Genomic DNA, 72,089 nt, shown 5'->3' with positions numbered 1-72,089 from the left:
ACAGCTTGCACAGATTATTGTCAAAGTCTTTCAACTAACCCTCCTCTCTCTAGTCTTACTGTTGCCTGATACATCTTTGTACCACGATCAAGGTAATTTTTCTAAAACTCAAATATTCTGATGTCCATTTGCTTGATTAAAAGTTAAAACTCTCCATAGTATAGAAGAGGGGTTGGCAAACTATGACCAGGCAGTCAAGCCCAGCCGTCTTCCTGATTTTGTGACTAAAGATTTATTATCAATAGAACAGAGCCATTCCCATCAGTTACATATTGTCCACAGATGCTTTCACACTACAGCTGAGTTGAGCAGTTTAAATTTTCCTTCAATCTTTCCCAGCATCAAAGGCTTTTCCAATGAGTCAGCTCTTCACATCAGGTGGCCAACGTATTAGAGCTTCAGCTTCAGCATCAGTCCTTCTAGTGAATTTTCAGGGTTGATTTCCTTCAAGATTGACTAGTTTTATCTTCTTGCAGTCCAAAGGACTTTTGAGAGTCTTTTCTAGCACCACAATTGGAAAGCATCAATTCTTCAGCACTCAGCCTTGTTTTTGGTCCAACTCTCACATCCATACATGGCTACTGGGAAAAAACCATAGCTTTGGCTGTAAGGACCTTTGTCAGCGAAATGATGCTTAGTATATGTTTAGTACTATGTCTTGTTTTGTAATAAAGTACCAAATTGTTTTGTAAGAAAATACCAAACTGCCTGCCACAACGGCTGTACCATTTCGCATTTCCATTGGCAATGAATGAGAGTTCTTGTTACTCCATACCTGCACCAGCATCTGATATTGTCAGGGCTCCAGATTCTGGTCATTCTAACGGGTCTGTAGTGAGTGATATGTCATTGTTGTTTCAATTTGCATTTCACTGATGACATATAATATTGAGCATCTTTCCATATGTTTATTTCCCATCCACATATCTTCTTTGTTGAAGTATCTGTTCAGATGTCTTGCCAATTTTTAAATTGGGTTGTTTGCTTTCTTCTTGCTAGATTTTACATAAATAACCTTTTACAATTATTATATAAATTATCACCATCAAGATTACTAATAATGACACAAAACATTTGTGTTTACCAAGTACCAGGTAATGTGAAAAGAATTTTACAAACATTATCTGATGTAATAATAACACTTTACTTTATCTAAGTTTGTTCATGGATAAGCAGCTGAAAGAGACTTAATAACTTACGTAGGATCACATAGCAAATAAAGAAGTGGATCAGAATTGCTATAGCTACCCAGTCTTTGAATCTCTGACCAGAATCTCAGCCGCTGCACAACACTCCTTCCCTTCCTTCTACTCACTGTGACAGGTTTACTTCTTTAGGTCAAGCTAAGAACATCAGAAGGATAAGGAGTAGTATATTGGGTGTCAGGATCCATGGATACATGATTCAATGTAACAATGACATATCTGTATCTGATTAGAAATTTGAGACAAGAGACGTATCTACATTTAAAAAGAAGACAAAAAGCCAGGGAAATAGTTCTTAATGTTTCCACTTAAAATAGACTCCTTTGAGTGTTGTTTTTTTCCATTTTAGAGATATTAAATCTCCTCCTACAGTCAAATAGGCAACAATTTAAAGTGTAAGGTTTTTCCTCTCCTAAGTCACAATGGGCCAATTAACAATTTCTAATTTAGTCTTCTATTCCCTTTCATCTGAATCAATTACTAATCCAAATAAGGCGATCATCATAATCCACTTAGCATACTGAGTGAGGACTTCTCTTGGAGACATCTCTGGACATTAAGGCGATTAGTAGAAATTATAACTGCTATACACGTATTATGTAAAAGATGAAAATAAGGATGTTTATTAAACTTAGCAGAGTTCTTGTGCTTATACTAATGTGGAGTGATTAGAATTCCATTTATTGGGATGAAAACTTTTAAACGTCAGGCTGACACTACAGCCCTGCTGGCAGCTTCAGTCTGGTGGCTGCTTTCACTTCTACACCTTCTCCGCCTGCAAAGTGTGGTTTTTCTTGATTATTAAAATTTCATTTCCAGAATGGAAACCAAATTCCTTTCAGCTTCCTCAGGCATGCAGGAGTAGACAAGTCTTCAGTAGAGTCAAGTCTCTAAGAGAAGTTTCCAGCTTTTACCTCTAACCCTGCCATCTCACACTGCTCCCCAGGCCATCGTTTGAAAACCAGGGCTTCCTGATCTAATCACAGAGTCATCTTCCCACTCCATGCACTTTCTCCTCTTTGCCTCAGGTCTTCCTCTCTCTCTGTAGTTACCTTTGCCTTTATTCTGCCTTAAATCCTCCTGCCTTTTAGTCTTCCGTCTCCACCAACACTCCCCCTTTCCTTGTTCTGGAGAATAAATGCACGTGTGCTATGTATTAAGGCACTTCAGTCGTGTCTAACTCTTTGCAACCCCGTAGATTGTAGCCCGCCAGGCTCCTCTGTCCATGTAATTCTCCAGGCAAGAAAATTAGAGAGGATTGCCAATTCCTTCTCCAGGGCATCTTCTTGACCCAGGGGTCAAACCTGCATCTCTTAAATCTCCTACATTGGCAAGCAGGTTCTTTTACTGCTAGAATTTAATTATTCAACACATTCATTGCTATTCTTTCTGAGAAAAGAGATGGAGAAGAATGTGAAGAGGAAATGTAGAAAATCTATGCAGGGAAATGACAAAGGTTCTGGCAATCTACGCCATCCACGTTTTTGGAGTTCTCATCTCTGATCTATGGTCTTTGACCACATAACCTTACATATAGAGAATCTGATGGTCTTGAATTCTCTTCTTTCCAGTGAAAGTATGGCTTTCTTAAACTCCCCTTACCCAAACATCATCCTGTTCCTAGGCATCATCCTAAGAAACAATAGCTACTCTCCTTGAATACCTACTAGGAATAAGGAACTGGGATGTTGCTTTTTGCTTATGATTTTATCTCAACCACTTTGCATATATCCATTGTACAGATGAGAAAACTGAGGCTCAGAAATATTAGTCATTTGTCCCAAGCATAAATTGTTCAGGCAGTACAGAACAAGGATGTGAAGCTATGTCTTTGATTCCTCAATCTATTCTCATTTTACAATACTGTCCTTTCTCTCCAGAAATTATGTTAGAATCTTTGATAAGAATGAATGGTCAAGAATACTCAAGATAGTCTTGAATTGTAAATGGGTCGTTTGTTCTGTGACCAGCCTGATGAAGCAGTCACTCTCCACCACACTCTTAACATCCCTCCTCTCAGAGACAGACATAAACAGGGAAGTTTATGTTAGAAGTCTTGTTGACTTCTAGTTTAGGAAGGGAATCAGATAATTTCCTCACCTATACTGTGGACTAGTAAAATCTCTAAGGTCCTGTCTCCTGGATCACAAGTCTCTCTAGAACAGAAACTATGCCTAATTCATCACTCTGTATATAGCATGCTCTATCTAGATCACATAAAGAATGTTGGGTGCCTAACAGATGCTCAAGCATTTTTATTAAAAAGCTGAAGTGAAAAATGTACATCCATAACTCAAGGATGCTATGTTTCATCATTTTCACAGTCGATAATAATAAAAACAATAACTGGAAAACATATTCCAAATTTAAGTGGCATCTAATTTAATATGAACATTAAGGGACACTTCTGATAAAATTTCTCATTAATTCTTCTTCCAGCCTGTCACTGAGCAAACAAGGAAATAATGAGAAAAATGAGGTTCTACTGAATTGTCCTAAATTGTGAACTTCTGTATCATACATTCAAATCCATGACCCGATTTCCTTCAACTTTTTGTTTAACAAACAAGGCTTCATTACTCTGCCTCTGAGTAGCACTGACAGAAAGAAACAGAAGCATCAGTACAAATTGACCTATCACACTGTTTTCAGTACAGGTAAATCTTGACAACAGCAGGATGAACTCACACATTTGTCTTGAAAGATAATTTAAACACACAAGTATGTGCTTGCAACAAATACTTTCTTTTTCATTTAAGTATATTTGCTGTAGAATACTGTGTGTTACTGGTGTATAATATCTTGATTCACAATTTTACAGATTATATTCCACTTATAGTTATTATAAAATATTGACGATATTCCCTGTGTGTATAACATATCCCTGTAGCTTATTTTATACCCAATAATTTGTGCCTCTTAATCCCCTGTCCCTTCACTTCCCCTCCCTCCCCCCTTCCCTCTCCCCACTGGTAACTACTAGCTTCTTCTCTATGAGACTGCTCTTTTTTTTATAGTTACTAGTTTGTTACATTTGTTTCAATTCCAAGCTTAAGTGATATCACACAGTATTTGTCTTTCTCTAACTTATTTCACTTATGCCCTCCAAGTATAATGCCCTTCAAGCCCATCCTTGTTGCTCAAATGGCAAAACTTCATTCTTTTTATGGCTGAGTAGTATTCCAGTGTGTGTGTGTGTGTGTGTGTGTGTGTGTGTGTGTGTGTGTGTGTGTGCGTGTGTGCACGCGCATTACCTCTTCTTTATCCATTCGTCTCTTGATGGACACTTTGGTTGCTTCCATATCTTGACAACTGTAAACAATGCTGTCACTAACATTGGGGTTCTTGAATCTTTTTTCATTACTGTGTTTGTTTTTTCAGATATATACTTAGGGATGAAATTGCTGTGTCATTTGGTAGTTCTATTTTTAGTTTTTTAAGAAACCTCCAGGCTACTTTCCACAGTGCCTGCACCAGTTTACACTCCCACCAACAGTGCACAAGGGTTCCTTTTTCTCCACATCCTTGCCAGTATTTGTGGTTTGTTCTTTTTGATGATAGCCACTTGGACAGGTATGAGGTGGTATCGCACTGTATTCGTTTTGATTTGCTTTTCCCTGATAATTAGTGATATTGAGCATCATTTCACGTGCCTGTTGGCCATCTGCATGCTCTCTTCAGAAAAAAATGTTAGGTTTTCTGCCCATTTTTAATTGGGCTGTTTTGATTTTGAGATAATATGAGCTGTTTACATATGTTGGATATTAATCCCTTATGGGTTATATTATGTGCAAAGCAATAAGTATGTTCTTAATCTGAAATGTCCCTTACACGTAAAAAAGAAAATTGTGATGAGTCACCAATTAAAAGACAACTAGTGCTCTACTGACTAAACTATTTTATCAGATCAGTCGCTCAGTCGTGTCCGACTCTTTGTGACCCCATGAATCCCAGCACGCCAGGCCTCCCTGTCCATCACCAACTCCAGGAGTTCACTCAGACTCACGTCCATCGAGTCAGTGATGCCATCCAGCCATCTCATCCTCTGTCGTCCCCTTCTCCTCCTGCCCTCAATCCCTCCCAGCATCAGACTCTTTTCCAATGAGTCAACCCTTCGTATGAGGTGGCCAAAGTACTGGAGTTTCAGCTTTAGCATCATTCCTTCCAAAGAAATCCCAGGGCTGATCTCCTTCAGAATGGACTGGCTGGATCTCCTTGCAGTCCAAGGGACTCTCAAGAGTCTTCTCCAACACCACAGTTCAAAAGCATCAATTCTTCGGCGCTCAGCCTTCTTCACAGTCCAACTCTCACATCCATACATGACCACAGGAAAAACCATAGCCTTGACTAGACAGACCTATGTTGGCAAAGTAATGTCTCTGCTTTTGAATATGCTATCTTGGTCATAACTTGCCTTCCAAGGAGTAAGCGTCTTTTAATTTCATGGCTGCAGTCACCATCTGTAGTGATTTTGGAGCCCAGGAAAATAAAGTCTGACACTGTTTCCATTGTTTCCCCATCTATTTGCCATGAAGTGGTGGGACCGGATGCCATGATCTTCGTTTTCTGAATGTTGAGCTTTAAGCCAACTTTTTCACTCTCCACTTTCACTTTCATCAAGAGGCTTTTGAGTTCCTCTTCACTTTCTGCCATAAGGGTGGTGTCATCTGCATATCTGAGGTTATTGATATTTCTCCCAGCAATCTTGATTCCAGCTTGTGTTTCTTCCAGTCCAGCATTTCTCATGATGTACTCTGCATATAAGTTAAATAAGCAGGGTGACAATATGCAGCCTTGACGAACTCCTTTTCCTATTTGAAACCAGTCTGTTGTTCCATGTCCATTTCTAACCGTTGCTTCCTGACCTGCATACAAATTTCTCAAGAGGCAGATCAGGTGGTCTGGTGTTCCCATCTCTTTCAGAATTTTCCACAGTTTATTGTGATCCACACAGTCAAAGGCTTTGGCATAGTCAATAAAGCAGAAATAGATGTTTTTCTGGAACTCTCTTGCTTTTTCCATGATCCAGCGGATGTTGGCAATTTGATCTCTGGTTCCTCTGCCTTTTCTAAAACCAGCTTGAACATCAGGAAGTTCACGGTTCACGTAGCATTTCTTAAAATTACCAACTAATCTGTGATTTAAACACATAATGCAGACGGTGGACAAAAACTCCTGTTAGGGATTTTGTAACTGCCAGGATTTGCTCAATTTGCATACTTTTATGTCATTATGTCCAGAAAGTAGCGGCTACACGAGATAATGACACCACATAAGTCAGAATTTTTAAGTACATTCCTAATAGTACACGGGCTTCCGTGGTGGTGCAGACGATAAAGAATCTGCCTGCAATGCGGGAGACCTGGGTTCAATCCCTGGGTCGGGAAGATCCCCTGGAGAAGGGAATGGCAACCCACTCTAGTATTCTTGCCTAGAGAATTCCATGGACAGAGGAGCCTGGAGAGCTACAGTCCATGGGATCACAAACAGTTGGACACGACTGAGTGACTACACTTTCACTTTCACTAATAGTACATGCAGAATCATTTCTATATTGATGTTTTAATGGTATAGACTTATATTTTGAAATTCCTTTTGTTTTAAGTAAAGAAATACTGTGGGCAATGTACGTCCTTTAATTCTCACTAAATATAAAGATCCCTGAAGCCTCTATAGTTTTAAACATAGTTCATTTAATGAAGCTTGTGCGGTGATGTCAACATTCAGACTGCTCAGCTTCAAGAACACACTTTCTGGCCCTTATCTTTGCTGGGATGAAAAGACAACATAATTATCTGCCTCAAAAACATTTGTGTGCCTCATACACAGCTTCTCTCTCCTCCAACATGTGCAAGGCAGGCTGCCTAGCTCTGACTGCTGAGGTAAGTTCACTGAGAGGGCAGCGAGTTGTGAGCTTATGAAGGCCGGGCCAGGCTCTCTGTTAGAATGGCAAGCGTGGAGAGACCCAAGCAAAGCCCTAGCCACCAGCTTCACAGAAACCGCGCCTAAAGCCTTCACTGCAGGCAGAGGTGTGAGCTGAGCTGCCAGTTGGAACCAGGGAGGTGGTTAGAAGTAGTAGTTACAGGCAGCTTCGAATTCCAGTCCAGGGAAATTCTAATAACACTAAATGTTAATAAAAAAGACTGATGTGATTGCGCTTGCATATGACTTTCAGCACACTCAAAGGAATAGCCAGCTTTGGCACACAAATCAAGAGGGCGTAATAGGGTGCCATTTTATCATCTAGGATATAGCACATATATACAAATACACACACACACCAGCCGTATGTTTCAAATATATCGTATCTTTTTTATAACCTATTTTCAATGTATTGTTAGCATATTGGCATTTCTACAGCAACATTCTGTTTGGCCGTGCTGGGTCTTTGTTGCTGCACGGGAGCTTTTTTCTAGTTGCAGTGTGTGGGATCCTCGTTGCGGTGGCTTCTCTCATTGCAGACCACCAGCTCCAGGTGCACGGGCTTCAGGAGTGGCAGCACTGTTCTCAGTAGCTGAGGCTTGCTGGCTCTAGAGGCAGGCTCAGTAGTTGTGGCACACGGGCTTAGTGGCTCTGTGGCATGTGGAATCTTCTCAGAGCAGGAATCAAATTAGTGTCCCCTGCACTGCAAGGCAGATTCTTAACCACCAGCCCACCAGAGAAGCCCTTCAACAGCATTTTTAATGTCTGCATGGTATTCCTCTATATGGATATATTTCTTTATTTAACCAATCTGAATATTTGAAAATTTGGACATTTCTAGTTTGAAGTTCAGAGAAGGCAATGGCACGCCACTCCAGTACTCTTGCCTGGAAAATCCCATGGACGGAGGAGCCTGGTGGGCTGCAGTCCATGGGGTCGCGAAGAGTCAGACATGACTGAATGACTTCACTTTCACTTTTCACTTTCATGCATTGCAGAAGGCAATGGTAACCCACTTCAGTGTTCTTGCCTGGAGAATCCCAGGGACGGGGGAGCCTGGTGGGCTGCCGCCTATGGGGTCGCACAGAGTCGGACACGACTGAAGCGACTTAGCAGCAGCAGCAGCAGTTTGAAGTTATTTTCAAATGCTGTAAGAAATAGAAATGGAAAAATATGTTTGCACACATTTCCAATGATTTCCTTAGGTAATCAAAAAAATTTGTAGAAATGGAATTATTAGTGACAAGGCTTTCTGTGGTTAAATAGCTAACACACTGCCGTGATGCTATAAAAGAAAGTTCCCACCCATCAGCAGAGAGTGATAGCACAGGATTAGAGAAAACTGTCCATTTGACATATAGGAATCTAGAATATCTTGGAATGAATAGAATTTTATTTGGATCTTAGTGAGATGGAACAAGATTTCATAAATACATTGAGTTCTTTGTGTCTTGTGTTTTTTTTAATTCCTTAATTATGACTGTTATTTATATTCCATAGGGTTTGAGGCTTTTATTGATCAAGATTCTGTATAAGATTTTTGAAAATAATGTTTTGGCAAAGATTTTACAATAGTAGTTTGCCACTTTGTCTCAATTTTTAGTGATGTTTTAGGATATATGAATTTTTAGTGATCAAATGTGTTAATAATTTTTGTGTGATATAGAATATATTTTCTAGAAATTCCACTGCCATTAAGAAATCACATAATTAACATATTAAACCTGGGTTTTACATGGAATTATTTGGTCAATAGAGAATTCTCTTTCTTTCTTTCGGTATGCTGTGAAATAGGACTCTGTCTCCGAATCTCATCACTTTCAGAATTCAGAAACATGAAATCTGTCTAGATTTATTTATAAAGCAAATTAGGGTTCTGCTTTGCATTATATGTATATCTTCGTTCCTAGGAGAGAAATGAAAGACAGAGATCAGATAAGATATTTTTAAATGCTTCCTGTCCCTTTATCAACAAATGGTTTTCTTGCTCCATGCATCCTATCTATCATTAATTTACTTTTGAGTCTAGATTTAGGAAAAAGGAGATTTAGGACTTAGAGAGGATGAAACTAGATCAGAGAAACTAAGAGAAAAAAGAACTAAGAAAAAAGAGAAAAAAAACATATACTTTTGATCCCAGTTGAATTCTGCAAAGATGAGGCAGACAGAAAGAGAAAGAGACTATGAGAAGTCATGTCTCGCTGGCTCTGCTCCCCGTGGTATAGCAGCAGATGGACAAGACAGAGCCATTTCTACAACTCCTGGTTCCCTCAACCTGAATGCGCATGCCAGAGACTCAGTTGTGTACCCAAATCTGTTAGAGGGTATGGAGGTACTAAAACGCTACGCAGGCCAGAAGAGGCCTACTCTCAGGCAAAGGCCCCTCAAGATATGAGAAAATCGAAACCAGAGGAAAATAACGGTGACTGTTTACTGCAGTGTGTAGTTTCATCGTATCTCAAAAAGTCAGATGGAACCAGTCATACCACAGAAGCCACCAAGGAGAGTTCAGTTCTGCTTGGTCATTCCATGGCAGCCACACAAAATGAGCCAGATAACACTGAGTAGGTCCAAGGAACCCACCTCTTCATTTTCACAAAGTGATATCATCTAAATCACCTTCCTCCCCCAAACTACTACTAGGAATGATCTTTGAAAAGGCAAGCATGAGCATAATCATTTGCCTGAGTCATCCAAGCAGAGACTCATTTTCTTTGAAAGGCAGTTTAAATTATTGGAAAGAACACAGATTATAAATTTGGACTAAATACAGTTATTTTCTTTTTTTACCCACCCTACTGTAGGATGGAAGGGAACTCATGCAGAAAACAAGGACAGTTATAAAGGAATAAATTCTAAACTGCTTTGCACACCCCAGTTAATGAGATTGAATTTGTTTTACTGATACAACACAGACATGTGTACATACACATGTTTTCCTTCCTTTTTATTTTTCCAGTTGTTTTATAATGATAACATACTGCATTTTCTTAGAAGATAAGAAACATTCTTTTTTGAAAACTGACCCTGTCTTCTTGATAGTTCCTCAGCACCTATGTATCTCAATAGACTTCAAAATCAGCTGGAGCATTTTACTTAAGCATATTTTCCATGTGTTTACTTCATAGCCTACTTGGTAAATCTGAGTTTAACCAACACAAATATCCAAATCATGGGCTACCACTGTCTATAATGCATATTTAAGAAGATCTCCAAATTTTTCATCTGAAAATTAAATTTCAGAGATGAATTGGATAAGATGAGAAAGGCATAGACATTTTACCTTACACCAAATTTGATCTAATTCTATTTTTAAAAGAACATATTGGCAAAGCTACTTCTGTTGAAAGGGACAATTAAAACTTAATAAATTATTCCTAGGGACTTGAAAAGATACACCCACCTTTTCCAGACCCTTTATGAGTCATTCCTAAATGGATTTATTTCATCTTGAATTAGACTCAGAGTTGTCCTTAGATAAAAGCAACAATAAAGGTAATAGTGAAGTTGAAGACCTCATATTTATTAAGCACTTACTGTATGCCAGGCACTTGAAGTGTCTCATAGGACTTAATCTTTCCTCAGTCCTTTGAGGAAGTGCTGCACTTATTCAGATGTTAACAATTTAGCAAATTAGGACTCAAGAACGTGAATTAGCTCACTCAGGTCTGCAGTTAGGGAGCAGCATGCCTGACATTCAAGTCTGTGTCCTCCAAAACCAGAGCCTGTACTTGCCCTTCTGCTTTTATCCTCAGAACATGTTTGCATCTATGTATCAGTGGAGGCAGTGCACTTAGAGGCTGGAAGTCCATATTCATGTCTTACCTTTGCCCAGTCTTTACTGCATCATGCAGAGAAGGAAATGGCAACCCACCCCAGTACTCTTGCCTAGAGAATTCTGGACAGAAGAGACTGGTGGGCTTCTGTCCATGGAGTTGCACAGAGTCGGACATGACTGAAGCAACTTAGCATGCATGCATGCATTGGAGAAGGAAATGGCAACCCACTCCAGTGTTCTTGCCTGGAGAATTCCAGGGACAGGGGAGCCTGGTGGGCTGCCGTCTGTGGGGTCACACAGAGTCTGACATGACTGAAGTGACTTAGCAGCAGCAGCAGCAGTACCACATCATGCTAAACAAATGATCTGTTACATACTTTGAAAATCAAGGGATTTTGTGAGTATTAAATAGATTTCCATTTCTCCCTCTAACAGAAGAAGGTAACACTACCTAACTCACAGAGTTGTTTTGAAGGTTTTATTAGATAATGCAATCATCTCCCCCATCTGTGGTCTTGTTTTTCTATTTCATTTAACCATGGTTAATTGTGGTCCACAAATATTAAATGGAAAATTCTATAAATAATTCATAAGTTTTCAATTTCACATCATTCTGAGTGACAGGATGAAATCTCAGGCTGTCTGCTCCATTCCATAAGGGGAGGTGAATCACCCCTTTGTCCTGCACATCCCCCTGTTACTCACTTAGTAGCCACTTTGGTTCTCAGAGCAACTGTCTCAGCACTTGTGTTCAGCTAATACTTCTTTTACTTAATAATGGCCCCAAAGCTCAAGAGTAGTGATGCTGGCAACTCAGATATGCCAAAGAGGAGCCAAGTTCTTCCTTAAGTGAAAAGGTAAAAGTTCTCAACTTAATAAGAAAAAAAAAATCATATGCTGAGGTTGCTAAAACCCACGCTAAGAACAACTCTTCTAACTCTGAAACTGTAAAGGTAAAGAAATTCACACTAGTTTCGCTGTCACATCTCAGGCTGTGAAAGTTCAGCCACCATGCAGGCTGTGTTTAGTTAAGATAAAAAGGCATTAAAATTGTATTATGAGGTATTTTGAGAGAAAGACCATATTCACATAACTTTTATTACAGTATATTGTTATAATTTTTCTATTTTGCTATTGATTGTTGTTGGCAGTCTCTTACTGTGCCTAATTCATCTTTTTTAAGATTTATTTACTTTTGGTTGTGCTGGGTCTCCCGTTGCTGTGCGCAGGCTTTCTCTAGTTGCAGTGCTAGGGCTTACTGCGGTGGCTGCTCTGGTTGTGGAGCACAGGCTGTAAGCACACGGGCTTCATAGTGGTGCTGCACAGGCTTAGTCTTCCTATGGTATGTGGGATTTTCCTGGACCAAGGATTGAACTCGTATCCCCTGCACTGGCAGGCAGATTCTTTACCACTGAGCCACCAGGAAAGCCCCTATGCCTAATTTACAAATTAAACTTTATCATAGGTATGTAATAGGAAAAAGCAGAGTATGCATAGGGTTCAGTGCTATCTATAGTTTCAGGCATCCACTGGTAGTCTTAGAACATACCCCTCAATAACCTCAGATATGCAGATGACACCACCCTTATGGCAGAAGTGAAGAGGAATTCAAAGGCCTCTTGATGAAAATGAAAGTGGAGAGTGAAAAAGTTGGCTTAAAGCTCAACATTCAGAAATTGAAGATCATGGCATCCGGTCCCACCACTTCATGGTAAATAGATGGGGAAACAGTGGAAACAGTGTCAGACTTTATTTTTCTGGGCTCCAAAATCACTACAGATGGTGAAATTAAAAGACGTTTACTCCTTGGAAGGAAGGTTATGACCAACCTAGATAGCATACTGAAAAGCAGAGACATTACTTTGCCAACAAAGTTTCGTCTAGTCAAAGCTATGGTTTTTCCTGTGGTCATGTATGGATGTGAGAGTTGGACTGTGAAGAAGGCTGAGCGCCGAAGAATTGATGCTTTTGAACTGTGGTGTTGGAGAAGATTCTTGAGAGTCCCTTGGACTGCAAGGAGATCCAGCCAGTCCATTCTGAAGGAGATCAGCCCTGGGATTTCTTTGGAAGGAATGATGCTAAAGCTGAAACTCCAGTACTTTGGCCACCTCATGCGAAGAGCTGACTCACTGGAAAAGTCTCTGATGCTGGGAGGGATTGGGGGTAGGAGGAGAAGGGGACGACAGAAGATGAGATGGCTGGATGGCATCACTGACTCGATGGACGTGAGTCTGAGTGAACTCCGGGAGTTGGTTATGGACAGGGAGGCCTGGCGTGCTGGGATTCATGGGGTCGCAAAGAGTCGGACACGACTGAGCGACTGATCTGATCTGATCTGATCTGATTGTATATAGAGTACATTTTCCATATACAGTCAGATCCTTGTAAATTATAGCAATTATTATTGGATTTGTATATTTTAAACCAATTATATTTTAAAGCACTTCATAAGTATAAGATGATGCTAGTCTTCCAGAAGTAGGCCATAGAACAATGCACATATCCTTGAACCATACAGACAGTGTTAAACAAAGAGCTATGCATCCGAAGAGAGGAGCTGTGCTTTCCTGCCCTCTGATAGTTGTATCCAATCTCATGTCCCATGACTTCCTGACAGATCCTTTCTGTGTATCCCTCCGAAGCACAAGGGTCCTCCTAGACCATGTCCCTTTCTTCCTGCTCTGCTTACTCAACTGGAAAGGCTCTTCTCTGTGAAAAGCCTCCTCCTATAGCAAATCATGGAGCTTTGGGAACAACAGAGGTCTGGGACCAAGATGCCAGACTGAGACCTCTGCTTGAACCTCCCACAGGAGTCCAGCAGTGCCGCTTGTCCAGTAGGGACAAGGCCTCCATGCGCCTCGTGAGTTTTTCTCTTCCATGACGTTCAGAGGATCTCCCTTATTAATGCATGGTGAAAAGTATTAGATCCAGTGCAGCTCAGCCCAAGAGGATGTTGGAGTGGGTCTAGTGAAACTGTAGGTACAAATTTCTATAGAAAACATATACTATTTCATCAACTTTACCCAAATTAAAATATGTGGCTCCATTCACTGAATCCACACATTCATTTGGAAAAGAGATAGCAGCCAAAGTTTTTGCAAAAATTTCTGATATAGGAAAGGAAGCATTTAGTTGGGCATGTAGCAATAGCGGAACTACCCTGGAAAGCTTCTGAACAATTTCATTTGCACAGTCTCTAAGCACATTTGCAGGATGGAGATAAGACTTTACAAACACCCACTGGCACCTCATCTTTGTGCTCATTTCTAATAGCATCTGCACATGAAATTATGCCTGTGTTTTAACAAGACACAAGACAGTTGGAAACAAAAAAAGTAATAAAATATATAAGAAGGCCATTTTGACATTCATGTCTTTATTCTCTATTATTTAAACAGGAGCACTAGACAAGCTTACACATACAATGAACTTCTACCCCAGTTGATAAAGCATGCACCAATGCCCCTTTCCCAGGTGGCACTAGTGGTAAAGAATCCACCTGTCAGTACAAGAGATGCAGACTGGATCCCTGGGTCAGGAAGATCCCCTGCAGTAGGAAATGGCAACCTGCTCCAGTATTCTTGCCTGGATAGAGGAGCCTGGCAAGCTCCATGGGGTTTCAAAGAGTTGGACACAGCTGAGCATGAATGCACACACCAATGTCAAACCAGAGGCTTCACTTTCTCTTTTACTTTTAGAGTCAATTTTTTAAAGTATAATCTCCAGTGCTCTTCTAAATAAAATAATTTTATTAGTGAGAATCTTATGCTTATTCAAACTAGTTCTTCTCATACGCCTTTGGCTGTGGTATCATGAGAAACACTATTGATAGAAGATTCCCATGCTATTTGCATTCTTTAAAAAAAGAAATATATTGCCCATACAAAATTTCAACTAAAGTATCATGTTTTACAAGCATCATAAGCATTTATAGGCAATTTGAATTATCTTGTTTATTCAAATGTCCAAACTATGCTAACATAAAATGGCTATTTCACATTTCAATTTTTTAAAGCATCAGAAATTAATATGGTGGGATGGTTGACATAGCTTCTACTGGCAGGGATTCTAACATCAGATACTCTTGCAAATTTACAAGACCTGATATTTCACTAAAGTTAAAGTGTTCACATTTGTTGTCATCTAATTTACATAGTAATTCTTTTGCATTTCATTGGGGATCATCCATGTCTCAAATACTTTTATATTATTAGCTCTCTAGAAAATCATTTTTTATGCATTCATTTAGTCATTCAATCATTTAACAAATATTTGTTGAGTGCCTACTATATGCCAAATTGAGCTAGTTGCTGGAGTGAAAGCAATGAACAAAATTAGTAAGCTTAGTTCTCATTCTTTATAACAAGTTACAACATCCCCATCTCATTGCCTCATATCCAATGTGTAATAGCACAAGTAAAAATGAAAGTTGCAAAACATAAAAAATTAAGTTATAGTGTATGTTCTTACTATTCTGAGCTTAACATATTCAGTGTTGACTCATATATATCAAACCTCTTATCAGTCTTAACTTTTAGCACATTTTTGAAACTGCCCCCTCAAGACATGTGTTATTTCAGAAGAAACTGGATGAAAACCATTCAAAATCTCCAACAGAAAACAAAAAGCCATGCCCGTAAGAATTCTCCTATCCCAGTGAGTATTAAACATCATGATTTTAAGGCTAGAGAAGCCATTACCAAAAGGTACTTTTATCTCACTCCCAAGATAGATAAACTGGAAGTTAGGAGGCTTGGGATACAGTCCTGGAGAAGTAGGGGGACTTATCTGTTGTCCGAATCTGGACACAAAAGAGAGTACCTGGAGTACTGACACCAGGAGTAGAGGTAGGAGTTACCAGAGCTGCCCATGGATAAATCACTTAACCTCTTTGGCCACTGTTTTCTCTGTCAAATGGTAACAATAGCACACAAGGTTATGAAAATATGAAATATGAGATTAAGCATAAAAATTATTTGAAAAATGTCTATGTTACACAGATTGTGATTTTGCTGCTAAAAAATAATAATTGATTTTCAATTTGCCCTGTGAATTGACTCTGACAAATCTTTTAAAAACTATAGACAGTATAACATCCGAGAGCTATCATAAAACACCAAGGAACATCCTTAAAAAGTTATCAGGGCCTCTAATACCTTTTTGCAACTAGTCAATTAGTAGCAGTACTATTTTCTAGCTACAGCCATTCATCAACGAGAAGAAGGGAAATAGAGAAAAGTAGCACTGTGGATGGTGATGGAAACTTGCGTCCCAACAGGTGGCACAAGCTGACTGAAATACCCGTGACAGACAGGCGAACCACACTGCAGTTCTGAACTGCTAAATCCTTATTAATCTTTGGGGAAATTTTTCAATCTGCAGCTGTGAGTCTGACCTAAAATTTATTTTATCTGAAAAGAACAGTACAGTAGCTTATCAGATAGCAGTCAATATTTTTCCTCTCCATAAATCATTCACTTTTATCCTAGAAAGGGCAAAAAAAAAAAAAACTGACCGAAAGCAGACATAAAACATTTAATTCTTTATTAGGAAGGGGAAAAAAATCAAATAATGATTTTGACATAACCTAAAAAGTCAGGATAAACACAAATGGAGTTTGTTCTATGATGTTCTGTAATAGTGGAATAAACCCCAATGTAGGAAGCCTACACAGGAGCAATGAGAAAAATGGATACAAGGGTGATTAACAAGGACTCTCTGTAAAGGAAAACAATACAATTAAAGAAATAAAATGAACAATAAAATTAGGCAAAGAGAAAAAGATGGAAGGAAACTGAATTCCATCATAGAAAATAAAAAACTTCCCTATTTGTAATCACCAAGTGTTTGGTAATTTACAAGACTGCAAATATTTTATGTGACCTCTAGATGTGACAGGAAAACCCAAATGAACTTTTTGACCAACCCAATAAAATCAAAAGATTGGGAAGAGACCACGCTACGTGCACCAGCAAGATCAGGTAGTCAAAACAGGGGAGATCTTCCCTCCTTTTCGGTTCCCAAAACAAGATGATTTGTTACTATCAGTGCCAGAAATATGACAACATACAGCCAGAAGTAAAAGATATTCCCCATATCTCACATAGCCATCACAACAGTCTGGGAGACAAACTGCTAGTTTTTGCTCCAGTGTTATTTCTCATCATCTTCCTTAGTAATAGAATCTGATTACTGGCTAGATATTTTTTCAGTTCAACTCAGTCTCTCAGTCATGTCTGACTCTTTGCAACCCCATGGACCGCAGCACACCAGGCCTCCCTGTCCATCAGCAGTGCCCAGATTTTATTCAAACTCATGTTCGTTGAGCCAGTAATGCCATCCAACCATCTCATCCTCTATTGTCCCTTTCTCCTCCCACCTTCAATCTTTCCCAGCATCAGGGTCTTTTCCAATGAGTCAGTTCTTCGCATCAGGTGGCCAAAGTATTGGAATTACAGCTTCAGCATCAATCCTAGCAATAAATATTCAGGACTTATTTCCTTTAGTATGGACTGGTTGGATGCCCTTGCAGTCCAAGGGATTCTCAAGAGTCTTCTCCAACACCACAGTTCAAAAGCATAAATTCTTTGGAGCTCAGCTTTCTTTATAGTCCAACTCTCAATCCATACATGACTACTGGAAAAACCAAAGCTCTGACTAATGGACCTTTTTTGGCAAAGTAATGTCTCTGCTTTTTAATATGCTCTCTGGGTTGATCATAACTTTTCTTCCAAGGAGCAAGCGTCTTTTAATTTCATAGCTGCAGTCACCATTTGCAGTGATTTTGGAGCCCCAAAGAATAAAGTCTGTCATTGTTTCCACTGTTTCCCCATCTATTTGCCATTAAGTGATGGGACTGGATGCCATGATGTTAGTTTTCTGAATGTGGAATTTTAAGCCAACTTTTCCACTCTCCTCTTTCACTTTCATCAAGAGGCTCTTTAGTTCTTCTTCACTTTTTGCCAGAAAGGTGGTGTCATCTGCATATCTGAGGTTGTTGATATTTCTCCTGGCAATTTTGATTCCAGCTTTTGCTTCTTCCAGCCCAGCGTTTCTCATGATGTACTCTTTATATAAGTTAAATAAGCAGGGTGACAATATACAGCCTTGATGTACTCCTTTCCCGATTTGGAACCGGTCTGTTGTTCCATGTCCTGTTCTAACTGTTGCTTCTTGACCTGCATACAGATTTCTCAGGAGGCAGGTCAAGTGGTCTGGTATTCCCATCTCTTTCAGAATTTTCCACAGTTTGTTGTGATCCACACAGTCAATTGACTGTGTGATCTGCATAGTCAATAAAACAGAAGTAGATCATTTTAGCTGAGAATAAAAGCACATTTGCCAACCTTTCTTGTAAGTTTTAGTGGCCATATGACTAAATGCTAGCCACTGGGTTCTAAGCATAATTGTCTTCAAGAAGTGATTCTAAGGGGGAATAGGCATATCCAAATTTGCCTCTTCCTCTTTCCTACTTTCTTAAGATATTAATGTGATTTCCAAAGCCCAGGCAACAATGGTCCAATATACATAATTGATGTTAAAAATGATAAAGCAAAATACAGAAATGATAGGAAGCAACCAAAATGGCTCCAAACTACGGAACCCTGGATGTTATTACATGAGAGAGAAGTGACCCCCTATCTTACTTAAATCATTGAATTGGCGGGGGGAGGGGGGGCGGGGGGGGTGTTACTAACAGCAAAAAATTACCCTAGTGATAAAGAATCATTTAGTTAATATTAAAAGTTTATTCTTTTATGGATGATTTATAAGTGTAAAACAATACCAGTGGCATTTTCCACATGGAGTTTCTTAGATATTTTGAAATATAATACTTACATAATAATTTGAATTTTTCATTGTACCTTTTAAACATTTATCCCATTTGCTTGTGTTCTCCCTCTCTCCCTCTTCTTCTCCCTCTCCCCCAACATCTTCTTCTCCTGTTCCCCAATACCTTATAATATTCATCACTCAGTACTTCAGCTTACACCTCTTAAACATAAAGGTATTCTCCTACATAATCAAAAGTGCTATATTTATGGCTAAACTAATTAATAGTAATTCTATAAATCATCTAATATACAGTCCATAATAAAATTTCCCCAGTTATGCCAAAAATATTTCTTGAAAGAGCTAATAAATAGATATCTGGAAAGCCTGATTAATTAAAAAGAAGAGATACATAAAAAATAAACTACACTGGAAATGAAAAAAGTACTTAACCTGATATATACATTTGATATGTAAAAAAAAAAAAATAGCATTATGAGCAACTCTAAGACAATAAGTTTGAAAACTTAGATAAAATGGAAAAATTTTTATAAAAATAAAATTTTATATATCAAGAAAAAACTTGAAAATGTCATTAATCCAATAATTATTGAAAAAAAATAGAATTGGTAATAAATTTCTCCTATCCCTGAAAAGCATGGAGTTCAAAAAGTTTCAGTACTATTTCAAGGAACAGATAATCCTAATTTTATACAAATTTTTCCAGAATCTCAAGCTGGAAAGTTCTCCAAACCTTTTATAAGGCACATATAACCTCATTATAAACAACTGACAGATGGAAGTAATAAACTATAATCATGGACCAAGCTTAACTTAGAAATAAATACCATAAATTAAAATATTAATAACTTTATCTCAGCATGTATTTTAAAAAATAATAGGCTACCCATAAGCAATCTCTATCCCAAGAATGAAATTTTAGCATTAGAAAGTATATCAACACAATTTACAAATAAGGTGAAAATGCAAGAAAAAAAGACTATTTTCATGCATAAATAAAGACTATTCAAAAAATCAATACCTTGTCATTTTACTAAAAACAAAAAGAAAAAAGTAGCAGACTAATAAGTAAGTATAAAAGAAAATTTCCATAAACCAATCAAGAAGAGCCACTATTTCTGTAGCAAATACACATTGGATACCATAACTTCGAAAACCCCCTGAACTTTTCAGATTTGGGAATAAAGGAAAAGGTTTCTCCACTCAGGAGCAAAGTAAACTGCACAAGTTTTGTGTGCCAGCTGAGATTCCCTTCTCTGCCTCTTTCTTATTTCTCTTGGTTAATAGCTCACTTGAGATGAATTGTCCAACGATTTCAGTTTTAGACGAAATACCACAAAACAAAATGTGGACTCTAGTTTTTTGAGGTGCGGTTGAGATGCCAGACGGTGCAATTCTGGTCTAAGACACAAACAGTAGGAGCTCCAGAAGGACCTATCTGAGACCTAGTTAGTTTTCTTATGGGGTGAATCTCAACAAAGGTGAGCAAAGAATGGAAGGAACTAGGTAAATATACACTCGTTTCTATTTCCCCTCTCCAGACTGCTGCAAGATGTGATTGTTCTGTGGAAATTACCAACCCCCTTCAGGAGCAAGCACCCCCTCAGAACGTATCACATCAGCTGTGTCTTTTTGAGGGATGTGTTGAGGCAGCGTTCGGTGCATTAACACAGAGAGAGCATGATAGAGCTTACACTTTGCCTGGCCTCCTGGCTTTCTTTACCCACAATCCTTCTGTCCTGAGCTGTCAGTTACTAAGGATTAGCACTTTCATCCATGCCTTAGTTCTGCTTTCTAGAGGAGGAATGCCAATATACACGACTGAGAGACTGAACTGAACTGAACTAATGATTACTGATGGTGAGCACTTCTCATGTACCTGTTGACCATTCAAATATCTTCTTTGGGAGGTTTAGGTCTTTTTCTGGTTTTTAAGTTGGATTATTTGTTTTTTTGTTTTGTTTTTTACTATTGAATTGTATTGCTATGTGCTGTACTTAGTCACTCAGTCGTGTCCAGCTCTTTGTGATCCCATAGACTGTAGCCCACCAGGCTCCTTTGTCCATGGGGATTCTCCAGGCAAGAATACTGGAGTGGGTTGTCATGCCCTCCTCCAGGTGATCTTCCCAACCCAGGGATTGAACCCAGGTCTCCTGCATTGCAGGCAGATTCTTTACTATCTGAGCCACCAGGGAAATCCAAGAATACTGGAGTGAGTAACCTATCCCTTCTCCAGGGGGTCTTCCCGACCCAGGAATTGAATTGGGGTCTCCTGCATTGCAGGCTGATTCCTTACCAGGGGAGCCCACTGAATATATTAACACCTTATATATTTTGGATATCAACCCTTTATCAGGTATGTAGTTTGCAACTATTTTCTCCATTTGATAAGTTGCCTTCTCATTTTGTTGACTGTTTCTTTTGTTATAAAGAACTTTCTTTGGTTTGATGTATTCCCAGCTGATTTTTGCTTTTGTTGCTTGCACTTTGAGTGTCATATCCATAAAAAAATCATTGTGAAGACTAATGGCAAGGAAATTTTTCCTTTTTTTTTTTCCTTTAAGAGTTTCATGGTTTTGGGTATATTTAAGTCTTCAATCCATTTCATTTTCATGTATGATGTAAGATATGAGTCCAGTTCCATTCTTTTGTGTGTGAATATCCAGTTTTCCCAGAACCATTTATGGAAGAGACCATCTTTTCTCTTTTGCACATACTTGACTCATTTGTCAAATACTCGTTGACAGTATATGCATGGGTTTATTTTTGGACTTTCTGTTCTGCTTCATTGGTCTGTATGTCTTGTTTTTAACACCAGCATCATGCAGGCAGGTATGCCACCACATAGAAACACAAAAGACAGCTTCCTTCACTCCAGCTGACAGGTTTCCCAGAGTTTAATCTAGGGAAACAGTTTAAATCATTTCAACCTCACTAGATTTTCAGCCTTTGAAGCAGTAAAGCAGAGGTTAAGAGTGGAGCTTTTAGGCTAGGAGCAGTATTGTGCTAGAGCAAGCTCATCGCACATCTGTCCTTGCGTCTGCTTTGTAAGAGCCAATTGGGTCTTTTCCTAACTCCATGTTCACTAATGTTGCATTGGTAACCTGAAATCAGTCATGGTGAGAGTATCTATACTACAGAAATTGGCAAAGGCTATAAATTTGGGATTTGTTTGTTTGGGTTTTGTTTTTCCTTCTAAAGAGCCAATAGTTAAAGATGCACCAACACGTCACTGGCCAGAAGTGAGGTGCTGTGTACCATGGGTGTGATGGAAGCTGTGGAAGAGAATAGCAGCATGGGCCAGTTTTGCAAGCTCCTGGGCCTTTTAGCATGTGCTCTTTTAGGAGGATGGCTCTGGCAGAGATTAATGATTTTGGAGACCATATTAAATAATTTTTAATCAATATCTTTACAGCCAGGTCTCAGAGGCCCTATGTATCCCATGTCATGGAGGCACAGCAAATATAAAGCAAAATTAGAATTGGTGTAGATCATTGCAGGCAAAATAATTATACCAAAGTAGATCAATACACTGTCCCTGGAATGTAGGCTGTTTTCATAGTTTATGAAGGGAATCAATAGCATTCAGAATTGGAGTTAAAGAGTAGCTGAGTGAGAAGGATGGAGAGATAGCCAGAATGCCTCAAGGTTCTCCCAGGCACCATAACCCTTCCAATGGCTAAAAAACAAAAAAAAAAAAAAGGAAAAGAAACAGAAATTACGTTTAAATTTATAGTTCAAAAACATTTTTCCTCAAAAGAAGATCTGAATCTTGATTTTGAAAAAAGTATATAGTTAACTGGAAAAATCAATCTAGGCTGATGAACTCCAGGACATATATTACTAAAATAATTTCATACTTTTAAAATGCAGAAAATGTGGGAATTCCCTGGCAGTCCAGTGGTTGAGACTTGGCAGTTTTACTCCCAGGACCTGGGTTTGATCCCTGATCAGGGAACTAAGATCAGGCAAGCTGTGTGGCATGCCAAAAATAATAATAATAATACAGTGTAATAGCAATATGTCAAAGATTATCTTCCAAAACACCAAGCTTTTCACAAACTGAATTAAAAGTTTCAAGTGTAATGCAAAAACTCTTTGCCAGGTGGGCACAGTCCCACCTTCTTTACTAAGAGATGTTGGCAATCAGTGCTCCTTGGCTGGCTTTCTAACCCCCAAACCCTTTTATGTTACATATTCATCCAGTCTGTAGGACCTGAATGTAACCAAGGGAACCCTAGGGAGATAAAGACACATCACATTGTCTTATCAAAGTTTATCTAGTAGCAAACCTTTGGATTCCATTGATAAACTGAACTCACTTATCATAAATAAATTTAAATAATATGCATATTATTAAAGTATTATTTCAAGAGATGACTAGAACATCTCATCTATGCTCTGATTAATGAAAGCAAACAAAAAATCAATGTTGATGCACACAGCATCTTTCTTGTGTATTAACAATGGTGTTGGAAATACTCTTCTGTGACTCCAGCCTTACATCATCAAGATCATGTCTAGCAAGGAAGTGAGGGAAGTATTATTCTCTTCAATGTTTCACAATTCTGGCTTTTTTAAGTATGTGACTCAAAGAAAATAAATCCCTCAATGCCATTTTTCAGGATCAAATGAGTCTATAAAATAAGTTTTATACTGTCTGTAAAGCTTATATTTTCAAATCTAAAACAGTGACTTTGGAATATCTGGAGTTTGAAAATAAGGTTTCATGATTTGACTCAACTGAATTATCCAGTCAAGTGAAGAGTAGTCCCTTTCTCAAACACATACACATAACCCACTGGCATACAGAGTACAGACAGACAAAACACACACATATGTATATGAAACACTTAAAACACACACAACTGATATGTTGCAATTGAAGTTATAAATATACCAAAATGTTTTCTTGTTACTCAGAACTTTACCTCCACAAAATAAAACTCTGTAAGTTATTGCTTTTTAAAGATGTTAAATTCAAAGTAACTGCTATTCTCCTGCTATTTACAAAATAAAAGATCAGTTCATCCCAGATAACTTAAAATCCATTTTTCCCCAGGTACCCTACATTATGAACTAACAAGTCCTATTGTATTTCACACTGGGAGAGTTTTTGTTACACGCCATTAGCTAAGCTATTTGTTCTCCTTTGAGATTTGACATAAACATTAGTATAGCTATTATTGCAACTGTAAGATACATACATGATTTATCTGCTTTTTATCTTTTTTTTTTTAAAGAAAAAAGCATCATCTCCTGACTAACATGATATTTGTATTTGTTTTGGATTTTAATCATTTATATCTGGACAACAGCCATATTTAAAATCTGTGATGCAGAAATTGGATCACCAGATTTGGAGGCACAAGTGAGGGCCAAAATTCTGGCAAGCAGCCGTTTGAATTGTCCTCTAGCCATATGGATCTGCAGAGATGTGAGCACAGAGGGCACTTCTCCCACATGAGCAGGAGGCTGTTCTCCAGAGATGCACCTCATAGCCGGGGTCCTAAGCAAACAGCACCTGAGAATAAACAGGCCAATCCTTGTTTCTCTGCCATAAAGAGTGTTATCTACAAGTTAACCCCCTAAGCAGAACAGGAGAGCCCAGCTTACAAAAAGAGATTTCCAAGGGTGGAGTAACTGAACTAGAAAAGAGACAACATTAAAATGGAGGGTTTTGTTGGAAAATTATGCTGAATCTACCCAATTATAACCCACCCATTGGCCATTATTGATAGGTATCCATAACTAGTGGAGAACATAATTTCAGCAATGCAAGTAAAATAGAAAATGTGGAGTTGCTAACTTCTGGTAGGAAAGCAATATTATTCAGATTGGGTATGCAAAGCCGAAGTTTGCAATTCCTGCTTGATTCTCTGTACAGCTGTCATAGCCCTTCCACCGTAGGTGCTGCTGTGCTTAGTCACTCAGTAGCGTCCGACGCTTTGTGACCCCATGGACTGTAGCCCAACAAGCTCCTCTGTCCATGGGGATTCTCCAGGCAAGAATACTGGAGTGGGTTGCCATGCCCTCCTCCAGGGGATATTCCCAATCCAGGGATTGAACCCAGGTCTCCTGCATTGCAGGTGGGTTCTTTACAGTCTGAGCCACCAGGGAAACCTCTTAGGAGACCTACTTAAATCCTTCTGGTGATCTCATTCTGTCCCAGGCTCCAAACTCTTCACCTGTGAGAGACTTCAAGAATGCTAGTTCAGCCCAGTTTTTATCTCAGACCCCATTGGTAGAAATTGATTAGTCCCTTGTTCTTAATGATTAAAGTTCCCCTACAAGGGACCTCCATATCCCTACTAGGTTATCTATCTTCCTTTGTACTCTTTCCCACCAAGACCAAGTATACTCCCTTATTCATCTCATGATTTCCAGGCATCACTCTGATGTTCCTGAGTCCTATTCCTTGCCTGGGCTCTGTATTCCTCTATCAGGCTTCTCTATGGCTAACAAAAAACCTCACAGTCACACAGGACCTGCCACCATGCTTCCCAGCCCTGTCAGCTTGCATCCTCCCCACTACTGTCGGGTCTAATCCACCCCCTGCAAAATACTTTTCATAACACTGTGGGCATGCAGAATCTTTAAGCCACAGCATCCACTCAGTCTCTTACTTCAATACCAAATAAGTTCTTGATCAAGGATTATGCCAAAAGATACACAGACATTATATCATGTAACCCTCCCCAAAGTTCAGTAAGCTATATATCTAATCCCAGTGTCAAATATGAGAAATTGAGACTCAAGGATACCAAGTAAAATGCTCAATGTCTTATTGCTAGGAAACAGGATCCAGGAGTCAGACCCAGACCTGCATAGATTTCTAAGCCTAACCACTATACCACCTCGTCTGTAGAGAAGGCAAGCTTGGGTCCTCTCCAGGCAAAAATCATTCTCCAGAGACCAAGCCTCTCCTCTCATTTCCCTGTCTTCTCAATCAGTGTGATATTTTGTGACAGAGAACAGGTGAATTCCCCTGCTGCTTCTACATTATAAAACCCGGTCAAAACATCTATAATAAAATGCAAAAAGAAAGGTGAGTGCTGATACCGACAGCTGGAGAGTGCCAGGAGTATATGCTTTTTTATAATGCCAAGGGGCTTTGCTTGAGGGCTGCAATTTTGAATTGGCAGCTGTTTCATCTTAATGTGAAAATAGCAACTATAAACAGGAGACCAATATCTTTACATGTACCAATGGTATTCTGGCATTCAGATCAGATTTTTTTCCTTGGGCAAATATAGACTTGCTGTTTTCCACAAGCAGTCGTTGACCCAGGGAAAAATGAGAAGTTGCTAAAATAAAAAAATTGAACAGCCATATAGTTTAGTCAAAGACAATGAACTGGGGGATTTTTTTTCCCCTGTCTCTTTTAACATAAAATACTCACAACCTCCTTTAATCTTGGTTTCATCACTTATGAGTAATTTTTTGCTTCCTGCCAAGTATTTAGGGGAAACAAAGGCAAACGTGGCTGTTCATTCTGGAATGAATGATATAGTAAAGAAAAATGATTACACAGAAGACTATAAGCATATCCTCAATGTAACATAGATTGGTTTGAATAATAAAATTCCAAAGGGAAATGATATAGTCATTTGGTGAAAAACAAAAAACAAAACAAAACCTTCCTCCTGCACTGTTAGCTTCAGTCACAACAGAGATTAGAAGCAAAGGTTACCAAACTTCATGCAGTTTATTTATACTGTTCTGGCTTTTAAGGAACGTCTCATGTCTTTCTAATATTGGGAACTTACAATTCCTCTTGTAATGCGTTAGGAACACATCCACTGACATCCATTTCATGCCATCTTTCAAAATGTAACAACAGCTCCGAAAAATCAGGGAAGAATGCCAAGGCAGAATTATTTATCCAGAATATAATTTAATAAAAGCACTCTAAATTCTTAGATTTCCAGCCAACATTCAGGGAGAGCCCTTGTCCTTTTTCTTGACTCTTATTTCTCACTGGGTTTCAGTTTGGATGACTTCTATTGGCCTGTCTTCATTGTCGATTGTTTGTTTCCTCAGTTATGTCTGGTCTGTGGGGGATGTGGGGTAGGGATAAAGTCCATATGGTAGGGAACTGAGCAGAGCTGCGGTTTTGTTGCTAGGTTAAGGTCAGGGCTCTACAGATCTGAATTCCCCTAGTGGTCGGGGGCTGCTACTACATGCGCTTGGCTTGGGTTTAGGGGTTGCATGCTCAGTTGCTCAGTCATGTCCTACTCTTTTGTAGCCCGCCAGGCGCCTTTGTCCATGGAATTTTCCAGGCAAGAATACTGGCATAGAGTGTCATTTCCTACTCCAGGGGATCTTCCCGACCAGGGGGCCGAACCATAGTCTCTTGCGTCTCCTGTATTGGCAGGCGGATTCTTTACCACTGAGCCACCTGGTGGGTTTAGGGCTCTGGGATTTTCTCAGCACTGCTTCCCTGAGGAGGCTTCCGGGGTCCCTGCCTGCACTTCACACGGCCCTCTCTCCTCAGTTTACCCCTTCACAGCAGCAGCGTGCTAGTGCAGGTGAGGTGACGTGAGATGCCGGGCTTCTGGTGGGGCCGGGCGTGGGGGCCCTAGTTCACCCTCAGTCTCAGGCAAACCAGGACCTCAGGGAACTAGCTCCCTGATGAGCTCAAGAAAAGTTAGCACCTTGTAAAGATTTGGCATTTCCTCTTCCTTACAGAGGGTGGAATGTGGTCTTTCGAATTTCAACATCTTTTTGAAAAGTGGAAGTCCTCTGTCCTTTTTAGAGTAAACGTTAATGTGCTTTCCACAAGGGTTAAAAAATTCCTCTTCCTCTCTTCCAGGAGTGAGTGCCTGAGGGTCTCAAGATTCAAAGTCCCATGATCTGTAGGTAAGTTCCTATGTATAATTCTCAAAATTTCAGCTTGAGATAATAGTTGAAGAATTTTTTAAACATCAGCGTTTTCAAAAGCGTGTTTTACAGAATTCTCCCTCCTTTGGATTGTAATGGGTATTACTCTTAAATCAGAATTCAGTGGCCAGGGTTTGTTTGTGTGGGTTTACCACAAAACTTCCCAGAGCTTTACTTACTCTGTGTCCAGTCCTTTGGGAGCATTAAAAAAAAAAAAGTGTAACTTTCTTAGCCATAAGCATATCAGGAGATCTGTAGAGCCTCAGAAGTGGAACTCTTGGCTCAAATGGCCTATTCATTTTTAAAATTCAAATTCACATTTGAACTCCATCAAAAATGATAACAACTTACATCCACAAAAATTGCCCTGATATTTCCATTTTCTTATACATACTCAGTAACCCTGTATATTAGCGTTCTTCTAATTGTTGCTAATTTTATAGGAAATGACTAGTATCTCATGACTCACATTTGCCATATACATGTTTCAAAAGTACTTAGTTTGCTCATTTTTCTATTGAGTTAATCTCTAATTTATTTGGAAAGGTTCTCCATATTTTAAAGTAGCTGGTCTTTTTCTTTAGATTACAATTTTCTTCCTATTTTGCCCTTTGCCTTCAAATATGGTTCAAGAGGTTTGCTCTTGTTTGTGAATGTTAATTCGTATGTAATCAAATTCACCAATTTTCTTCTATTCTTCCCAAGTTTCATGCCATGTTTAAAAAGACTTATTTCACTCTACATTAGATTTTTTTTAAATCACTGAAATGTTACATGTCATAAAGTTAAATTCTACACAACTGTTAAAAACAATAAGATAAATCTATATATACTGTCACAAAAAAAGTTTCATTATCTGTAAAGTTTTTTAAAATCTTTACCAGTGTTATTTCTTATAAGCTTAACAACATTGTAAAGTTGGCATTTTGTTTTGATCAATTCTAATAAGGAAACTGAGTTACAAAGGTGTTAAATATCTCTTAACTTACCTAAAGTTTCATAACAAATAAAGGAGCCAGGATTTTCTCCAGACTGACTGACTCCAAATCCTGTGCTATTAGCCAAATTATTTGGGTCTACATGTGGCATATAAAGAAACTGGTTTGTTATTTCCTATTCTTGAGTGGAACTTAGCAATAAAGAAGAAACTGAAGTTTTCCAAAGATACATGCAGAAGGCTTTCCTTTCTGTTTGCTGAGTTTTGGTTTCCCCACAGCCCTCCCCACCCACCCCCCTCGAAGGCTTTCCTTTCTGTTTGCTGAGTTTTGGTTTCCCCACAGCCCTCCCCACCCCACCCCCCTCGAAGGCTTTCCTTTCTGTTTGCTGAGTTTTGGTTTCCCCACAGCCCTCCCCACCCACCCCCCTCGAAGGCTTTCCTTTCTGTTTGCTGAGTTTTGGTTTCCCCACAGCCCTCCCCACCCCACCCCCCTCGCAAAATGAGCCCATATTGCTTTTGTAATAATTCTTAAAAATCCATCTGACGCTAGAGAAAAATCCATTGTATCTCTCTGAAATGATAGGGTTAGTATTAAATATTCTACAAACTTCTTTGAACCCATAGTTTTAGAGAGCATTTTGAAGAACTAGTGTTCTTTTTAAAGTAGTACATCTGGGAGAAAGAACTAAAATGGTAGAATTATCTTTCCCAGTTGTCTTCGCTTTGCTGACAGCTGTTATCAAGCCCACTTCCTCAGTAATTAAGCCTGAAAGCAATGCCACTTTATTATTTACCAATGGTTTAATGTTTGTCTTAATATTTTAACCTTGGTCCTTTTCAGTTACTTGTGCAAGAGAAAGGGTTTTGTTGTTGGTGTAATTTATTTTTTTAATGAATTACATGCCTATCTGCATTTTGCATCATTCTATTTAAGCACTTAAGGTAGTCTACATTTCATTACAAGTTATGCAGGTTGCAGAGGGGCCTGTTTCCCTCCCACTCTCCATGTATATTGCTGATGTTCACAACTGTGAATGAGGGCTTTCTCTTCTGCCCCCTGTGCATTCCAACTTGGGCTAAAAAAAGTTTATATACATTAACTGCTTGTGTTTGTGCTAACGAAATTCAGAGCTTAGGTTAATTATTGAGGGAAGTCCCTTTCCCTGGGCAATCTGCACATCTATTAAAAAATCCTTATGGCAGTTCATGCAAGCACAGGCTTTTGAGGCTTTTTATAAAGGGCTTATTCATCTGCATTGATTAAATCCTACATAATTAGACTCAGTTCAAGGTCACTAAGTACAGTGATATGTTTCTACAGAAACGTTGACTTTTTTTCAGCTATCATCCGTTCCATGTTTTTATTTCTTTTTTAAATTAACAACTGCTACATGCCTGGTGGGCTGGAGAAACTTCACAGCAGTGTGTGTGGTTCTAAGAATAAGAGCTTAGTTTAAATACCTGTGAAATTCATTTGCTCATCAAGCAATTCTTAAGAACCTATTATGTGCCAAGTCTTGAGGATGTTTAAAAAGTAAAAATAAATAAATGAAATATATATCTAAATAAATAATAAGTTAATAAATAAATATATGTCTCTTCCCAAAGAAAGCTTCAGAACCTGGTGGAGACCAGAGGTTCATAAAGTATTTTTGCAGTTCAGGACAACTGGTGCTATAATGAAGATAAAACTAACTCCACGGCACCAATGAGGAAAGAAGGAAACCTGCCAAACTTTCTTCACGTGAGCCACATGTTCCATGGAAAGGAATGCAGCAAAGTCTTGCACTCGATAAGCAAGTATGCCCACGAGCGCATTTCCTCAGCACTTTCAAATAATCTCTATTCATTCAGCTTCAGATGCCATTTTTACCATGTATCCATGCTAGGCCATGTGCTGAAAATACAGTCACATATATCACGTCATTTACAAAGATTTTTGAGATGATTTACTACTCTGTTCTCATTTAAGAAAGCTCATGCTTGCAGAGATTAGTTTCTTCAAAGCCACACAGCTGGGAAGAAATTGGATTAGAATCCAACCTAATTTTCCTGCCTTGAGACCACTGATTATACATGATTGTGCTTCTATACGACTACGGCACAATCTTTTATATGAATGTCCCCATGGATCAGGCTGGGAAAGTGTAAAGTTGTAGCTGGGAGACACCTCGAGAGCTGCTTGACTTTACAATCTAGTCTCCTAGGGGAGGTGGTGTTTCCTTTTATTTACTTGTGGGTAAAATTCACCTCTGTCATTCAATATTGCAACCTAGCTATATTTTTCAGAGAGAAGCCAATTTTCCAAACGATCATAAAAGTTTAATTATGTTTTTAAAATTTGATTGAAGTGTAGTTCATTTACAATGTTGTGTTAGTTTCTGGTATACAGCAAAGTGATTCAATTGTGTGTGTGTGTATATATATATATATATATTCTTTTTCATAGTACAACAAAGTGAATCAGTTTATATATATATAGGTGTGTGTGTGTGTGTGTGTATGTGTGTGTGTGTGTGTGTTCAGTTCAGTTTAGTCACTCAGTCGTGTCCAACTCTTTGCAACTCCATGGACTGCATCATGCTAGGCCTCCGTGTCCATCACCAATGCCCGGAGTTTACTGAAACTCATGTCCATTGAGTCGGTGATGCCATCCAACCATCTCATCCTCTGTCATCCCCTTCTCCTCCCACCTTCCATTTTTCCCAGCATCAGGGTCTTTTCCAATGAGTCAGTTCTTCACATCAGGTGGCCAAAGTATTGGAACTTCAGTATCAGTCCTTCCAATGAATATTCAGGGCTGATTTCCTTTAGGATGGACTGGTTGGATCTCCTTGCTGTCCAAGGGATTCTCAAGAGTCTTCTCCAACACCACAGTTCAAAAGCATCAGTGCTTCAGAGCTCAGCTTTTTTACAGTCCAGTTCTCACATTTATACATGACCACTGGAAAAACAATAGCCTTGACTAGACAGACCTTTGTTGGCAAAGTAATGCCTCTGCTTTTGAATATGCTGTCTAGGTTTGTCATAACTTTTCTTCCAAGGAGCAAGCGTCTTTTAATTTCATGGCTGCAGTCACCATCCGCAGTGATTTTGGAGCCCCCCAAAATAAAGTCTGTCACTGTTTCCATTGTTTCTTAGTTTTATGAATATTGACTGGTGATGGAAGTAAAGTCCGATGCTGTAAAGAGCAATATTGCATAGGAACCTGGATTGTTAGGTCCATGAATCAAGGTAAATAGTAAGTGGTCAAACAGGAGATGGCAAGAATGAACATCAACATTCAGCAAACTAAAATGAACTGGAATGGGTGAATCTAATTCAGATGACCATTATATCTACTACTGTGGACAGGAATCCCTTAGAAGAAATGGAGTAGCCATCATGGTCAACAAAAGAGTCTGAAATGCAGTACTTGGATGCAGTCTCAAAAACAACAGAATGATCTCTGTTCGTTTCCAAGGCAAACCATTCAACATCACAGTAATCCAAGTCTATGCCCTGACCAGTAATGCTGAAGAAGCTGAAGTTGAACAGTTCTATGAAGACTTACAAGACCTTCTAGAACTAACACCCAAAAAAGATGTCCTTTTCATTATAGGAGACTGGAATGCAAAGTAGGAAGTCAAGAAATACCTGTAGTAACAGGCAAATTTGGCTTTGGAATACAGAATGAGGCAGGGCAAAGGCTAATAAAGTTTTGCCAAAAGAATGCACTGGTCATAGCAAACACCCTCTTCCAACAACACAAGAGAAGACTCTACACATGGACGTCACCACATGGTCAATATCAAAATCAGATTGATTATATATATATATATGCCTTTTCATATTTTTTTCCATTATGGTTTACAATGGAATATTGAATACAGTTCCCTGTGCTTATTGTTTATCCATTCTATATATAATACTTTGCATCTGCTAATCCCAGACCCCCAATCCATCTCTCTCTGCACCCACCCTCCCTTGGCAACCACAAGTCTGTTCTTTATGTCTGTGAGTCGTTTTTTATTTCATAGATAAGTTCAACTGTGTCATATTCTACTAATAGATTCCACATATAAGTGATACCGTGTGGTATTTGTCTCTCTTTTTGACTTACTCTGCTAGTATAATAATGTCTAGGTCATTCATGTAACTGCAAATGACATTATTTCATTCTTTTTTATGGCTGAGTAATATTACATTGCATGTATGTCCAGACACATAGATAAGTAGACATACAACGTTTTCTTCATTCATCTGTCAGTGGACATTTAGGCTGTTTTCATGTCTTGGTTACTGTGAATAGTGCTGCTATGAATATAAGGGTTAATGTATCATTTTGAATTATAGTCTTGTCCAGATATAAGCCCAAGAGTGGAATTGCTATTATATGGCAACTCTATTTTTAGTTTTTTGGAGGAACCTCCATAGCGGTGCACCAATTTACATTCCCACCAACATGCCCACCTATGGTGTAAAAAGGTTCCCTTTTCTCCACACCATCTCTAACGTGTTATTTGCAGACTTAATGGCCATTCTGACTAATGTGAGGTGCTACCTCATTGTAGTTTTGATTTGCATTTCCCTAATAATTAGCAATGCTGAGCATCTATTCACGAGCCTATTGGCCATCTTGATATCTTCTTTGGAGAAATGTCTATTAGGTTTTCTGACCATTTTTTGATTGGGTTGTTTGTTTGTTTTAATGAGTCGAATGAGCTATTTGCATATTTTGGAAATTAAACCCTTGTTGGTCATATCATTTGCAAATATTTACTCCCAGTCCATAGACCATCTTTCTTTTCATTTTGCTTATAGTTTCCTTTGCTGTGCAAAAGCTTGTAAGTTTCATTAGGTTCCATTTGTCTATCTTTTTGCTTATATTTCTATTGCCTTGGGAAACTGACTTAAAACATTGATACAGTTTATATCAGAGAATGTTTTGCCTATGTTCTCTTCTAGGAGTTTTATGGTGTCATGTTTTATACTTAAGTCTTCAAGCCATTTTGAGTTTATTTTTGGGTATGGTGTGAGGATGTGTTATAACTGCATTGATTTGCATGCGGCTGTCCAACTTTCCTACTGCTGTTTGTTGAAGAAACTGTCTAAGAGTTTAATCATCAACTGAAATATAAAACAACAGGGCTCTCTGTTATCTTAGTTTGTTTCAGTTTCTTATATTCCAGTCTCATAATCATGACACGTTTTGGGAACCAGACCTCAGAACTTATAACTAGAGGTAAAAGGTTTCACGATCAGTGTTCTTCCTCTGCTTTCTTGTACATTTATCCTAAAACATTTTTGATCTTGGAACTCTTTTGTCATTCCAATTTGTCTAGTATAATTAATTCTGTAGCCCATATTCAAATGACAATATTAAGGTATCACAAGTTAAGTGAAGCTAACAAAAATCACTGCTGCCTACTGAAAGACAAGTTAGCCACTTGGAGAAATTGCCCAGAATAAAACAGCTTAACAGGTATCTCTGATTATCTTATCTTGGCACTGTGTTAGGACTTAAATACCCAGAAGTGAGGATCACTGGGTCACCATAAAGGCTGCATACTACACATGCTTAGCACTTCGCAGAATCTATTTCTTTTGATCCTAGTATAACTCCATGAGACAGGAGAGCTTAGTCCATTTATGGATGTGGAAACTACAACTTAGAAAGGTTATGATAATGAACACAAAGCCTCTAGAAAACATGTGTTAGAATTAAGTCGATCAAGTCTCCTTGTCTGAGCACTTAACTATGGACTTTCTGCACTTACACATACAAACCTAGATGGGTATGGGTATGGTGTTGTTGATGAAATGCTGAAGACCGTTCTTTGCAGTATAATTGTGAAATCTATGCAGAAGTGAGGGTTACGTGGAGTAGAACCAAAACTCAAGTACATGTGAGTGCTAATTCCAAAGTGCTTTAAAGGAAGACAAAGTATTCCCATCAGTGCAAGAGAATCTCTTTACCTGGAATCCTCTTCACTAGACTCCCAACTATACTGACTTCTTCCCTAAGTAGAGCTGCATTTCAGAAAACAATACTCAGGATAATAGGCTTAATTGTTCTAGAATCCATAAAAGAGAACCCCCCACAGTAAATTAATACATCAGGGTCTGGTATTTGCAAATCTATGTCTTACTTTGGGCACTGTTGGGGAACAAACCTAAGGACAAGAGCTTACTGGTTGGCTTAGTCAAAGCCTTCTCTAAAGCAGCCAGCCAGATATTAAAACTCTGTCTTCTACTTTAATAAAACAATTCAAAAAAAAAAAAAAAAAAAAAAAAAAAAAAAATTTTTTTAAACCAGATAGCTCTAGAAATAATTGCTTACCTTTAATCATGTTGCAGTTGTACCTCCAAAACTGGTATTTTCAACTTCATGGAGTACTAGTATCTGAGAATGGGAGAGTAATGACCACAATCAGGAATTGTGCAGAATTTCACCCTATGACCAAGTCAGCATCTTCCTAGGAACAATTCTTCCTTTTTTTTAGCTTATATAAGAAATTTTCATTTTTGAAAAGTAATTACAAACTTCAGCACCAAATACAACTTTACTCTTGAAAGGTAATCTCCACCACTTCATAAATAACGATGAAATACAAATGCAAATTAACCTGCAGAGGAGGACTGGTGGCTGGAGGGAAAGAATTCCTTAAAGAATTGGTTTACTCCTAGATAATGAAGATGAGAGACTGGGGTGAAAATTAGTTTGTTCTCTCCTAAACTGTGGGGAAAGAAAGGATGAGAACTGAGGGCACATCAGCGGAGTGTTCCTGAACCCTGAGCACTTGGGCTCCCAAGGTTGTTCCCAAGCTTTCATACAATAATGTTTGATTACTACAGTAACTGAGAACTGTTTTATTTGTGTCTCCCACAATGCTGCAACAGTATTCACACTCACCTTGGGACTGAGGGAAAATCTTCAATGTGTGACTGCTCTTTTCCATAAGAATGAAGCTAACCTCACAGGGATGAGGTCCTGGAAAAGCAGGTTTTCAGAAGCAATCTAATATTTTCACACCAGTGATTCTCTGCTGGGCTCCTTTTTGTATTTTAGGGGGAGCAGCTCTGGAGTTAGGAGTATTGAGCTAAAGTATGAACTACACCCTAGGTCACCAGGACACAAAAGCAGTCAGTATCTCCTCTCCTTCTTGTGTATTCATTCCCTCATGGAAGGGATCCCTGGTCCTCTGGACATGTCTGAGTTCCAGTTGTGACCAAACTAGGTTTCCTCAGAATTCAAAAGGATAGGCAAAATTTGAAAGTAAAATTCTTCACTTAGTATCCCTCTCTCATCCAAAAAAAAACTGCTTAAGTAATCAATATATCATTTTATAGGATACTGTAGAATGAAGTGTGGGTCAACAGCATGATGTAAAGCCTTAGGGAACATTACTTCGAGCAAAGCTAATGAAGATGATAGAATTCCACCTGAACTATTTCAAATCCTAAAAGATGATGCTGTTAAAGTGCTGCACTCTGCATGCCAGCAAATTTGGAAAACTCAACAGTGGCCAAAGCCTGGAAAAGGTCAGTTTTCATCCCAATGAAAAGGCAATGCCAAAGAAAGGCAATGCCAAAGAATGTTCAAGCTATTGTACAATTGCCCTCATTTCACATGCTAGCAAGGTAATATTCAAAATCCTTCAAGCTAGGCTTTAAGAGCACATGAACTGAGAACTTCCAGATCTGCAAGTTAGATTTAGAAAAGGCAGAGAAACCAGAGATCAAATTGCCAACATCTGTTGGATCATAGAAAATGCAAGGGAATTCCAAAAATAAAATCTACTTATGCTTCATTGACTATGCAAAAGCTTTTGTCTGTGTGGATCACAACAAACTGTGGAAAATTCTTAAAGAGATAGGGATACCAGACCACCTTACCTGCCTCCTGAGAAACCTGCATACAGGACAAGAAGCAACAGTTAGAACGGGACATGGAACAATGGACTGGTTCCAGATTGGGAAAGGAGTACCTAAAGGCTTTTGTCACCCGGCTTATTTAACTTATATGCAGAATACATCATGCAAAATGCCAGGCTGGATGACTCACAAACTGGAATCAAGATTGCCAGGAGAAATGTCAACAACCTCAGATATGCAGATGATACCACTCTAATGGCAGAAAGTGAAGAGGAACTAAAGAGCCTCTTGATGAGGGTGAAAGAGGAGAGTGAAAAAGCTGCCTTAAAACTCAGCATTCAAAAAACTAAGATCATGGCATCTGGTCCCATCACTTCATGGCAAATAGATGGGGGAAGAATGGAAACAGTAACAGACTGTTTTCTTGGGCTCCAAAATCACTGCAGATAGTGGCTGCAGCCATGAGATTAAAAAATGCTTGCTCCTTGAAAGGAAAGCTATGACAAACCCAGATGGCATGTCAAAAAGCAGAGACATCACTTTGCCAACAAAGGTCCATTTCATCAAAGCTATGGTTTTTCCATTAGGCATGTACAGATGTGAGAGTTGGACCATAAAGAAGGCTGAGCACTGAAAAATTGATGCTTTTGAATTCTGGTGTTGCAGAAGACACTTGAGAATCCCCTGGACAGCAAGGAGATCAAAGTAGTCAATCCTAAAGGAAGTCAACCCTGAATATTTATTGGAAGGACTGATGCTGAGGCTCCAATATTTTGGCCACCTGATATGAAGAACTGACTCACTGGAAAAGACCCTGATGCTGGGGGAAATTGAGAGTAGGAAGAGAAGGGGGTGACAGAGAATGAGATATGGGATGGCATCACCCACTCAGTGGAGGTCAGTCAGTTCAGTCGCTCAGTCATGTCCAACACTTTGCAATCCCATGGTGCATCATGTTCAATGGACATGAATTTCAGCAAACTCCAAGAGATGGTGAAGCCTAGCATGTGACTCCATGGAGTCACAAACAGTTGAACATGACTTACCAACTGAGCAACAACAAATCAATGTCTGAGGTCCAAAAAAAAGAAAACAAAATATAGAGAAAGGAAGAAACAAACCAATTAACCAAGAGACAAAAGGAGGCAGAGAGGGGAAAAGGGAAATAAGGAAATAAAAGCAAATTAGCTGAAACATATGTAATACTTCAGCTGAAGAGCTTGGGGATCTCTTGCTAATCTCTTCTGTATTTGGCAACTATTCTAGCTCTTTTTCAGATTTTGTGATCTGCATGAGACAGAGTCAAGAATTATGAGTACCTCAAGGAGAAGGCAATGGCACCCCACTCCAGTACTCTTCCCTGGAAAATCCCATGGACGGAGGAGCCTGGTGGGCTGCAGTCCATGGGGTCGCACAGAGTCGGACACGACTAAGCGGCTTCACTTTCACTTTTCACTTTCATGCATTAGAGAAGGAAATGGCAACCCACTCCAGTGTTCTTGCCTGGAGAATCCCAGGGACGGGGAAGCCTAGTGGGCTGCTCTCTATGGGGTCGCACAGAGTCGGACATGACTGAAGTGACTTAGCAGGAAGGTAAAGAAAGATTTACTTTAGTTACATTTGTTGTTTTTCTAGCCTATAATGGAAAGAAACAGTAATGTAAGGAGTCCATGGCATTATTTTACACTTGAGAACTTTTATGCTCAATCAAGTTTCCCTGCATAGGGGTGTCTTAAGCCTTCTGAAAAACTGACCTCATGCTCTGTATGGGATATTGAGGCTTTCAGGGTATCTGACTCCTGAATCCCTTTTCAGTGCATCAGATTTCCTTTGAAAGCAGGTCTGAGGGCATTCTTAAAGCTATCAGATAAAATTCATATCACATTCAGAAATTCTGTTTCATCAACACAGTATGAAAAGGCTACACTTAGCAACATTTATGCCCTATTAGCAGTATGAAAGAATTTAGGCGACTTGCTTGGGCAGCCAGTAATACTGATAGACTCTCTTGCCCATATTAATTGTGAAGCCATCTTGAAAGGCAGCTTGGTAAGGCTGGGTGAAGATAAATAGAACTGCATTATTGTTTAGTTGCTAAGTCATATCATGCCTAACTCTTTGTGACCCATGAGCTGTGTAGCCCACCAGGCTCCTCTGTCCATGGGATTTCCCAGACAAGATAACTGGAGTGGATCTCCATTTCCTTCTCCAGGAGATCTTCCCTATTGAACCCATGTCTCCTGCTTGGCAGGCTGATTCTTTACCACTTAGCCACCTGGAAAGCCTGGAATAGAACTAGAGGACTGTGCTTTTACATTTTTCTCAATCTTTCTTCCACTAAAACCTTCATGGGTACTTGAATAAATGTATTTGAGAGCCACCATTTCTAAGACCCTTAATGAGACCATTAAAACCAGAGAAGGGAAAAGTATTGTAGGTTACAAAAACAGTCCAGGAGAGATGGCTCACATCCAGTAAAAAAATAAAAAGCACATAGCTTGCTCAGGAAGCCAGGTATGAGGAAGGAATTCAATGTCCATCTGGACACTTAAATCTTAAAATAATGTGGAGGAGGAAATTCACAAAAATGAAGAGAAGAGCAACAGATGCTAGACTGGAGAGTAAATGTGGGTAAAAATGACTGTCCTACACTATGGATGTATCACTCACCTAGAGCCAGACATCTTGGAATGCGAAGTCAAGTGGGCCTTAGAAAGCATCACTATGAACAAAGCTAGTGGAGATGATGGAATTCCAATTGAGCTATTTCAAATCCTGAAAGATGCTGTGAAAGTATTGCACTCAATACACCAGCAAATTTGGAAAACTCAGCAGTGGCCACAGGACTGGAAAAGGTCAGTTTTCATTCCAATCCCAAAGAAAGGCAATGCCAAAGAATGCTCAAACTACCACACAATTGCACTCACCTCACACACTAGTAAAGTAATGCTCAAAATTCTCCAAGCCAGGCTTCAGCAAGGCTTCAGCAATACATGAACTGTGAACTTCCTGATGTTCAAGCTGGATTTAGAAAACGCAGAGGAACCAGAGATCAAATTGCCAACATCCGCTGGATCATAGAAAAAGCAAGAGAGTTCCAGTAAAATATCTATTTCTGCTTTGTTGACTATGCCAAAGCCTTTGTGACTGTGTGGGTCACAATAAACTATGGAAAATTCTGAAAGAGATGGGAATACCAGACCAACCTAACCTGCCTCCTGAAAAATCTGTCTGCAAGTCAGGAAGCAACAGTTTGAACTGGACATGGAACAACAGAGTGGTTCCAAATAGGAAAAGGAGTTCGTCAAGGCTGTATATTGTCCCCCTGCTTAGTTAACTTATATGCAGAGTACATCATGAGAAATGCTGGGCTGGAGGAAGCACAAGCTGGAATCAAGATTGCCGGGAGAAATATCAATAGCCTCAGATATGCAGATGACACCACCCTTATGGCAGAAAGTGAAGAGGAACTAAAGAGCCTCTTGATGAAATTGAAAGAGGAGAGTGAAAAAGTTGGCTTAAAGCTCAACATTCAGAAAACAAAGATCATGGCATCCGGTCCCATCACTTCATGGCAAATAAATAGGGAAACAGTGAAAACAGTGACTGACTTTATTTTTCTGGGCTCCAAAATCACTGCAGATGGTGATTTCAGCCATGAAATTAAAAGACTCTTAATCCTTGCCTGGAAAAGCCCATAGATGGAGAAGCCTGGTGGGCTACAGTCCATGGAGTCACAAAGAGTCGGACATGACTGAGTGACTTCACTTCACTTCACTACTCCTTGAAAAGAAAGTTATGACCAACCTAGACAGCATATTAAAAAGCAGAGACATTTCTTTGCCAACAAAGGTCCATCTACTCAAGGCTATGGTTTTTCCAGTAGTCATGTATGGATGTGAGAGTTGGACTACAAAGAAAGCTGAGTGCTGAAAAATTGATGCTTTTGAACTGTAGTGTTGGAGAAGACTCTCGGACTGCAAGGAGATCCAACCAGTCCATCCTAAAGGAGATCAGTTCTGGGTGTTCATTGGAAGGACTGATGTTGAAGCTGAAACTCTAATACTTTGGCCACCTGATGCAAAAAGCTGACTCATTAGAAAAGACCCTGTTGCTGGGAAAGATTGAGGGTAGGAGGAGAAGGCAATGACAGAGGATGAGATGGCTGGATGGCATCACTGAATCTATGGACATGGGTTTGGGTAGACTCCGGGAGTTGGTGATGGACAGGGAGGCCTGGCGTGCTGCAGTTCATGGGGTCACAAAGAGTCAGACACCACTGAGCAACTGAACGGAACTGAACTGAACCCTATGGAATAAGGAGAACATCGCTAGACTGAAAGATATGGAGGGAATAATGGAAGAGAGTCATCAAAAGTCATTTTGCCCATGTGTTAACTGTGGTGATTTTTATTGTTCACGAAACTCTATTGTTAGTGCATGTCAAAATAATCTAAGATTTTGTATATTGGCCATCTTTGGATTATACTTTTATGTATATAAAGGGATGAGATCCTATGAAACAGATCAATGCATTTTAGCGGAATGCACGTAAAAATGAACAAGAATCATTTTGATAGCTTTTCTGTTATTGTTATTGTTCAGTTACTCAGTTGTGTTCAACTCTTTGTGACCCCATGGATTGCAACACCCTAGTCTTCCCTGTCCTTCACTATCTCCTGGAATTTGCTCAAATTCATGTCCATTGAGTTGGTAATGCCAGCAACCATCTCATCCTCTGTAACCTCCTGCTCTTCCTGCCCTCAGCCTTTCCCAGCATCAGGATCTTTTCCAATGAGTCGACTATTCACAGGAGGTGGCCGAAGTATTGAAGCCTCAGCTTCAGCATCAGTCCTTCCAACAAATATTCAGGGCTACTTTTCTAAGGAGATGAAAAACTTGAATCTGAAGAATGAATAATAAGGCCCATACATCTAAGTGTTATTCTTCAAAGCAAAAGTCAACTATCATAAAAAAGCTAACATCTTGGCTCATGACATAATTACATCTCTCTCATTTATATATCCCAAAATGTTGAGCTTCCAGGAACTTGGAGGGAATGACCAGAGAGGGATTTCTTACCAACACTTTTGTAGACAGTAATTCAGATGCCCATGTCACATTATGGTAAGTAAATGAGAAAGTCAATACTATGAAAAGCATAAATAATATAACTGTCCTTAAGAAAAACCAAAGTCATATCACAGGAGAATATACTCTTTGCCTTACTGAAAAGCATAAATTTAGTCCTCCCTGGAAGAATTACAATTTCTTAACTACTTGTGTAAGGAGAGACCCAAAATCACCCCCAATAAATAGAATGGGGTGGGGTGAGCACTCGGTCCAGGAAATTAAATGCAAGAGGTCAGTGAAGGATACTCCATGACCACTGACAGAAGGCAACCTCTCCTCACAGGCAGGAAAGGTAGACGCCGCTAAAAACCCTCCAGTGAATTCTCTGCCTCAAAGCTTATCAGGAGGAAGAGGATGAGCAGATGCTGTAACAATAAGCATTCCCCCTGGGTGGCAGAGACAAAATACTTAAGGAGTCAGAACCACATCACCAGAGGTGATTAAGAAATTTATTGAGCAGATGGATGTAACAGCTACTATAAAGGGCAGGAGAGCAGATTTTTACAGATATTGGCAAAAAGACTCCACAATATTCTCATGCTGTGATCCTATACAGTTTCTCAAACCAGAGCTGCTCAGTCCTTAATGAACCATAGTATCTCCAGGAGGCAGTCAAGAGTGAGCACAGGCTCAAACATGAGCTTGTTGAGTCAGTCCCCGAACCTAACTAGTTTGAATTGTTTTTCTGCAACTTACCTAATCTATGAAAACTTTGGCTTTCAGCTCTGCAGAATAAGGTTATGTGCGAGTGTGCTAAGTTGCTTCAGTTGTATCTGACTCTGCGACCCTGTGAACTGTAGCCCACCAGGGTCTTCTGGGATTTCCCAGGCAAGAATACTGGAGTGGGTTGCCCTGCCCTTCTCCAAGGGATCTTCCCAACCCAGGGACTGAATCGCATCTCTCATGTCTCCTGCACTGGCAGGCGGGCTCTTTACCACTAGCACCACCTGGGAAGCCCTAGAATAAGGATAGCAGTGATCCTTTGGCAGAATTATTGTGAAGATGCCAATAATAAATACAAAAGTAACAACACAGTGCCTGGCACATGATATGACCTCAGTGAATTGCCCTAATTGTATTGTTGTCAGTCATTAGTATGTATTCCTATAACATGCTTGGGATCAATGCTCACATTACTTAGACTTGTGGTTTGGATAATGAACACTTTTTTGGAGGGCATACAGCATAGTATTTTGAGAACACTGTCTATGTTTTGGGATAGTTTCTTTAGTATTTGAGATGATCTTAAAAAAAAAATTACCAAAATCAGGATAAAGGAAAAAGAAACTCTGAGAAGTACATCTACAGCAGAAAAAAAAATGAGCTATGAAAATTAGTATCCTGCCAAAACTATCAAAATTAACCTATGGCTCTAGTGAATCACTACTAAGTAAAAAATATGCAGTTTCTCAAAACAGCACTTTTCTCGATGTATCCATGAGTGACTTGTTTGGTGTGTTTAGCAGAGAGAAAGGATGCTCTGTGCAGATTGAGCTTCTGCCTGGTACACAGCAAATGAAAAACTGAAAAAGCTCCGAAAGACCAGTACTGATGATTGGTGTTAAAAAAAAAAAAAAGCTGGAAAAGCTAAACGTAAAGATCCCTGGGACACAATAAAAATGTTCACCTATCTCAAAGAAAAGAAAAGATGCTCCCTTCCAATAGCACTTTTTAGTGGAATTGACCTGGATGAGGAAACACCTTCCTCTACATGTTCTTATTTTTGTCACTCAAAAAACTCTGGCAGCATGTAAGCTACTGTTACCTCCATTTCACAGGTGAGGTGATGGAGGCTCAGCAGGCTGGAGTGAGAAGATGAAGACCAAGGTGTGAAGCTCAGATTTTCTGACCCTGTCCTGTTTCCACTTCTCACACTGTCGACACTCAGAGACTCAATGGAATCTTTTTCTTTGGGGAAATCCAAGAATAGATCCACCTTTGAGAAATGCTATTCTGTCTAGAGTAAGAATTAATCATCTCTCTCCATCAGGATTCCTTCTGGCTTTTGATTCCTCTGCATTCTCCTACTCTGAGCCTGGGCTACTCGTTGACCTACTTTGAAAACAGACGAAAAGGAACCTGTAAGACAGGAAGGAGTCAGTATTGCAATGTCATAAGTACTTCTGGATTTAATGAGGTGGATATAAAACCAAAATTTTGAATATGATGACAATATCACAACACATTGCCAAAGGTGTTCTCAAACAGGTAGACTGACATTACTGTCAAAAACAAACTCAAAAATAGAAAGTGTATACCTACATGTCAATAATAGCTTTGAAATAGGCCCCATCTCAGTGCACAGCAGCAGCCTGTGAAATAGTTTGACCCATATGAATCCTTCACAAATATTTTTGGCATATTCTGGGTTGTCTTTCCCTTTTGGATATATTTCATACTTGCCTGGATTCAAATCAAGGCCCTACCATTTCTTAATCTCACTGTTCCCCAGTGTTTTATCCACAAATAAGAATAACAGGCCTTATAGTAACAATAAAGTAGACCTCATAAGTTATTTTTTAACACCAGGCTTCCCCGGTGGCTCAGATGGTAAAGCGTCTGCCTACAATGCAGGAGACCCAGGTTTGATCCCTGGGTCGGGAAGATCCTCTGGAGAAGGAAATGGCAACCCACTCTAGTACTCTTGCCTGGAAAATCCCATGGACGGAGGAGCCTGGTAGGCTACAGTCTATGGGGTCACAAAGAGTCGGACACGACTGAGCGACTTCACTTTCATTTTCATAAGTTATTTACAGGAATAAAATCATGTTAGTATAGGACTTTGATGGTGTTCATATATATAATTGCCCACTAAATGTTAACTATTACTATTAGCTATTCAATAAAGAATCTGCCTGTAATGCAGGAGACCCGGGATCGATCCCTGAGTCAGGAAGATCCCCTAGAGAAGGGAATGCCTATCCACTTCAGTATTCTTGCCTGGAAAATTCCATGGGCAGAGGAGCCTGGCGGGCTGTAGTCCATGGGGTCGCAAAGAGTTGGACACGACTGAGCAACTAACGCTTTCATTCTCATGGGTGCCGAGCCCCTGAAACTCCTCTCTCTCTTCAGTTTAATTAAATCATGCCTCACCTGTCAGATCAATCTGATCCCAAGTTCTAAGAGCAAATGTGGCCTTGGCAATCCATCGCTATAGAAGTCAGGGTCACCTGCTGCTGGTTCACCTTTGGCATCAGCTCCTATAGCTGGATGTGTTGGTTTTCTAGGGCTGCTCTAAACTGGGGGTGCTTAAAACAGAAGAAACTTATTCTTCACAATTCTGTAGGCTAGAGTTCTGAAATCAAGATGTCTACACAGCATGTTTCCTTTAAGACTCAGCAGAATCCTTTCTTGCCTTTTCCTTTCTTCTGGTGTTGGCCATTGACTCGTGGTGTTCCTTGGCTTACAGGTGCATCACTGCGATCTCTACTTCTGTGGTCACATGGCCTTCTCCTTCTGTCTCTGACTTCTCATGGCATTTTCTCTTCTTATAAAAATACCAATTATAGTCAATTAAGAGCCACTCTAATGACCTCATTTTAACTTAATTATATGTACAGAGAGCCTTTTCCCAAAAAAGGACACGTTCACAGGTGTTAGAGGTTAAGCTATTAACAAGTCTTTTGAAGGGGGCCCACAATTCAAGCCGTAACACTGGATTTTTGCCTTGTTCACTGATTCATGCAGGTAATTTTTTTCTTATTACATTCCATGCCACATGCTTGTAAATAAGACACATAATGGTTACTATGCTCATGGAAATACCAGTCTAAGAAAGGAAACAGACATTAAAGAAATAACTTAAAAAGCAACTAACAACAAATTTAGTGAGTGCCAAAGGGTGTTGTGAGAGCCTATAACAAGCATCCCTGATCTAGTCCTTGGGAACAAGAAGGCTTCCCAGAAAAGGAGAACTGGAAAAAAGGATAAGCTAGGCAAAGGAGTTAGTGGGTTAAGCAGCAATTCAGATAAGGTAACAAGATATGCAGGTTTCCTAAAAGCAGAAAAGAGATGGATACTTGGAATGAATTAAAAGAAGGCAAATGTGGCTCAAACAAGAGAACTAGGGACCAGGGTGAATAAAGTTGACGAACTTCCAAGGCCAGAAAATGGCTCCAAAGAAATTGATGCTACACGCAGATGACACCACCCTTACGGCAGAAAGTGAAGAGGAACTAAAGGGCCTCTTGATGAAAGTGAAAGAGGAGAGTGAAAAAGTTGGCTTAAAGCTCAACATTCAGAAAACTAAGATCATGGCATCCGGTCGCATCACTTCATTGCAAATAGATGGGGAAACAATGGAAACAGTGGCTGACTTTATTTTTCTGGGCTCCAAAATCACTGCAGATGGTGATTGCAGCTATGAAATTAAAAGACGCTTACTCCTTGGAAGGAAAGTTATGACCAACCTAGACAGCATGTTAAAAAGCAGAGACATTATTTTGCCAACAAAGGTCCGTCTAGTCAAGGCTGTGGTTTTTCCAGTGGTCATGTATGGATGTGAGAGTTGGACTGTGAAGAAAGCTGAGCACCGAAGAATTGATGCTTTTGAACTGTGGTGTTGGAGAAGACCCTTGAGAGTCCCTTGGACTGCAAGGACATCCAACCAGTCCATCCTAAAGGAGATCAGTCCTGGGTGTTCTTTGGAAGGACTGATGCTAAAGCTGAAACTCCAATACTTTGGCCACCTGATGCGAAGAGCTGACTCACTGGAAAAGACCCTGATTCTGGGAAAGATTGAGGGCAGGAGAAGAAGGGGACAATAGAGGATGAGATGGTTGAATGACATCACCGACTCGATGGACATGGGTTTGGGTGAACTCCAGGAGTTGGTGATGGACAGGAAGGCCTGGCGTGCTGTGGTTCATGGGGTCGCAAAGGGTCAGACACGACTGAGCGACTGAACTGAGCTGATGGCATCCATTGAAGAATTTTAGGTAGAGAAGCATTATCAAGTTGATGTCAGTTACTCTCTCTGTTAAATTAAACTACTAACAATTGTCATAGCTTCAAAACTCCCATGTATAAGCAGGATACACAGGCATCTCTTTGACAAGCTCTCCCAGATTATGAGATGTTCTTTTCTATTTTGTTATCATCAATCTATTACCATTGGTGTCTGTTCATTCTATCTGATCTGCTTCCATATCCTCTTTATGGTTGTCTCATTCACACTTGCCAGATTGGAATAAGTAGGATGCTGCTGCTGCTGCTGCTAACTCACTTCAGTCGTGTCCAATTCTGTGCGACCCCATAGACGGCAGCCCACCAGGCTCCCCTGTCCCTGGGATTCTCCAGGCAAGAACACTGGAGTGGGTTGCCATTTCCTTCTCCAATGCATGAAAGTGAAAAGTGAAAGGGAAGTCGCTTAGTCGTGTCTGACTCTTCACGACCCCATGGACTGGAGCCTACGAGGCTCTCCGTCCATGGGATTTTCCAGGCAAGAGTACTGGAGTGGGTTGCCTTCTCTGAACTAGGATGCTAGATAGACCTAAAATAAGAGAAGGTATGGGACACTTGACTAAAAGGCCTCTACCTTTCTATGTGACTGACCTCACTGAAGAAGACTCAAATGAAAATCCAAACTAAATAAACGTGGAGAACAGTTTACACACACACACAAAACTTAACTTGGAATGAAAAATATTCACAGCTAGAGAAATTTTGTTAATCTCATGGTTGAACAAGATAAGCTCTCTTTACCTGATTGGAAACATCATAGAATTTTCCCAATGAATTCTATAAAATCAGTTTTTTTTTTCAAGCTTATAATTTGATGACAGTAGGTATTCACATTTGTGTCTCAATGCTCATTTTCTTTAAATGTTCATTTTTCTTAACTAGGAAACCTAATAAAGTGAACTCTACTTCATTTGCAACTGTCAAACTAATGAAAGACAAACTGAAGTGGTTTCTCCAAACACTCGATTTCACTTAGATCTGTTAAATGCTTCAAGTGCAATGGGATAGCAGTCAATTCTGGATTCTAAAATACAATGTAATACTTCATTCCCCTCTCCAGTCTAATGCACAGTATTTCTTGTTTAACCGGGAAACATAAGTACCAGCGATTTAGTTTGAATTTGAGACCACCCAATACCTCCTGGATTAATGCCTTCTGGCATTAAGCAGGAATATTAAGTTAAGGAAAATGCCAGTCTCATAGCTTTGCTAAATGTAATTTATAGTTTAACCATCATATTAAATCCTTTAATTGAAATCTGTAAAACAAATGTCAGTATTAGTAATTCCTTTATCAGCTTCTAATTCTCTGCCTACTTAACACCAGCCTCTAACCCAGGGGAAATAATTTCCCAAACAGAGTCCTTGAACTTGGGAAAACGTCATTGAATCTTCACATTGCATAACCTTAATGTTCACTATTCCTGCAAGATAATATACTTTCATTTATCACACAAATGTGCTCATTTCCTTTTTGTGGTTCAAATGCATATTACCAAGGCCTTTCTAGCTTAATATTATCTGGACTTCTGGCTTATGTTGTAATTATACATAAAAAAAAAATAGTTCAAGCAGAAGAAGAAATAGAAAAATGGAATCAAAATGGCAGCTAATGAGGTTAACAAAACTACAAAATAGAAGCGAAGGACTGAGTGACAGAGATGATAAGGAAAACCTAGAATTAGCAGAGAATCATTATCGTCTTTCCCAATACATTTTTCTCTCTGCAAAAAGCTGCTGCTTGTTCTTGTAACTGGTGCTTTCCAACTTCAGTGTGCCATGGCCTTCCTTTGCTACAATGTGCCTATGTATTTGGCAGTTCCTCTATCTAGATCAGCGAGACTTGTCCAGATGTTTAAAGGTAAATACATCCACATCCTTAAACCCTAAACCAGGAGTGCCAGTTAATTCTGCTAGATAGAGAGCAGGCAGGATCAGATTGAGGGCAGGACTGGCCAGGCCACAGTGTGAGAAGGAAAAGCCTTCCTGGGAAATAAGAAGAGGGGCTCCAGGAGAATCTCCTTACATCTATTTGCTTGAAGGAACCAGGGCCAAGGGAAAGGGCAAGGGTGAGGAAAGGGAGTCAGGAGGTGGAAGGGCACTCTGACCCCAGGTGGACTTCAGGACTTATACCCAGCTCCAGTGCCCATCTGCAGGAAGGAGCTGAAGGGTGCTTTTTCCAGCTCGCTTTCAGTGAGGGCAGTGACTGGATTCTAGAGAGCTGAACGTATCCACTGGCTATCAACAAGGGGAAGTCCCAAGTAAAGAAGAGAAGCACCTGTCATTTCCCTGACAGTTACTTCCAGCTTTAAATCTGGGGGACACATTCCCTTATATTTCGTGGTCTGACTTTTTCCTCCAGCTCTCTCCTTCTTTCTAGAATGTCTGAGTTCCCCTCTACTTAATTCCCTTGCAGTCATACCACTTTCTTCGGGAGAGAATTCAAAGCCAGTTCTCTGGGTGCATTTTATCATTTTGTCCCATCAGCTAGATCTGGCAGTTGATGGCACCCTTCTTTAACTTAAAGCATGTTTACATTTCCTCGGCTCTTTTGGCCAGGATCACTGGAGCAGAAAAGGAGGGGTATATGACGTGTCTCGGGCGTGACCTCTGAGCAGCTGCTCCACCGGCTCAGCCTCACGGCAGGAGAAATCCGAGCTCCCAACAAAACAGCTCCATCTCCCCTCATCCAGGGTAAGGAGCAATGGTTGCGCTTTGCTGGAGCAGCCATGAAGAGATACCCCATATCCAAGGTAAGAGAAACCCAAGTAAGATGGTAGGTGTTGCAAGAGGGCATCAGAGGGCAAACACACTGAAACCATACTCACAGAAAATAAGTCAATCTAATCACACTAGGACTACAGCCTTGTCTAACTCAATGAAACTAAGCCATGCCTGTGGGGCAACCCAAGATGGGCAGGTCATGGTGGAGAGATCTGACAGAATGTGGTCCACTGGAGAAGGGAATGGCAAACCACTTCAGTATTCTTGCCTTGAGAACCCCATGAACAGTATGAAAAGGCAAAATGATAGGATACTGAAAGAGAACCTCCCCAGGTCAGTAGGTGCCCAATATGCTACTGGAGATCAGTGGAGAAATAACTCCAGAAAGAATGAAGGGATGGAGCCAAAGCAAAAACAATACCCAGCTGTGGATGTGACTGGTGATAGAAGCAAGGTCCGATGCTGTAAAGAGCAATATTGCATGGGAACCTGGAATGTCAGGTCCATGAATCAAGGCAAATTGGAAGTGGTCAAACAAGAGATGGCAAGAGTGAATGTCGACATTCTAGGAATCAGCGAACTGAAATGGACTGGAATGGGTGAATTTAACTCAGATGACCATTATATCTACTACTGTGAGCAGGAATCCCTCAGAAGAAATGGAGTGGTCATCATGGTCAACAAAAGAGTAAGAAATGCAGTACTTGGATGCAATCTCAAAAACGACAGAATGATCTCTGTTCATTTCCAAGGCAAACCATTCAATGTCACAGTAATCCAAGTCTAAGCCCCAACCAGTAATGCTGAACAAGCTGAAGTTGAACGGTTCTATGAAGACCTACAAGACCCTTTAGAACTCACACCCAAAAAAGATGTCCTTTTCATTATAGGTGACTGGAATGCAAAAGTAGGAAGTCAAGAAACACCTGGAGTAACAGGCAAATTTGGCCTTGGAATACGGAATGAAGCAGGGCAAAGACTAATAGAGTTTTGCCAAGAAAATGCACTGGTCATAACACCCTCTTCCAACAACACAAGAGGACTCTACACATGGACATCACCAGATGGTCAACACCAAAATCAGATTGATTATATTCTTTGCAGCCAAAGATGGAGAAGCTCTATACAGTCAGCAAAAACAAGACCAGGAGCTGACTGTGGCTCAGACCATGAACTCCTTATTGCCAAATTCAGACTTAAATTGAAGAAAGTAGGGAAAACCACTAGACCATTCAGGTATGACCTAAATCAAACACCTTATGATTATACAGTGGAAGTGAGAAATAGATTTAAGGGTCTAGATCTGATAGATAGAGTTCTATAGTTCTATAGTTCATCTAGATCTGATGAACTATAGAATGAGGTTCATGACATCATACAGGAGACAGGGATCGAGACCATCCCCATGGAAAAGAAATGCAAAAAAGCAAAATGGCTGTCTGGGGAGGCCTTACAAATAGCTGTGAAAAGAAGAGAAGCAAAAAGCAAAGGAGAAAAGGAAAGATATAAACAAGTGAATGCAGAGTCCCAAAGAATAGCATGAAGAGATAAGAAAGCCTTCTTCAGCGATCAATGCAAAAAAATAGGGGAAAACAACAGAATGGGAAAGACTAGAGATCTCTTCAAGAAAATCAGAGATACCAAAGGAACATTTCATGCAAAGATGGGCTCGATAAAGGACAGAAATGGTATGGACCTAACAGAAGCAGTAGATATTAAGAAGAGATGGCAAGAATACACAGAAGAACTGTTCAAAAAAGATCTTCATGTCTCAGATAATCACGATGGTGTGATCACTGACCTAGAGCCAGACATCCTGGAATGTGAAGTCAAGTGGGCCTTAGAAAGCATCACTACGAACAAAGCTAGTGGAGGTGATAGAATTCCAGTTGAGCTATTTCAAATCCTGAAAGATGATGCTGTGAAAGTGCTGCACTCAATATGCCAGCAAATTTGGAAAACTCAGCAGTGGCCACAGGACTGGAAAAGTCAGTTTTCATTCCAATCCCAAAGAAAGGAATGCCAAAAAATGCTCAAACTACCGCACAATTGCACTCATCTCACACGCTAGTAAAGTAATGCTCAAAATTCTCCAAGCCAGGCTTCAGCAATATGTGAACCGTGAACTTCCTGATGTTCAAGCTGGTTTTAGAAAAGGCAGAGGAACCAGAGATCAAATTGCCAACATCCGCTGGATCATGGAAAAAGCAAGAGAGTTCCAGAAAAACATCTATTTCTGCTTTATTGACTATGCCAAAGACTTTGACTGTGTGGATCACAATAAACTGTAGAAAATTCTGAAAGACATGGGAATACCAGGCCACCTGATCTGCCTCTTGAGAAATTTGTATGCAGGTGAGGAAGCAACAGTTAGAACTGGACATGGAACAACAGAGTGGTTCCAAACAGGAAAAGGAGTACATCAAGGCTGTATATTGTCACCCTGCTTATTTAACTTCTATGCAGAGTACATCGTGAGAAACGCTGGACTGGAAGAAACACAAGCTGAAATCAAGATTGCCGGGAGAAATATCAATAGCCTCAGATATGCAGATGACACCACCCTTATGGCAGAAAGTGAAGAGGAACTCAAAAGCCTCTTGAAGAAAGTGAAAGTAGAGAGTGAAAAAGTTGGCTTAAAGCTCAACATTCAGAAAACGAAGATCATGGCATCCGGTCCCATCACTTCATGGGAAATAGATGGGGAAACAGTGGAAAGAGTGTCAGACTTTATTTTGGGGGGCTCCAAAATCACTGCAGATGGTGACTGCAGCCATGAAATTAAAAGATGCTTACTCCTTGGAAGGAAAGTTATGACCAACCTAGATAGCATATTCAAAAGCAGAGACATTACTTTGCCAACAAAGGTCCATCTAGTCAAGGCTATGGTTTTTCCTGTGGTCATGTATGGATGTGAGAGTTGGACTGTGAAGAAGGCTGAGTGCCAAAGAATTTATGCTTTTGAACTGTGGGGTCGGAGAAGACTGCTGAGAGTCCCTTGGACTGCAAGGAGATCCAACCAGCCCATTCTGAAGGAGATCAGCCCTGGAATTTCTTTGGAAGAAATGATGCTAAAGCTGAAACTCCAGTACTTTGGCCACCTCATGCGAAGAGTTGACTCATTGGAAAAGACTCTGATGCTGGGAGGGATTGGGGGCAAGAGGAGAAGGGGACGGCAGAGGATGAGATGGCTGGATGGCATCACTGACTCGATGGACATGAGTCTGAGTGAATTCCGGGAGTTGGTGATGGACAGGGAGGCCTGGCATGCTGCAATTCATGGGGTCGCAAAGAGTCGGACAGGACTGAGCGACTGATCTGATCTGATCTGATGCCTTTGTTGCTGTTACTTTGTTTCATACTGATTTTCCACCTTAGTTTTTCACAGCCCTTGTTTCAAGAATTTGAGGCCATTTTCCCAGAAGTAAGACGTCCTGGCTTGTTTATCCTTGACGCTTGAAGAGCTACTGGAGAACAGGCTTTGAAAATGCTTCTCAAATCTGCATGAGCTGGGATTTATAAAAGGGCATTTTTGATGATCCCACCAAGTTATCACACCAAGAACCATTCCCTGCAATCAACAATCACCCTTGACTAAATCATAGGAGCTTTATTCTGCATTCTCAAAGTTGGTTTCCTATGCGTTGAGGACCATTCCTAAAAATCAGGGGCGACCTCTGCCTTCTCCCTTGTTGAGTGCCTGCATCTAAGTTATCTAGGGCTTAGTCACAAGTTCCAGACTTTTCCTCAGCATTTCATAGGTCACTATGTAAAATTAGACTCCTAGCAACCTGTCCTAATTCCCAAGATCATTTGACATATTAGACAAAACTGGAGTTATAACTGTTACCTAATTTAGGAGATAAGGGCTTCCCTGGTGGCTCAGAGGATAAAGCATCTGCCTGCAATGCAGGAGACCTGGGTTCGACCCCTGGGTTGGGAAGATCCCCTGGAGAAGGAAATGTAAAGCCACTCCAGTATTCTTGCCTGGAGAATCCCATGGACAGAGGAGCCTGATGGGCTACAGTCCACGGGGTCACAAAGAGTCGGACACGACTGAGGGACTTCACTTTCTTTCTTTCACTTTCAATTTAGGAGATTAGAAAAGGAAGGAAAAGGAGAACAATAGCAGTTATTTCTAATAAGAGTTCGTTTTATTTTGTTCTTTTTCTTTATTTCTTCCCTTTTAATATCTTTTTTTTTTTTTAACAGAGACTAGACAACCAACAACTTTTTAAGAAGCTACAAGGTGTTGGGTCCAATGTTGTCACTTCGCTGGAATTATTTCATCTAGCTCCCTAAAAACTTTGTCAGATAGGCATTTTAATTGTCAAACTAAGGCTACATCGGTAAGGGAACTTGCCTAAAATCAGCAACAGATTGGCTGATTCAGAATTCAAATGTGGGTATCTAACTCCATAGCTAATATCCCTTCCTCCACCCCATTCTATCTCTCAAAAGTTTCATTTTTGTCAGTCTTCAATCAATACATAGATCATTGAAGGGCCAAATTAAGGAGGCAGCACATTGTAGAGAAAGCCCGTAGTACCCACGCAATTCAGGAAGCCTGGGTTTTGCTTTTTCCTTCCACTAACCAGCTCTGTGACCTTGGACTGTTCATGTAGTTTGCTGGGCTCTCTCATTACATCTAGAAAATTTATTTCAATAACTGGATTATCGCTAAGGTCTTTTTGACTCTGGCATCCTATGATTCCTATATATAATTAGATGAAAGTATTTGAATAAATTAATATATTGGAAATCAAGGCACAGTTCTTTTTACCTCTTCCCATAATATCCCTCCCTTGAAGAACTCAGTTTCCAGGCACTCGTGTTCTCATCATGACAGCCATTACTGCTTTGACAATGCCATTTCATTCACCTTTAGAATTTAAAAATCATCCACCAGAAGCGCATTTCAAAAATCACTCACAGGCAAAGGTTAAAAAGTGGAGGCTACGTATAATGAATTTCTGAAGAGTATTCAGTCACCGATCCTTCTAATGCAGGCACTGCTTCTCAACAATAAAGGGACAAGAATAATTGGAAGCAGAGTCCTTAAAACACACACCTCATATTCATCCTTCATCTTTGCAGCAGTCCTATCGCAACTTAACAAGAGCCTTTTCACGCTTAAAGGAAACTCATTTAGCCTCTTCATTCAAGTTTGATCTTAAGAAGAGGAAACAATTAATAGCCATAGTGATGCCAGTCAGAGCCCTCACTTGAGTTCCTCATCACTAAGGTGTGTGGGTGCCCTCTGGGCCTCAGGCAAAGAAAAAAGAAATTCAGGACAGCTATCTTTCTTTCATCTGCCACACAGTCCCCACCATAAATGAAACCACTTTCAATTTTCTTAACTTCTGTGGTATGAGCATCTGCTATCTCCATGTTCATTATCATTCCTGACAAACATTTTCAGAGAATATTGTTTCACAGTAGCTCTTGTAGCATTTCCTCTGAAGACACCTTTTGAAGAAATTGATGCTTCAAAAGGTGGAAGGACAAAATAAAACTTGAATGCAATAGAATTTGTATTAAACACATACACACGCAGTAACACCACTGTGTATATTTCACAGCCGTACTTATGAACACAGATTTGTTGAAACATATATGGAAGGGGAAATAGCAAACTGACAATTGTAGTTTCCTCTGAGGAGTGGGGTCAGTAGAAGGGACATGGTCTGAAATGTCAATGTTTTGCAAAGAATTTTTTTTTTTAATTTTCAACGCTAAAATAATTCGGTTTAGAGAAAATTAAAAACATGCACTAACCATGTTTACTTTCAATGGTTAAGATAGGCCTTTAATTTCTGCAGCCCTGATGAACCATGGATAAGTTTGCTTAAGCTGTCTGCCACTTGGGGCGTGATGTCATCAACCTTCCACCCTTCGCCGGGAAAGTCAGACCAGCAACCCCAAAGAAAGTCCAATAATTACTTTACTTCCCATATGATCTGCTGCTGCTGCTGCTGCTAAGTCGCCTCAGTCGTGTCCGACTCTGCGCAACCCCATAGATGGCAGCCCACCAGGCTCCCCCATCCCTGGGATTCTCCAGGCAAGAACACTGGAGTGGGTTGCCATTTCCTTCTCCAATGCAGGAAAGTGAAAAGTGAAAGTGAAGCCGCTCAGTCGTGTCTGACTCCTAGCGACCCCATGGACTGCAACCTACCAGGCTCCTCCATCCATGGATTTTCCAGGCAAGAGTACTGGAGTGGGGTGCCATCGCCTTCTCCATCCCATATGATCTAGTAAAACATAAATAGGACAGATTCAGAATCTAACTTGGGCATATGTCAGGAATGATGCCCTTGTTCTCGCCCACCCTGTTCTTGGTCCTGTTCCCAAGTGGAGGACCTCCTGCTCACACAGCAGGTTTCCTACAAAGACCGTGCTGGAATTAATGAGGGTGGCCCCTGGCTTTTGCCTCTGACTCTCACTGCCTCTCTTCTACCACCTTTCAACAGGCCCACTGACCCGCTACTCCAACGTCAGTCTTTTCAATCCTTCCGGACTCCATGAAATCCCCGTCACCACTTACTGTAAGGTAGTAGCCATTTCCCCAACTTCTTCTTCCAGCCTTAGAACTTTGTACATCCTTCCAACTCAGAATGTCAATATGGAAACAAGTATATGGTTAAAAAAATTTTTTTACCGTGCTCATCATAGCTAAGGGGGAAAATACTGAATACATTCCTTCTGAGGTCAGGAAGAAGATCAAGTTGTCCGTTATCACCAATTCTATTCAACATCATGCTGAAGTCATAGCCAGGACAGTAAGGCAAGAATAAAAAATTATACCATAAAAATTGAAAAGGAATAAATAAATCTGTCTTTATCCTAAATCATATTATGTTCTATGTTGAAAATTCAAATTAATCTAATTTATAGGTTAATTACTGAAATTAGAATTTGTCAGCAGTGATCATAGCTATGAAATCTGTCTAGAAAAACATTTGCTTTTCTATGTAACAATGCAGAAGATGTTGTAAATATTTTAAAAGGCACCATGTACATTAACATCAAAACTAGGAAGCACCTAGGGGAAAATGTTAACACAATTTTGTAAGTCCAAGGAGAAAATTACAAACAGAAAATAAAAACATATATTATTTTTATGTGATCTATAAAGTAGTTGGAAGTATTGAATATTTAAAGGAAAGGTTTTGGAGGTGACAATGAAGATAGTATTCTTCAGATAACAGAAATATCATAGGCATCATCTACTTGTTGAAGCTGATGGATTTTTGCATGAGCATCTGCAAAATTTCAAATGGAAAAACAAATATAGCCTATTTACCTAAAACAGTTTGTGAATAATTAGTTTAAAATAATTAAAAATAAAATAAAATGATAAATCCAACAAAAGAAACAGCAAATACTACCACATTATTGTAGATTTGTCACCATATGGGGCAAACACTAATCAGTTGGGAATTGAGTAAACTGTAATTAAATAATTAATGTGCTTAAATAAGCACAAATAACACAGCAAAAAACAAACCTCCAAACCCCAACTCTGAGCATGATTTCTAACCTCTTTGTCAACTGGAGAGCTTCTACTGTAGGTTTATTAACAACATGAAACAAGTTCCATACATGTGTAACGTGCTGTGGAATAATAATCACAGACAGATACACAGACTGCAGAACTCCCCTTAATATATCTATCAGCAATTCCTTTAGTCTTGCCTGACTAAAGCTGCCTCCACAGTCCCTGATATAGTTGACTACTTTGTTATTTTGCAGCTGTTACTCTTTTTCTTTTCCAGTTGTCCTTTATGTGGAGCATCTTAAATATTCGTGGCAAGGTGTGGCTTTCTTTAAATAATCTAAGAAATGTAATGAGATGTCTTGTCCATTATAAAACTTTTCAACCTTGCAACAGTAGAGTGGCATTTTAATTATTTGAATATATATATTTCAAAGAGTCAGCACAAAAACCCAAACTCAGATGAGATGCCAAAGAATTTTTTCAAACAGTTGGTAAAAACCAAATATTGTAACTACAATAATTTTAATAAAACAAGTGATAAATTAAAGAATAACACATGCATGTGTGCTAAGTTGCTTCAGTCATGTCCAACTCTTTGAGACCCTATGGACTATAGCCCACCAGGCTCCTTGGTCCACGGGATTCTCCAGGCAAGAATACTGGAGTGGGTTGCCATGCCCTCCTCCAGGGGATATTCCCGACCCAGGGACTGAACCCAAGCTCTTGCATTGCAGACAGAGTCTTTACCACTGAGCCACCAGGGGAGCCTGAGTTAGATCCAAGTAATGGGTACCTCTTGTCAACTTTACATTTATTTTAAAATGGCAAAAAGGAAATTTCGATAAAACATTGATGGGATATACAAAAAAGGTGATAAAGATGAATGAATAGGTCAATTAAAATTATTCTGCTATCAAGAAGCAAATAGCTATAAAAAATTTTTTTTTAGATTATGCCAGGAGCAGTATGGAGAAGGAAATGGCAACCCACTCCAGTATTCTTGCCTGGAAAATCCCATGAACAGAGAAGCCTGGCTAGCTACAGTCTATGGGGTCGCAGAGAATCGGACACGACTGAGCGACTGAGCACAGCACACAGAAGCAGTAAATGATTAGAGAAAGACATAAATTTTAAAGATAAAAAATGGATTCTCGGACAACTTGAAAATGAAATTAATAAAAAGTCAAATATCACATTAAAAAGAATCAAATGGCTTGCCAATTTGACATGAAATACTACATCAACTAAAATAACAAAAACTAAATATATCATTACAACCTGGGCATCAGGAACAAGGCAGGTCATTAATTTAAGGAATAGTCATGATTAGTCACTACCCAAGAAAATGTGAAAAGTTCTGAAACTTTATAGCCTATACATAAAAGAAACTTGGAAAAGAATTTGCCAAATTTGACAGCAATCCTAAAAATGTACATGATATTACCATTAATAAGGTATAAAACTTAAACAAAATTTTCCAGGCCATCAATAATAAAATAAATTTGTATCACCCATGTTAGAGTGGGGACTAAATCATCTTTATGTTCCCTATATAGAAAGTTACATTACAAAGTCATTGTCATATAAAGAGGCTGTGGAAGCAGCCAAAAAATAATAGGGGGAAATGATTCTATTGAGTCAGACTTTTAATAATAAAATAACTTACTTTTCTGGATTCAGAGATGTTTATATTAATGTTTGTCAGCTTTTTAAATTTGGAATTTGTATGACTCCTTTGCTCTTACAAATGAGTATTCACTTTTGTACCTGATTATGTATTTTCATTGTAAATTTTTTTCTCAGAATGAGCTACCTGCCCCAAATTGTGAAAGCATCAATTCTCACAAAACCAAGATCTACCTGTACCAACCCATGTGAGGTGAAAGTTAGAACTGTGAGTCCCAGTGAAGGTAGACATGTGCTTATCATTTCTCAGGATTTTTGTAAAGCCATTTCTCTGCTGGAAGCCAACACACAGGTCCTTGTAGTCCCTGGGAGCGGGGTTGATTCACTCCTAGTTAACCCTATCCCAAGGGATGACATTTCTGGGTTCCGCACTTTCTAGGTGATGGTCTCCTCTTAGACTCTCCAACCTGGATGGCTGTTGGACTCCTCTCTCTTTCACCCAGCGAGTTCCAAAAGCAAGTTCAGTGGAAGCACAGGGCAACAGTCAGGACCTGTGGTGCTGTGCAGCTCCCCCAGGGTACCAAAAAATTGGTAATATTTTGATTTGGCAATCTCTTACCATCTTATTATTGCTACATGTTTAACATCTTTTGTCCAACATTTCTAGTTGTTTTCAGTAGAGTGGTCAGTTTGAATTATTAACAACCCGTAGCTGGACACAGAACCTTATTTGCCCATCGTATGCTAGATTTAGAAAAGTCCTATATCCTCTCAGGCATATTCTTGCTTTAAAAAAAAAAAAGTTTTATTTAGATTACATATAAATTTTTTTTGGAATAAAAACACCCACAATTCTACTAAGCAAACAAAATGAGTGTCCTCATATATCATCCTAATTCTATGCTTTTTTCTACTTTTGAAATCACAGGCTAACATTTTGAATGATGCTTTCTTCTTTTGTCTTCGTTCTCAAGATTTTATCATAAGCATTTTCTCACATCATTAAAAATACTTGAACATTTTAGTTGATTGTACAATAAAAGTATATTGCTACTCTATACAGTAATAATGTTTGCAATTGAGGTAATTAAAGAATGAGATCTGAGAATATATAAAAGACACATATGCTTCACCTAGACGTTTCATTCTATGAAGTTCTACTCTGTGGGGAGATTCACTACAGACTGAAAGGCTTGTTAGGGAGCCTGGTTTGGGGGCAACTCCTTCTCTCTCTTTCCTAACCCACCCACCTCCCCCCCACCACCAACACACACACACACACACACACACACACACACACACACGCACCATGCTTATGTGCACATGAGCTTTGACAAGCCAGGACAGCTTTGAACTAAGCTGGTCCCAGTGGCCAGAGGAAATGAGTTTGCGATTCCTGATTAGCTGGATCTAGCCAGTTCAGCATCTGAATAAGTGCAAAGAAGTGGCCAGAACAACCAAAACTCAGTGTTTCCTCTTCTACTTCATGTGACATTGGCTGAGGACACCCAGTGGTAGTCAGATGGAGGGCAGCTGGTCTGGAAAGATCAAGACAGCTTCACTTTTTTCAAAATTTCCTGCAATATGTATTTTTTAATGTAGTGATACACGTTTGTATTTAGCAGAGTAAACACAGCACATGTGCTTCCCTCCCACATCCCATCAAAATGACAGCAAAGATGTACAGAAAGGAATTAACCTGTTATAGCTCTGGTAAGAAAATTGGAATCCATGAGTTGACTCAAGACATTCTGATGAATTTCTAAGGGCAAGAAAGGGGTGAGGAATGTGTCAGAGAACAGACAGCAGGGAGCTGATGCCTGAGACACACAGAGAAAGTCATCAGAGGGGTTCAGAAGTGATTCTCCAGGTACTACCTCCAAGTCTCTGATCAGTGATCAAGATAAATAGAAGAGGGCATATGGGACACCTGAGACTTATCTCCTGAACCCCACACACTGAGAGACTGGCAGCGGGTAATATCTGTTCCCAGGCTGAAGTCTACAATCACTTCTCTGATGAAATTACATGATGTGCCTGAAGAGAACCAGAGCCAGTGGGGATGTGAGTACCAAGGGGAAAACTCTGTTGCTTTGGCCACTGAAGAGTGGAGGAAGCCTGCCTACCTGCTCCTGGAACACACACCCTGAAATAAAGCCTGCTGGTTGATACCCACAACACAGAGAGAGAGCTTCTGTCTGGTTAGCTATTGTCCCTTAACAAGTTAGCCCAGAATGTTGTGACTTAAAATATCAGCCATTTTATTATAGCTCATGATTGTTGCCTCAGTAATTCAGGCAGGGCTAGGCTGCACAATTTTTCTGCTCCGTGTGACACCGGCTGAAGGTACTTGGTAGTATTTACATAGAAGATGACTGGTCTGGAGGCGGCTTAACTCATGTTTGGCATAGCTGGAACTCTCCTGAGATAGTTCTCTGGAGCACCTACACGTAACCTGCCCAACTCTCAGAGTAGCTGGACTTCTTACATAGTCACTCAGGTACCCCAGAGAGTACGTTCCAAGAGACAGGAAAAGTCTCTTGAGGGTCAAGTCGAGGAACCAGTCCGTCATCACATTCATCATATTCTATTGATTAGGCAGTCAGAATCCATCCAGACTGAGGAGGGATACTAAACCTCACCTCTTATTCCAGTGGGGAAGGAGATAAAAATAAAATAAACCACTAAACAGATACTCTGTAAGAGAGTTATTTGAGTTCTAATGAAAAAGCAGTTAAAGGGGGTAGAGAGTATCAGAAAGTTGGGAGAATACTATTTATATAGAGTAGTCCTGATTGTCCTCACTGTTTAGATGACTTTGGAGCCAGGGACATTAAGGAAGTAAGGGGGCAGACATATGGATTTTGGCTTTTACTCTGAGCTCAGTAGGAAATCTTCAGAGGGTTTTCAGCAGAGGATTGATGTAGTCTGAGTTGAATTTTAAAGAGATACTTTTAGTGCTATGTGGGTAATACACTGAAGGAAAGTTGAATGGAGTATAGGGATACTAAGAAGCTCTTTTGATAATCTAGTCAAGAAATCACAATGGCTTGGACCAGATGATACAGCAGTAGATGTATTAAGTGGCCAATTTTGTAAAGTGATAGATACACCTAAAAATATCTTGTTGCATTCCTGTACCTGTTTCTAACATGTGTGGGTATGGGTGTGGGTATGTGTAAGCTTTCACACACTAACAAGCAGTTCTTGGACACCAGCAGGGTGTCTGAGAATTCAACTCTATTATGAAACTATCTACCCAGAAATGGCATCAGATTCCACAAGCCAAGGGCTCACTCCCCCAGGACCAAACTCCATGTCAGAGGCCAATCACAAGCCCAGAATGTAACCTATACTTCTGACTTACTGGCTATAAAGCAGAGGTTTTCATGACCCTCTCCTTGGGTTTGAGTAATTTGCTAGAACAGCTCACAGAACTTAGGAAACCCATTTACTCAACAGATGACTAATTTATTACAAAAGATATTAAAGATTATCAGTCAATGAAGAAGAGATGCAGAGGGCAAAGCCCCAAAAAAAAGGTCCTCATGAAGCTTGGGGCCTGGCACCAGGGCATATATTAATAGAAACATTCTGGTTCACCCTCCCTGGAAGCTTCTGAACTGCATCTTTTTGGAGTCTTAAAGAAGCCTCATTACATAAGGCATGAGTGATTCATTCATTAGCCGCTGGTGACTAAACCAATCTCCACTAAACCAATCTCCAGCCTCTGTCCTATCCCTGGAGGTCAGGGGAAAGTGACTAAAAGTTCCAACCCCCTAATCATATAGATGGTCCTTCTGGCAACCAGCCCCCACCCTTAAGTAGGGTCTACTAGTTGCCTCATAAACAGAAATAACAATATCTTTGTTGCATGCATCAGTTAGGATGAGAACTTCCGAGTTTAAGGAGCTTTATGCAACTATATATTTCTCATTATAAATCACAATATCTCAAAATATATCTGTGATGAATTAACTTTTTCATCTTATACATCAGGCTTTCCCAACAGCTGAAGTGATAAAGAATCCACCTGCAATACAGGAGAGGCAGGAGACTCGAGTTCGATCTGTGGGTCGGGAGGCTCCCCCACCAAAGGAAATGGCAACCCACTCCACTATTCTTGCTGGGATAATCCCATGGACAGAGGAGCCTGATGAGCTACAGTCTCAAAGAGTCAGACATGACTGTGCGATTAGGCACACACACAAAAACATATCTTATACCTCATCAGAAATCTGTAGTTTACAAATTATTGGTAAGAAAACAATAGTTATATTTCTTTTTATTGAAATACAACTTATGTACATGCAAGTCTTTAGTGAACTGTCCTATTAATTTTCACATATGTGTCTACTAATGTAACAGAATCCTCCATCCCTCCCTGTCAATATTTCCCCAGAGATAACCCCTATTCTGACCTTTGTCACTACAGATTTGTCTGTTTCATGCACTTCATGTAAACATAATAATATAGAATATGTCATTTTTATCCCTGGCATATTTCACTTTATATTATGTCTGTAAGATTCATCCATGTTGTTCACATACACAGCGAGTTCATTCCTTTTCATTGAATATGGCATGATTTATTTATAAAGATATAGCTGAGAATATTTGCTGATGATTTGGAAATATGGTCTGAGAGAAAGGAATCGTCTTTAGCCTGAGCTTCCAGAAGACTTGGAATTGCCAGAAGGAAGGCCGTAGAAAGCAATTATAGGTGTAGGGAATGGGGAAAAGTTCTGTTTGGGGCATGCTTTCTGTGAGATACCTGTTAGACATCTAGTGCAGAGACCAAGGGGGCTGTTGGATATGTTAATCTGAATTTATGAGAAAAATCTGAATTGAAGATCTCACTTTGGGAGTCATCAGCATAGGTAGATGTTATTTAAGACCTTGGGGCTGGATAAGATCTGTGAGAGCATGAGGGTTGCCATCCTGTAAAGTAAGTACAGGACTGAGCTCGAAGCACTGTCAGGAGCTCAGGGAGGAGGATGAACGTGGAAAGGAGACTGAGAAGGTGTGTCTGATGAGGTAGGAAAAGAACCAAATGGTCTAAACTAAAACGTGAAATTTCATGGAGACAAGTGTGTCAATGGCTGCTAATAGGTCAGTAATATATGGGATGAGTTGACAAGAGCTGTCTCATGGGGAGCTGGAGAAAAAGCCTGAGTGGATTCATGTGGAGGCAACTGCTGGTTCCTACCCAATAGTCATGCCCACTCTTCTTTAGTAACAAGAACTCTGGTTTTATTGGGGGTTTAGAGGCATCCAGTATACTGTCTAATCTTCCTTTCATCAAAGTATGACCACGTATAACAAATAAGTATAAGTGTGTGGTATTTCTGTGAAGTCAGCTGAAAGGGAGCTTATTCAGCCAGGAGGCACGCTTTGTATTCATCATCTGTGTATTGGTCAGATTTTTACTGTGATGGTTCTATGAAACAAACAACCCCAAAATATCTCAATGCCTTGCAACATTCTCTTTCATGATTCTGGATCAGCAGTTTGGCGGGCTTGGCTGAGCAAGGCTGCATTCTAGGCTTTGGGTCAGGGTGAGGGCAGCTTCAGTTCCAGGCCAAAAGGGAAATATGCTGTTCCCATGAGGGGGCGATGGAGCTTCAAGCAGTCTTGTGGAAATTTGCCATACCTCTTAGTGCTTCGGTTCAGGACCCAAAAGATCACTTCTACCCACTGCCCAAAGAACTTACATGATTGAGCCCAAAGTCAATGAAGAGGGATATTATCTTTCCATCAGCTATGAACCATGGCAGGGGTGGGGAAGTATGAAAAATTATACACCAATAGTAACATCTACCACACGTCCTTTTATTCATTTTTTTGATGCACTAAAACCCAAAGTGATGGCTGGAGCCCCAGCAGCCTTTGTGGATCATGTGACATTGAAAGCCCCAAGCTAAGATGGTAGAGTAGAAAGACATGTCCCATCTGTCTGAGGACTCACCATTCCAACCATGAACAAGCTGAATCTGACCTTATTTTATTTTGATTACTTTTATGTTACATTCTCTTTTGTATGTAGCCAAGTGTAAAACTAATGGACACAAGTGTGTTTAAGTAAGAATGGGAGGTTTATGGACAATACCTGCAAAGAATTTTTCTATGCAGATTGTATGTAGCCAAGTGTAAAACTAATGGACACAAGTGTGTTTAAGTAAGAATGGGAGGTTTATGGACAATACCTGCAAAGAATTTTTCTATGCAGAGTAGAAGAGAGATCGAATAGTAAGTGAAAAGGCAAAGGGAGTTTTGCTTTTTTTTTGTTTTTTTAAGTTGGAAAGTATGACCGGAAGCTATATGATGATGAGAAAATCCCAATAAAGGAAAAAGGAATTGATACAAGAAAGGGAAAATCACTGAAGTACTGTCCTTGAGTAAGCAAGAAGACCTTGACATGTTGGCACTTAGAGGTGATTCTGTTTGGTTTTAATTATGGGTCAATTTATACCTATTATATGGCCTAAACTATTTAAATTCCATGAATTTTCCTGAGAGTTTCCCAGGCAACTCCATATATTAAAAATGTCTGGCTTGACAGAAAACAGCAAAATTCTGTAAAGCAATTATTCTTCAATAAAAAATTAATTAATTTTTAAAAATGTCTTATTCATGTTTTTTATTTTGTGTAAATAGTAACTGAACTTTTCACAGATCCTAGTCCCACCCATTCCCACATTATTTTTCATTTTGAACTACAAAAAGAAGTAGAGAGAGGGTTTGTATTATTTGAAATTATATAAATGATCAAAGGATGGTTCAATAGTCTAAATTAAAAGAAATAACTCATTAAATGGCACAAATCATCTTGCAGATAAAAATATAAGACACAGAAAGCTGATAAAGCAAGTAAAGAAAAATCCTATTTTTTCTAAACTCCCTATTAAAAATGGAATTTTTAAACCCACAGATGTTTAGAGGAGGTAAAAATACACTTCCTTGTTTGATGGAACTGCTACAATTCCAAATATATAAATCCACCCACAGCATTAATTAAAGTTTAACATTTTTTTCTCTCTCTGATGTGAGTAGCATAGTGTTTTTACCTGAATAAGGCACTGCTTTTCTTCCCTGCTCTGCCAGATAAGATGCAGAACTCTTTTAAATACCTATTTTTTTTCCCAGAGGGAGCAGCTTGAGGAGAAATCTCTAGAGTTCCATTTGAGACTTGTTAACTTTGAGATGTCTACTAGACATCCCAGTGGAGTTGTTAAGTAACAAGTTGGTTATATAAGTCTGAAGTCCAGGAAAATGGTCTGAGCTAGAGATAACATGCTTGGAGTCATCAGTATTTAGTATATTTAAAGACATGGCACTCAATAAGATTATCTAGGGATTTACTGTATATAGAGGAAGAAATACAGATCCTTAGACTAAGCCCCAGTGTGTAACATTTATAGGTTAGGAAAATAAGAAAAAAATTAGCAAAAGAGACTGAGAAGGAGCAGCTGGTGAGGTGGAAGGAAAACAGGAAGAGTGCTCTCCTGAAGGTGAGAGAGTGTCTAAGAGATTTATCTATATTGACTAATAAGGTGAAAATGGAGATGTGACATTAGGTTGTGCAAATGACATTAGAGGTCATGCAGTTCAGTCAGTTCAGTTGCTCAGTCGTGTCCAACTCTTTGCGACCCCATGAAACACAGCACACCAGGCCTCCCTGTCCGTCACCAACTCCCAAAGTTTACCCAAACTCATGTCCACTGAGTTGGTGATGCCATCCAGCCATCTCACCCTCTGTCGTCCCCTTCTCCTCCTGCCCCCAATCCCTCCCAGCATCAGGGTCTTTTCCAATAAGTCAGCTCTCCGCATCAGGTGGCCAAAGTATTGGAGTTTCAGCTTCAGCATCAGTCCTTCCAATGAACACCCAGGACTGATCTCCTTCAGAATGGACTGGTTGGATCTCCTTGCAGTCCAAGGGACTCTCAAGAGGCTTCTCCAACACCACAGTTCAAAAGCATTAGTGATCTTGATAAAAGTGCTTAGAGTGAAGAGTAGGAGTGAGCATTTGTTTGGAGTGGATTCAAGAGAAAATTCAAGAGAAATTAGAGACAACAAGAATAGACAATTCTTTCTGGAGTTTTGCTCCCAATAGCAAGAGAAAGAAAGCAGGTGATGAGGTCATAGTGATTTGTTTGTAAGTTGAGAGAAATACCACTTAAGGGAATAACCCATACAAGAGGGGAAAGCTGATGATGCAGGAGAGAGATGGAAACTTAGAGGGATATAAGTCAGACAGAATGGGGTCTGTCACACAAGAAGAAATCTTGGAGTTAGCTGGTAACATTGACAGTTCATCCCGAAGGGAAAAAAAAAATGTTAGAATATATAAACACCAATGCAATTTGGAGTTGGATATGATAGTGGGAATTGATGAAACACTTTCTGATTTATTCACCTTCCTTGGTATTATCAGCTAAGTGAGAATGGAAAGAAAATATGAGAGGTTTCAGGAGAGTAGGAAAGTGAAAAATATCCACCTGGATAGTAGGAAAGAAAATAAACCTGGAAAATATGATGTGATTACCTGGCAGCTTTAAAGGTCCTCTTGAGGTTATTGATCATCAGTGTAAGGGGCGAGAGCCATCAGCATAGTTGTATGTTTTACTACAGTTGTTTTCAGTCATGGATCCAGGTCTGGAAGGAGTTTCAGCAGTGATTTCCCCAAGCAGTATGACCAGCTGAAAAAGATCAAGAGAGTTGTGTGCAAGGAAATGATTAAAATGATTGACCATAGAATTTAGGCTGAGGTCTCAAGGGAGAGGAAGACTTCAGGTAGGGAGGGATGGAGAATGTAAAGGTGGTAACATCGTGGGTTGAAGATCCAAGTGAGACTAAAGAGACTGAAGTCAGGTACTAAAAGAGATGAACAGGAATGACAGCAAAAGAGTTATAGAGTACGTGACACTGACATTTTGGAATAGACACGGTTTCAGAATAAAAGCATGACTTCCCATGAAAGCAAGTGCTGAGGCAGGGTAAAGGGCAAGATCACTAAGGGAAAGAATGCGGAACCTCATGCCAGGGGATTGGAAGGACCATCTGACTCTACCTGTAAATCACTAAGACTTCAAATAGCAGAATGCTGGCAAGAATGACAGGGAACCAAAAGCCAGCACCTTCGTTGAAGACCACTGGTCAGCCTCCTCACTGCAGTGAGGATGAGCACTCATTGACTAATCTCATGACATGATAAGCACAGCTCAGGGGTTTTTTGGAAGAAGCTGGGAGGATGGTAGCAAATGCAAAGAGGAGCAGGAAGTGCATTTCCCCACCTATCAGAGGTATCTTGGGAGGGCCTTAGCCGAAAGCGAAGTATAGGCTTCAGTTGTAACAGGAACATTTTGGTATAGGTAGGTGCTGAGAATGGATTGACAGATAGCAAAGGGTAGAAGTAGAATAAGTTAGGAGGCTACTACAGTAATGTAGGCAAAAGATGATGGAGACTTTTCCCAAGAAGATAGCAATAAAGGTGTGAAGATACAGTCAGAGACTGAATATTTTTAAATATACTATATTTCATTGCACCATTGCTTTTAAGATGCTCCACTATTTCAGGGGCTTCCCTGGTGGCTCAGATGGTAAAGAATCTAGCTGCAATGTGAGAGACCGGGGTTCGATCTCTGGGTCGGGAAGATCCCCTGGAGAAGGGAACAGCTACCCACTCCAGTATTCTCACCTGGAGAATTCCATGGACAGAGGACCCTGGTGGGCTACAGTCCATGGGGTTGTAAATATTCGGACACAACTGAGCAACTAACACTTCACACAATTTCATGTACCACTAAGAAAAAAAGCAATGCTGCCAATTAAACAGTGATAACTTTTTTGTGATTTCAATTTTAAGATGCATCCAAATGTCAGAGATGTTAAAATATTGAAATGTACATCTGTGAATGGATGAAATGTATTGTTACACCAGTTGAATGTACTACTGTACTCAGGAAGAAACTCTTTTCCATAAAATGTAAGAATTAAGCAAACTGAGTGTTTGGCATCTTAGAGGACTTGCTACAGAAACTCCCTAACAGCTGCTTGAGGAAAAGCAAGGCTGTGCCCCTGTTAGATGCCCTTCACTGGACAATTTTGCCACCTGTTTACTAATTGGCTCCTGTCAGAGAATACCCCATGTTCCTTGGTACATCTAATTAAGAGCCACACATCAATTTACTTATCATTTGTGTCTCTATATAGTACTTGTTATTTCTAGTTAATGGTTCATGTCTGATCGTTGTGAGAAGGTAGTTCAGACTCATTCAGGCTGCAGATTTATCCCTATCACTGATGAATATTCCATTATGGCCACAGGAAGTAAAAAGCAAAACAGCAATCTGTGTTAAGTCAGAAGTCTTATGTTTGTAAGTCCTTCTTCTCCTGTGTCAAATCAAACCAGCCTATCTTCCTTGTTGGTTCATAATCCTGACTGCACATTAGAAACCCTTCAGGGTGCTTCTTAAAAATGCTTATTCCTGGACCATAGCCCAGACCAATTAGATCAGAATCATTGGAGGTGAGCTCCAGGCATCCACATTTTTTAGAAAAATGTAAGTGATTCAAATATCCCACCACCATTGCAGGCCATGGGTGTTTGGCAGTCTCTTCATTAATAAGTAATAAACTTTGATGAGCTCAGATCAAGTTGTCTAAGAAATATTGCTTTAACAATATAAGCTATGTCATGGAGTATAGCAGTCATCACAAATTAATATGGAATGATGTGGAAAGTTAGTGTGTCACTAATGAAAAATAAAATTGTAGACAGTATTATCTTAATTGAAATACGTTGTGTCTACATATTTTTGTGTGCATGTATGTCTAATTAATATCCACAGATCAATTTACCTATTATTTTCTTCTCCATATATTGCTTGTTATTTCCAGTTATGAATCATATTCATATCTGACCGTTATTGAAATATTTTCTGAGTTGAACATAATGCAATTTTAACCCTATCACTGATGCATATGACATACACACACACTGATACATATATACATGTACAGATGTATCTATACACACAAATAACACTCATACACATATATGAGTGATGAAGTAGTAAAAAAAGTTTTCAGTTTTAAATACTCAAGATTACAGGAGTTTTTAGGTTTTTTCCTTCTTTTGGCCTCACTTTTTTACAATGCAAATGTATTTGCTTTGTAACAGAAGCTCATTCAGAAACAATACCCTTACCTATTCATTGGAGAATTCATAAAAGTATAAGTGTGTGCTTAGTCGCTCAGTCATGTCCCACTCTTCGTGATCCCATGGACTGTAACCTGCCAGGCTCCTCTGTCCATGTGATTGTCCAGGCAAAAATGCTGAAGTGGGCTGCCATCTCCTTCCTAGGGTATAATATGTAGGTGCGTGCTAGGTCGCTTCAGTTGTGTCCAACTCTTTGTGACCGTATGGGCTGCAGCCCACCAGGATTCTCTGTCCATGGGATTATCCAGGCAAGAATACAGGAATGGGTTGCCATTTCCTCCTCCAGGGAATCTTCCCAACCCAGGGATAGAATCTGTATCTCTTATGTCGCCTGCATTGGCAGGCATGTTCTTTACCGCTAGCATCACCTAGGAAGTCCCAAAATCATAAGTAAGAAAATTTAAATGGCTCCTGAATCCACCAGCCAGAAAAAAACATTTTGGTTCATTCTTTCCAAAAAATGTTTTTTCTTTATATGAAAGTGTGTGTAAGTATGTGTGTATATACAGAATTATGCTTATCACACTGAATAAAATTTTTAACCTTTTTGTTCTCTTAATAAAAGATTTTCCCATGTCATTAAGAATTCTCACAAAACATATTTTGTAATGAACTACACGCATTTTGCCAAAAGACTGAGTAATACATGCAGTATTGCTAGGCCTTAAGCCATAAAAACAAAACAAGCCACTAGAGTTTGGGAGGTTAGAGAGCTGTGGGAATTAGCAAGCAATACTGTGTTGAGTGTCCTCTGCAAGGCTCTTTCAAGGACTTGAGCAAGGAGGGCTGCAAAGCCGGTGTCATTGACATTTGTGAATTGTAGTCCTGTCTCTTTCACCATATCATTACAATGAAATCTGAGTTAATTTAGCAAAGTGAGATGGGCTAATGACAAGAGATTAAGATATGTGAAGCTAACTTAGGTTATCAAGATGCATTCATTTCCAAGGCATTTCCAAGGCCAGGATACTTATAAATGAGAATAGCATCATACCTGGTCATTGGCACCCATGAAAATTAAGAAAATCACCAATAAATCCAGCAAATATGTACTGTATTGAGGGGTGAGGGGTGAGAAGCAAGACCTTTTACTAGTGCCATGCACTGGTCAATGTAAATATTTTTTTCTACCCCAGATTTTCCCTTATTAACCAATTTCTCAGCCATAGACCAGCATCATGATGATACAAAGCATAAATTTACTATGGGTCATCTGTTATTAGTATATGATTTTCTGCTATCATGGCAGTGGAGGCTCTTTGTGAAAAAAACCCTAAACAAGATAGGATTGGGATTCCAGAAACAAAGAGAAAGGAATAGGAGTGGAAATGTGTACTGAGGCAGATGGGGTAAGAAACAGACTACAGTAAAATAAGATGTATTATTCAAGAAAATTCCAGAGATCGAGAGTGAAATCCTTATGAATTTCTAAATTACAGTGCTACATAAACTCTTAAAGAGAAGGCATCTGGCTAGACTGAGGATTTTTTCCCTTGATATGAGAAGTTTCATTTCCCAATTACATCTCAATGGGAGACTTGTTGTAATTGGGTTTTAAGTTCACAGATGGTGGAGTCTGAAAAACTGTCACAAGTTGACCGACGCTAACAAAACTGAAAATCTCTAGCCTTTCTTTCTTTCCCACTCCATTCTCTCTGCCCTCTTTCTTTCTCCCCTGACACCAAATCTCTGCCAATGTTTGCAAGCAAAATGTGAATCAGAGTTTCAAGACAACACTGAGCTCTGGTGGTGCTTCTTTTCCTCGGCTAGAAGGACTTATAAGAACAATAGCGGTTAACCTGCTATGTGCCACAGCACTCGGACTGAGGATTGTGATCATGTATGTGTTGCATTACTATGGCCAACTGATACATTTTTCACACTAAATATCATGCATTTTGGCACTATATTCTTTTGTTCTTTATGGCTCTTCAGGAGCTTAGAAGGAAGAGACTTATAAAGGATGTAGGATTTAAATAATGCAGCTAAGAGAGCATGAGGTAAAGGATGCCCCACTATTCCTGAAGACACCCATCCACCTGCCACGCCCCCATGGAAGTCTAGCTGAGACTGGGGAGAAAAAGGAATAAAGAGTGAAATATTTTAATACACATTTGGGAACTCTACAGATCTTTCTGAGGAAACAAATCACCATGGAAAAGGGGTACTTATCATCATTTTTTTTTCCTTTTATTTATTTTTTACTTAGAAGATAATTGCTTTACAATATTGTGTTGGTTTCAGCCATCAGTTCAGCTCAGTCGCTCAGTCGTGTCTGACTCTTTGCAACCCCATGAAACACAGCACGCCAGGCCTCCCTGTCCATCACCAACTCCCGGAGTCCACCCAGACTCACGTCCTTCGAGTCGGTGATGCCATCCAACCATCTCATCCTCTGTTTTCCCCTTCTCCTCCTGCCCCCAATCCCTCCTAGCATCAGGGTCTCTTCCACTGAGTCAACTCTTCGCATGAGGTGGCCAAAGTATTGGAGTTTCAGCTTCAGCATCAGTCCTTCCAATGAACACCCAGGACTGATCTCCTTTAGGATG

Source organism: Bos indicus x Bos taurus, chromosome 28, assembly GCF_003369695.1.
Source record: "Bos indicus x Bos taurus breed Angus x Brahman F1 hybrid chromosome 28, Bos_hybrid_MaternalHap_v2.0, whole genome shotgun sequence".
NCBI classification, from domain to species: Eukaryota; Metazoa; Chordata; class Mammalia; order Artiodactyla; family Bovidae; genus Bos; species Bos indicus x Bos taurus.
This window is presented reverse-complemented; position numbering follows the sequence as displayed.